The following is a 58,304-nucleotide window of genomic DNA, read 5'->3' as shown; positions in this document are numbered from 1 at the left end:
TCACAGTCGTCAATCTTTCCCATTCCATCACCACTTCTACTTTCGAAGGGTCTATGGCTATTCATCCTTTGCTCACCATGTGGCCGAAGAACTTTACTTCTTCCTTCCAGAACTCACACTTCGACAACTTAGCGTACAACTTTCGCTCCTTTAGGATTTGCAGCACAATCCTCAAGTGCTCCTCATGCTCTTTCACCGTCTTAGAATAAATTAAAATGTCATCTATAAAAACCACCACGAATTTGTCCAAAAAGGGACGAAACACTTTGTTCATGTAATCCATGAAAACAGAAGGTGCATTCGTTAACCCAAAGGACATTACCGCAAACTCGTAGTGTCCATAGCGTGTCTTAAAAGCAGTCTTAGGGATATCATCCTCTTTCACCCTTATCTGATGGTAACCGGATCTCAAATCTATCTTGGAAAACACTCCAGCTCCTTGCAATTGATCCATCAAGTCATCTATCCTTGGTAGCGGGTACTTGTTCTTCACAGTCACTTTGTTCAACTGTCGGTAATCCACACACAGTCTTATTCCTCCATCCTTCTTATTTACCAATAAAACTGGCGCTCCCTACGGTGATACACTCGGTCGAATGAACCTCTTGTTCAGAAGCTCTTCCAACTGAGTCTTTAACTCTGCCAGCTCTATCGGAGCCATTCTATACGGCGCAATCGATACTGGTCTGGCTCCCGGTACCAATTCAATTGCAAATTCAATTTCCCTTTGAGGTGTGAACTCAGGGATATCTTCCGGGAATACTTATGGAAAATCTCTAACCACCGGTATCTGCTCTAAGTTCTGGGCATCACCCATCGCATTAGTAGCCAACAGAATGTAACCCTGACACTCCTCCCCACTATATTGCACCATTACAGAGTTCAGGTAATATCCCGTAGCTACTACTGCTCCATTCTCTCCTTCCGGCATAAACCGAGTTGTCCGTTCAAAATAATCCAACAAAGCCCGATTCTTTGACAACCAATCAAACCCCAAAATCATTTCTAGCCCCACCATTGGTAAATAGATCAAATCATGCACAAAGTCTCTACCCTCAAGCTTGAAACCTACTTGTCTACAACCTGACCTAGTCATAACTGTCTGATGCGGAGTATGTACATACAGATCAAAACGTAACTCTGACACTTTCAATCCTAATTCCTCAACTTTATCAAACGAAATAAACGAATGCGAAGCTCCAGTATCATATAATGCACCTAAGGACTTATCACCAATTAGACATATACCTCTCATCAACGGATCCACCTTAGAAGCATCATTGGCATTCACAGTAAAGACTCGACCTTGATGCTGACTTTGGCCCGCATTTTGGTTCCTCCCACGAGTGCAATCCCTCGCAATGTGGCCGGGCAACTGATGAGCGGATAATTTGTACGCTTTTTGGCATTATTTTTAGTATGTTTTTGATAGTTTTAGTTGAGTTTTTATTATATTTTTATTAGTTTTTAGTTAAAATTCACTTTTCTGGACTTTACTATGAGTTTGTGTGTTTTTCTGTGATTTCAGGTATTTTCTGGCTGAAATTGAGGGACCTGAGCAAAAATCTGATTCAGAGACCGAAAAGGACTGCAGATGCTGTTGGATTCTGACCTCCCTGCACTCGAAGTGGATTTTCTGGAGCTACAGAAGCCCAATTGGCGCGCTCTCAACGGCGTTGGAAAGTAGACATCCTGGGCTTTCCAGCAATATATGATAGTCCATACTTTGCCCAAGATTTGATGGCCCAAACCGGCGTTCAAAGTCACCTACAGAAATTCCAGCGTTAAACGCCGGAACTGGCACCTAAATGGGAGTTAAACGCCCAAACTGGCATAAAAGCTGGCGTTTAACTCCAAGACAAGTCTCTACACGAAAATGCTTCATTGCTCAGCCCAAGCACACACCAAGTGGGCCCGAAAGTGGATTTTTATGTCATTTACTCATCTCTGTACACCTTAGGCTACTAGTTTTCTATATATAGGACCTTTTACTATTGTATTTTTATCTTTTGATCATGTTTTGATGATTGAACCCTCTTTGGGAGGCTGGCCATTCGGCCATGCCTAGACCTTGTTCTTATGTATTTTCAACGGTGGAGTTCTACACACCATAGATTAAGGTGTGGAGCTCTGCTGTACCTCGAGTATTAATGCAATTACTATTGTTCTTCCATTCAATTCCGCTTGTTCTTTGTCCAAGATATCACTTGTTCTTCAACTTGATGAAGGTGATGATTGACGCCCATCACCATTCTCACCCATGAACAAAGTGACTGACAACCACTCTTGTTCTACAAGCATCTGAGGCTTAGTGAATATCTCTTGGATTCTTTAATCGGAATCTTCGTGGTATAGGCAAGACCTGATGGCGGCATTCAAGAGAATCCGGAAGGTCTAAACCTTGTCTGTGGTATTCTGAGTAGGATTCAATGACTGAATGACTGTGACGTGCTTCAAACCTGTAACCTACTGGGCGTTAGTGACAGACGCAAAAGAGGGATTCTATTCCGGTAGGGGAGGGAACCAAACCGGTGATTGGCAGTACTGTGACAGAGTGCGTGCATTAGCTTTCACTGCGAGGATGGGAGGTAGCCATTGACAACGGTGAAACCCTACACGAGCTTGCCATGGAAAGGAGTAAGAAGGATTGGATGAAGGCAGTATGAAAGCAGAGAGACGGAAGGGAAGGCATCTTCATTCGCTTATCTGAAGCTCTCACCAATGATATACATAAGTATCTCTATCTTTATCTTTATGTTATTTTCGTTCATCACCATTATACATTTGAGTTTGCCTGACTGAGATTTACAAGGTGACCATAGCTTGCTTCATACCAACAATCTCCGTGGGATCGACCCTTACTCACGTAAGGTATTACTTGGACGACCCAGTGCACTTGCTGGTTAGTTGTGTGAAGTTGTAGTGATCACAATTTCGCGCACCAAGTTTTTGGCGCCGTTGCCGGGGATTGTTCTTGTGTATGGACAACTGACGGTTCATCTTGTTGCTTAGATTAGGTATTTTTTTTTTCAGAGTTCTTTAAGGATGAATTCTAGTGTTTCAAGGTGATGTTCTTATCATCACCAAAGACTGATTGATTTTCATCAATTTAGTTCTTGAATGCAATGTCCTGCTGAAGCTTAGCCGGCCATGTCTAATTTCTTTAGACTAAAGCTTTAGACTAACATTGCATGATTCCTGGAATTCTCATTAAGAATTTTGATACCTTTATTTTCCTTTTCACTTAATTTTCGAAAAAGCACAAAAAAATTTATAAAATCATAAAATCCAAAAATATTTCTTGTTTAAGTCTAGTGTCTCATTTTAAGTTTGGTGTCAATTGCATGCATTCATTCATGTGTCTTAAGGATCTTCAAGTAATTCTTGATGATCTCTTACTCTGATCTTTGAATTCTTTTGGCTTGAGTATTTATGTGTTTCATATAGTGTCAGTAGTACACAAACTGCTAAGTTTGGTGTCTTGCATGCATTATTATTTGGTTCTTGTTGCATTTTGATTATTAAAAATCCAAAAATATTTTTAATTTGTGTCTTTTCAAGTCAATAATACAGAGAATTGAAGATTCAGAACATACTGCAGAGGAATCACACAGAAAAAGCTGGGCATTCAAAAATGCCCAGTGAAGAAGACAGACTGGCGTTTAAACGCCAGCCAGGGTGCCTGGCTGGGCGTTTAACGCCCAAAAGGGTAGTAGTTTGGGCGTTAAACGCCAGAATGTGCACCATTCTGGGCGTTTAACGCCAGGATGGCACAAGGGGGAAGATTTTGTTTTCAAATCAATTTTTTTTTCAAGTTTTCAAAGTTTTTCAAAATCAAATCTTTTTCAAATCAAATCTTTTCAATCAAATCTTTTTCAAAATCAATTTCTTTCCTTTTTCAAAGATACTTACTAACAATTAATGATTTGATTGAACATTTTTTGCCTTTTCTGTTAAGGAAGGTTTTATGTTTGAATCATATCTTTTCTTGTTAGGCAAGTCATTAATTTTTAAAATCATATCTTTTCAAATTGTTTTCAAGTCATATCTTTTAAAATTGATTTCAAATCATATTTTCTCAATCACATTTTTTTAAACCAATCATATCTTCTTAACCACATCTTTTTCAAAATAGTTTTCAATCAAATCTTTTTGATTTCTAATTTCAAAATCTTTTTCAAAAATCATTTTACTTCTCTCCCACTTTCATTTTCGAAAATTAAGTAATGTTTTTTAAAAATGTTTTCAAAATCTTCTACTTAATTTTCGAAAATTACTTCCCTTCTTCTCACATCCTTCTATTTTTGGACTAACACTATTCCTTAATGCAAAATTCGAACTCCATCTTCTATGATAAGTTCGAATTTTCTACTTCTGCCTTCTATTTTTTCTCCTCTGACACCTCAAGGAATCTCTATACTGTGACATAGAGGATTCCATATTTTCTTGTTCTCTTCTCCTTTATATGAGCAGGAACAAAGAGAAAGGCATTCTTGTTGAAGCTGACCCTGAACCTGAAAGGACCTTGAAGCGAAAGTTGAGAGAAGCTAAGGCACAATTCTCTGTAGAGGACCTAACCGAATTCTTCAAAGAAGAAGAACACATGGCAGCCGAAAACAACAACAATGCCAACAATGCAAGGAAGGTGCTGGGTGACTTTACTGCACCTACTCCCGACTTCTATGGGAGAAGCATCTCTATCCCTGCCATTGGAGCAAACAACTTTGAGCTTAAGCCTCAATTAGTTTCTCTAATGCAACAGAATTGCAAGTTCCATGGACTTCCATTGGAAGATCCTCATCAGTTTTTAGCTGAGTTCTTGCAAATCTGTGACACAGTTAAGACTAATGGGGTTGACCTTGAGGTCTACAGACTGATGCTATTCCCTTTTGCTGTAAGAGACAGAGCTAGAATATGGTTGGACTCTCAACCAAAAGAAAGCCTGGACTCATGGGAAAAGCTAGTCAATGCCTTCTTGGCAAAGTTCTTTCCACCTCAAAAATTGAGTAAGCTTAGAGTGGAAGTCCAAACCTTCAGACAGAAGGATGGAGAATCCCTCTATGAAGCTTGGGAAAGATACAAACAATTGATCAGAAAATGTCCATCAGACATGCTTTCTGAATGGAGCATCATAGGTATTTTCTATGATGGTATCTCTGAACTATCCAAGATGTCCTTGGATAGCTCTACTGGAGGATCTCTTCATCTGAAGAAGACGCCTACAGAAGCTCAAGAGCTAATTGAAATGGTTGCAAATAACCAATTCATGTACACTTCTGAAAGGAATCCTGTGAACAATGGGACTAATCAGAAGAAAGGAGTTCTTGAGATTGATGCTCTGAATGCCATTTTGGCTCAGAACAAAATATTGACTCAACAAGTCAATTTGATTTCTCAAAGTCTGTCTGGAATGCAAAGTGCACCAAGCAGTACTAAGGATGCTTCATCTGAGGAAGAAGCTTATGATCCTGAGAACCCCTCAATGGAAGAGGTGAATTACCTAGGAGAACCCTATGGAAACACCTATAATTCTTCATGGAGAAATCACCCAAATTTCTCATGGAAGAATCAAGAGAGACCTCAACAAGGTTTCAACAACAATAATGGTGGAAGAAACAGGTTTAGCAATGGCAAGCCTTTTCCATCATCTTCTCAGCAACAGACAGAGAGTTCTAAGCAGAACCCCTCTGACTTAGCAACAATGGTCTCTGATCTAATCAAAACCACTCAAAGTTTCATGAATGAAACAAGGTCCTCCATCAGAAATTTGGAAGGACAAGTGGGCCAGCTGAGCAAGAAAATCACTGAACTCCCTCCTAGTACTCTCCCAAGCAATACTGAAGAAAATCCAAAAGGAGAGTGCAAGGCCATCAATATGGCCGAATTTGGAGAGGAGGAAGAGGAAGTGGACGCCACTGAGGAAGACCTCAATGGGCGTGCACTAGCCTCCAATAAGTTCCCCAATGAGGAACCATGGGAATCTGAGGCTCAAAATAAGACCATAGAGATTCCATTGGACTTACTTCTGCCATTCATGAGCTCTGATGAGTATTCTTCCTCTGAAGAGGATGAGTATGTCACTGAAGAGCAAGTTGCTAAATACCTTGGAGCAATCATGAAGCTAAATGACAAGTTATTTGGAAATGAGACTTGGGAAGATGAACCTCCCTTGCTCACCAAAGAACTGGATGACTTGTCTAGGCAGAAATTACCTCAAAAGAGACAAGATCCTGAGAAGTGCATGGATGAATCCATCATCCTTGGCAGACCCTTCCTAGCCACAGCAAAGGCTGTGATTGATGTTGATGGAGGTGAACTGATCATTCAAGTGAATGAAAAATCCTTGGTGTTTAAGGCCCAAGGACATCCCTCTATCATCATGGAGAGGAAGCATGAAGAGCTTCTCTCAAAACAGAGCCAAGCAGAGCCCCCACAGTCAAACTCTAAGTTTGGTGTTGGGAGGCCACAACCAAACTCTAAGTTTGGTGTTGAACCCCCACATTCAAACTCTAAGTTTGGTGTTGGGAGGTTCCAACATGGCTCTGAGTATTTCTGAGGCCCCATGAGAGTCCTCTGTCAAGCTAATGACATTAAAGAAGCGCTTGTTGGGAGGCAACCCCATGTTTTATAGTTAACTATTTTCTTTTGTTATTTTATTCTTTTTGTAGGTTGATGATCATAAGAAGTCACAAAAACAATGAAAAAAAGCAAAAACAGAATGAAAAACAGGAAGAAAAATAGCACACCCTGGAGGAAGAACTCACTGGCGTTTAAACGCCAGTGATGCTAGCAGTTGGGCGTTTAACGCCCAGTCTGGCACCATTCTGGGCGTTTAACGCCAGAAAGGGGCACCAGACTGGCGTTAAACGCCAGGAAAGGGCACAAACTTGGCGTTAAACGCCAGAAATGGGCACCAGCCCGGCGTTTAACGCCAGAAATAGCTCAAAACGTGATTTTGAGCAACATTTGGTGCAGGGATGACTTTTCCTTGACACCTAAGGATCTGTGGACCCCATAGGATCCCCATAAACCCCACCACTCTTTCTCTTCTTCTTCACCCATTCACCAATCACCTCAACATCTCTTTCTCTTCACCAATCACATCCATCCTTCATAAACCACTACTTCTTCCCCTTCTGGCCGAACCACAAAGCCATCTCCCTCTCCTCCATTTCTTCTTCTTCTACTCTCTTCTTCTTTCTTTTGCTCGAGGACGAGCAAACCTTTTAAGTTTGGTGTGGTAAAAGCATTGCTTTTTGTTTTTCCATAACCATTTATGGCATCCAAAGCCGGTTCAACTGAGAAGGCATAACCTCAAGCCCATCACTAAGAAGAAGATGGAGCAAACAAGAGACCCCTCTCATCATGAGATTCCTGAGATATCTCAAGGGATGCACTTTTCTCCACAAGACTATTGGGAGCAACTGAACACCTCCCTAGGAGAATTGAGTTCCAACATGGGACAACTAAGGGTGGAGCACCAAGAACACTCCATCATCCTCCATGAAATTAGAGAAGATCAAAGAATCATGAGAGAGGAGCAACAAAGACAAGGAAGAGACATTGAGGAGCTCAAGCACTCCATAGGATCTTCAAGAGAAAGAAAGAGCCGCCATCACTAAGGTGGACCCGTTCTTTAATCTCCTTGTTCTTTATTCTTCTGTTTTTCGAATTTTAGTGCTTTATGTTTATCCATGTTTGTGTCTTATGATCATTAGTGTCTTAGTGTCTATGCCTTAAAGCTATGAATATGAATCCATCACCTTTCTTAAATGAAAACTGTTTTTATCACAAAAGAACAAGAAGTACAGGATTTCAAATTCATCTTTAAAACTAGCTTAATTAGTTTGATGTGGTGACAATACTTGTTGTTTTCTGAATGTATGCTTAAACAGTGCATATGTCTTTTGAATTTGTGGTTCATGAATGTTAAAATTGTTGGCTCTTGAAAGAATGATGAAAAAGGAGACATGTTACTGAGGATCTGAAAAATAATAAAAATGATTCTTGAAGCAAGAAAAAGCAGTGAATACAAAAAAAAAAAGAGAAAAAAGAAGGAGAAAAACGAAAAAAAAAGGGGAGAAAGAGAAAAAGAAAGAAAAAGAAAGAAATAAAGTTGTGATCCAAGGCAATAAGAGTGTGCTTAAGAACCCTGGACACCTCTAATTGGGGACTTTAGCAAAGCTGAGTCACAATCTGAAAAGGTTCACCCAATTATGTGTCTGTGGCATGTATGTATCCGGTGGTAATACTGGAAGACAGAGTGCTTTGGGCCACAGCCAAGACTCAATAAGTAGCTGTGTTCAAGAATCATCATACTTAACTAGGAGAATCAATAACACTATCTGGATTCTGAGTTCCTAAAGAAGCCAATCATTCTGAATTTCAAAGGATAGAGTAAGATGCCAAAACTGTTCGGAGGCAAAAAGCTACTAGTCCCGCTCATCTAATTTGGAGCTTAGTTTCATTGATAATTTGGAGTCTATAGTATATTCTCTTCTTTTTATCTTATTTGATTTTCAGTTGCTTGAGGACAAGCAACAATTTAAGTTTGGTGTTGTGATGAGCGGATAATTTGTACGCTTTTTGGCATTGTTTTTAGTATGTTTTTGATAGTTTTAGTTGAGTTTTTATTATATTTTTATTAGTTTTTAGTTAAAATTCACTTTTCTGGACTTTACTATGAGTTTGTGTGTTTTTCTGTGATTTCAGGTATTTTCTGGCTGAAATTGAGGGACCTGAGCAAAAATCTGATTCAGAGACCGAAAAGGACTGCAGATGCTGTTGGATTCTGACCTCCCTGCACTCGAAGTGGATTTTCTGGAGCTACAGAAGCCCAATTGGCGTGCTCTCAACGGCGTTGGAAAGTAGACATCCTGGGCTTTCCAGCAATATATGATAGTCCATACTTTGCCCAAGATTTGATGGCCCAAACCGGCATTCAAAGTCACCTACAGAAATTCCAGCGTTAAACGCCGGAACTGGCACCTAAATGGGAGTTAAACGCCCAAACTGGCATAAAAGCTGGCGTTTAACTCCAAGACAAGTCTCTACACGAAAATGCTTCATTGCTCAGCCCAAGCACACACCAAGTGGGCCCGGAAGTGGATTTTTATGTCATTTACTCATCTCTGTACACCTTAGGCTACTAGTTTTCTATATATAGGACCTTTTACTATTGTATTTTTATCTTTTGATCATGTTTTGATGATTGAACCCTCTTTGGGAGGCTGGCCATTCGGCCATGCCTAGACCTTGTTCTTATGTATTTTCAACGGTGGAGTTCTACACACCATAGATTAAGGTGTGGAGCTCTGCTGTACCTCGAGTATTAATGCAATTACTATTGTTCTTCCATTCAATTCCGCTTGTTCTTTGTCCAAGATATCACTTGTTCTTCAACTTGATGAAGGTGATGATTGACGCCCATCACCATTCTCACCCATGAACAAAGTGACTGACAACCACTCTTGTTCTACAAGCATCTGAGGCTTAGTGAATATCTCTTGGATTCTTTAATCGGAATCTTCGTGGTATAGGCAGGACCTGATGGCGGCATTCAAGAGAATCCGGAAGGTCTAAACCTTGTCTGTGGTATTCTGAGTAGGATTCAATGACTGAATGACTGTGACGTGCTTCAAACCTGTAACCTACTGGGCGTTAGTGACAGACGCAAAAGAGGGATTCTATTCCGGTAGGGGAGGGAACCAAACCGGTGATTGGCAGTACTGTGACAGAGTGCGTGCATTAGCTTTCACTGCGAGGATGGGAGGTAGCCATTGACAACGGTGAAACCCTACACGAGCTTGCCATGGAAAGGAGTAAGAAGGATTGGATGAAGGCAGTATGAAAGCAGAGAGACGGAAGGGAAGGCATCTTCATTCGCTTATCTGAAGCTCTCACCAATGATATACATAAGTATCTCTATCTTTATCTTTATGTTATTTTCGTTCATCACCATTATACATTTGAGTTTGCCTGACTGAGATTTACAAGGTGACCATAGCTTGCTTCATACCAACAATCTCCGTGGGATCGACCCTTACTCACGTAAGGTATTACTTGGACGACCCAGTGCACTTGCTGGTTAGTTGTGTGAAGTTGTAGTGATCACAATTTCGCGCACCAGCAACCCACAATTGAAACAACCACCTAAGCCAATTTTGCATGAATCATAAGGATGGAAACGCCCACAACATACACAATTCAAATTCGGAGAATTCTTACTCTGATTTCCTCTCCCCTTAGCATACTGAAACTAAGTCTGAGTGTTCTTCCTGAAACCTCCTTGACCTTGAGGCGCATATCCTCCTCTTTTGAAGCTTTAACCTCTAGGATGGAAGTACTTGCCACGCCCCTGACTAGAGCTCTCTCTATGAGTGTCCTTGGATGCCGCCACGATCTTGGCATACTCTTCCACTACTCTAGCCTTGTTCACTAAGTCAGGGAAGACACGGATCTCCATAGGCGCCACAGCAGTCATAATGCTATCCTTTAAGCCTCTCTGGTACTTAATGCACTTCCAGCTCTCGTAAGTCTCTGGGGAACCTTGACATACCCTAGAAAACCTACAGAGTTCCTCAAACTTGTTGGTGTAATCTACCACCGACATGGAACCTTGCTTTAGCTGCATTAGTTCCATCTCCTTTGCTTCCCTTGCAGACTCGAGGAAATACTTCTTATAGAAAGCCGTTTGAAACACCTCCCACGGAATGTCGGCATTCTGAAGTTGTAGCAAGTGACACTCTGCTTGCCACCAGGGCTGGGCATCTCCCGCAAGCTGATAAGCGGCAAACTCTACATACTGATTGAGTGGAACATGCTGCGCCTGTAAAGCACGCTCCATGGCTTGGAACCAGTGATCCGCTTCAGTAGGATTAGTAGATCCTCGGAAAGTTGGCGGATGAACCTTGAGGAACGTCGGCAAGGTCATCGAAACTATTCCCGTGTTATCGCCATTTCCCTCAGTATTATCATTGACATTTCCTTCTCCATTCCCATTGCCATTCCCCGCCGGTTGGCCTAACCTCTGCACAGCTTACAGAGTCGCAGCAGCATTAGCTTCCATGGTATTAACGAGATTCGCCATTGCCACCATGAACTCGGCATGATTATCAGCTGCCTGCTCATTCTTACTTTCCCGTGTACGTGTTCGACCTCGTCCACGAGTGGCCATTAGGGTTCTTGTCTACACCAAACAATCGATATCAAGGTGATCAGTCTCAATATCAAAAGCCTAGTGCTTCAATTATCCTAATCAGGCACTCACAAACAAGCATGCTATGCACATATCAAGTAGATAGCCTAATAGCATCAAAGAAAAGACACACAGAGTATGCAATGAAGCACAATCGGTCCATCCCTTAGGCTCACGAGGATGAACCGCTCTGATACCACTAAATGTAACGCCCTAATTAGCCTAACCTCGCATCGTAAAGTAAAGGTTAATTAGAGATTACAACAGTTCTAAGCTCGTACATATTATATATATATATATAGAAAGAATAGTATAATCTAGAAGCGATGAAGGATATAGCTCTAAAACAGGATTTCAAAAGCTCAAAGCGTACCAACGAAGCTACTATCTTAAGGCACAAGAAACAGATAAGATGCAACAAGATATAAGTATATAATATCATAGGAAACTAGCTTCGACTCGCAGAGTTTAAGCCGGCTAGCCATATACAGACCATATAGAAACCTGACAGTTTAAAAACAGCTTATACAAGTTTTTCTCTCATAATACAAGCCTCTAGGCTAAACAAAATACAAAAGAGAGATGTATAAACAAGATAAACCAAAAGACTCCAAAAGAATCCAGGATCCTCTGCTTCTGTCACCATCCAAAGCAACTCACCGAGGTGGGTTGCGACATGCATCTGAAAAATACAACAAAGATATGGTATGAGAATCGGAGGTTCTTAGTATGGTAACAGTGCCCAGTGATGTAGGATATAAGACCCCGGGATGCCAAAGGCAATCCTAAGCTCCATATCCATCACAAGATTCAAACTTAAAGCATTCTAAAATAAGCAAGCATAATTATAACAACATTAAGTTTAGGATTTCTACTCTAACTTAGGGGATTTCTACTCTAACCAAATGCTGCTGTCCCACAGCTTTCACCAACCTATCCTCCATGCAATCCCATCGCCATCGCCTTCCGAACCTCCTCAATCCCAGTAGAAAGCACAATTAATGACAATGCAAGTAATTCACAAGTAAAAGCATACAAGTCAAGTAGATCAAGTAAGCAAATAGGCATGTTATTCAAGTAGGCATACAATTACAAGTCGGCAAAGCAAACAAATAGGTAGAAAATGCATATGATGAATGCCTGCCCTACTGGCTGTGATATCACATTGTTGGTTCAACTGCCAACCCGACACATCTGCATGGAGACGTCGCCCTTCGGATTTCTCATATGGGAACCCCCGAGATATAGTGCCCGGATCACTATCCAGGTACCGGCGCCTACACGCCTATAGATCCGAATGGATGTGAGCGGGATACTCTTACCTCAGACCTCACATCTCAACGTAAGTGGGATTAACCATCGTCTTTACGCCGCCGCCGCTACCACGACAGGAGCGCTTAACCACCGTCCCTGCCGGGCGTATAGCGTCTCATAATCTCAGTAAAAACATTACTTCAGTGATTTTCTGAAAAACATTTTCAGTATACATGGATCCATCATCTCATTCATAGTCCGCGACTAATCTCCACCACTGTCCATTCATAGCTCCGTTTCAACTTATCAAAAGTTCATCATTCTTCATCTCATATATCCATCACCCTTCACCTAACGTCAAACCGTTCTCAGCATGCCAAAAACCTAGGCCTCCGTTTTCTAATTTATCATGAAATCATGTACTAGAACCCTTAAGTTACATCCCATGTTCTAATACTCAAAACTAGGCCCAAAAGTCTTAAAATGGTGTTTTAGAAGCTTACAACCTTGTTGGGAAGGTAGAATAGTTAAAAATTAAGCAAAATTTGACAAACAGGACGTGTGCGGCCGCAGAGGGGGGTGTGCGTGCACACGCCGAGGAAGTTTTAAGATGTGTGCATACGCACAAGTGACAAAATTTTCAAAATCTATTCACTCACACAACCTGTGCAGCGCCCCCAACAGACTGACCTTCCCGACATGTGCGTCCGCACAGACTTGTTCGTCCTTACAGGTTGAAGTTTTTTCTTGGATATGTGCGCGCACAAGCTGTGCTAGCGCTGCAAACAGAGCGCACTTTCCTGCCTGTGCGTGTGCACAGGTGTGTGTGTTCGCACAGGTCAAAATTCTCACAGGGTGTTCATCCACACAAGGGTGTGCGCCCGCACATATCAGTAATCATGAAATTCTGCAACGTTGCAGAATTTTCAGATTTTTAACACCAACTTTGAATGATCATAACTTTCTCTACCAAATTCCAAATTTCACAAACTTTATATCGATTTAAAGGGTTTTCAAAGATCTTTAATTGTAAATAAATTTCAATCAGTTTCAAAAATTGAGACAAAAGTTATGATCGTGCAAAGTTTACCAAAAATCCAATTTTACCAAAAGCCACAATTTACCAAATGTTCACAATTCTCAAACTACCTCCAACCAAAACAACATCAACCTCCCATTTACAGCATAACTACCCTCTTGGGTAAAAAATTCATCACTTACCACATCTTTTCATCATATTTCACCATTCTCCAACCATCAATACCAATCATGCAATACCATAATAATCCCCATTCAACTCTTCAAACCACATAACCATATCATTAACATTAATTTCACATATATCTTAAAATTATCAATCATCATACATTCACCTCAATAATCATCACTCCATCATAAATCATCATACATTAATATTTCAAACAACTCATCAACTATTATAATTCAAACCTATCCTATGGGTCACTAGTCTAAGTGTCCATGAATATTACATAATACATAGAGGAAATCGAAACCATACCTTGGCCAATTTTCTTTATGCACCAAAACCCAAATGAGTACAAGCTATGCTTTCCAACACAATCCAAGCTTTCAATTCCACTCCAATAAGCACAATTAGGTTCCAAAAGCTCCCAAAGCCACAATAATCAAACTATATGCATACAAATCACCTCAAATCAACCTAGGGTTCTAATTAAACATAAGTTCACAAGGGTTTAATAGCTCTTTCCTCTTTCAACAGATTTGGATGTCAAAACCCAAGGCTAAGCAAGGCTTAGAGCAAACCTAAACATCCAAAATCACAAAAACTCATTTAACCCCAAAGCCCTAGGAACCGAAATTTTCAAGAGAGGAACTGAGAAGATTTCGAATTTTTCTTACCAATTTCTTACATGAGTTTTGTAGAGCTCTTCACGAGGAACGCGTAGCCGTAAACGGTGCGGCGACGGAGCTCTCTAGCTCAAGATATAGGCGTTGGAAGGTTGAGACGAATAGTACTCAATCTCTTCTCCTCTCCTTCTTTCAATTCTGATGTGTGTGTGTGTGTTTAATGAAGGTGAAAAGGGTTCACTTAGTGTTTATATATGTTGGGCTTGGGCCTTGTCCAACCCGTTAGCATTTTAGCCCGTTTGGCCAACTTCGGGCCAAACCTTTAAAATTAACGCTCGGTTTTTCATTTCTAACATTTTTCTAAGGTTTTAGCCGGTTTTCACTTTTTCTCATGCGATACCGGGCAGACTTGAACCGGTTTAACTGCGGGTTCGTGATTTTTCGCAGAAAGCACATTTTCTGACTCAGAAAGACCTACTGAGTCTGAAAATCACCTTTAAATCCTCAAATTCTCAATCTAACTTTTCGAAGTCTAATTTGGGCAATTAATCACTTAATTAACCGGTTGATTAGTTATAGTTCTTACACTATGCAGATGCAGGATACTTGTCTGATCCATACAAAGAAAGATCTCAAATAGGATACCTATTCACATATGGTGGTACAGCTATATCATGGAGGTCCACGAAACAAACAATTGCAGCAACATCCTCTAATTTTGTTGAAATACTAACGATACATGAAGCTAGTCATGAGTGTTTTTGGCTCAAGAGTTTGATCCAATATATTCTATCATCATGTGGACTGATTGATCATAAGATAACTCCAACTATTTATGTTCCGAGGGTTACCTGAAACTGTAGGTCGATCTCGGACGAGACCTTCTGTGCTGGTCGGAACCGATGTGTCCGGCTGGTGAATAGCGGCCAGAGCTGGCGCGTCCGACTTGTTGGACTGAATGTGCCGCTGATCCTTTGTCACCGAAGGGTAGGGGGTACCTGCAAGGGACTCCAATGCTTAAGTTAGCAAGGGTATTAAACAGGTATTGAGTAGAATCAGAGTATGAGTTATACCTGGATGCTCCAGCGTATTTATAATTGTGAGATGTGACCTTTTGGATAAGATAAGTTAGTTATCTTATCTTATCTTTATCTTTGAGCTAAGGTCAGCGCATCTTCAATGGAACCGCCTTTATCGCTATAGGCTTGGGTTGCCCTTGGATTTGGGTCGTGTTCTTCTGTTTGGGCCCTTTACTGGGCTCTCCTGTCGATTTGACCGAGCTCTTTGAGAAGAGGTCGGCTAGTCGGACCTGAGGAGGTCGGTCGCTTTATCTCCAATCATCCCGGGTCGGATAGCTCGACCCAGGGTATGAACAATGCCCCTGCTTGAGCTCGGTTCTTCCTTTGGAGGTCGAGTCCTTGACTTCGGTCCTTCTTCAGTGAAGTCGAACTCAAGCATTTTGTCGATTCCTTTCTTTGTAGAGTCTTTTTTTTAATGTAGAACGTTTTCCTCTAAAAGCGCGCGCTTTTGTATTAGTGCTTTTTTGGGAATGCAAGCGGTTTTAACATCCGCATTTAATTGGCATTAATTGCCCCCATTCTCTCTTGGCTTTATTTTGAATTTCTCAATCAAAAAACGGTTTCTCTTCTTTGCTCTTTTTCGTAACTTCTCCCTTTACTCTCTCATTTTTTGTTTCTTGCCCAGAGTTTGTTGTTTCTTCTTTGCGACATCTGTTCTGCTACTGCGTTTTCGGAAGAGGGCTGATTCCACATTTTCTCCTTCTGTCTTTGCATTCTTCCACTTTGAGGGGGTGGCTTTGTTGCTTCTGCTCTTCAGATTTCTTCGAGGTTTTCTTCTATTCTCCAGGTTAGTCCCATTTCGTGTTTCCTCATTTATTTTTGACTTTGCGATGGAATTTTCCTTTTGATCTTCCTTTTGGAGAAAGTTTGGATCTTTTCTGTTTTTATCGTGCTTGACTTGTTGCATGCTCTGGATTTTTCTCTTTTTTGGTGCGAATCTTTTGTTTGCTTGAATCTTTTTCTTTTGCATGTTGCCTCCATTTCTGTCTGTGCTTTTGCTGATGATTTTTTTACTTGATTTCAAAAAAGTTTGCGCCTTTGCTGTTTTTCTTCTCGGTCCTTTTGGTGTTCTGATAAACTGTAGCAGTAGTGTTTTTCACTGATAAATTGTAGGAGCAATGCTTTTTCTGATAAACTGTAGAAGGGTGGTATTTTTGCGTTTTTTACTTCTTTTGTTTCTTTCGGGATTTTATTTTCTTTTTGATGAGTGCTGGGATGTAGGCTGTAGAAATAACTTGAAAACCTTGCCTGTTTACTGCCTCCAAGGGATGCCCCCAGACTTTCTTTATCTTGAGTCTTGTGGTTTTCCCTTTCTGTTTGTTGAGATGTTTTGCTCCTCGTCCGGGATATTTTTAAGTAATCCATTCTTCTCTTCTTTTTGTAGGATTTAGTTGACCTCATGTCTTCCCGAAATAACGTTGTAGAGATGCCTTCCCAGGTTCCTGCAGGTATGGCCGATTGGGTGGACTCCATGGTTCTCTTGTGTGTCTCGCTGGTTGATTCTGAGTTTTGTGCTCAGCTTAGGCAGTTTCATAGTGTCTGTAGTAAGTCTGGTGATGAGAAGAATTATGAACTTGTCCCTCCCTCTTCTGACGAGAGAGTCTGTTTTTCAACTCGGGTTGTTGATAGTCGCCCTTTCTTTTATGCTTATGATTTTTTCTTTGGTCAGCTGGGTATTACCCTTCCTTTTACTCAATTTGAAACCGACCTGTTGTGGTCTTGTAATGTTGCCCCATCTCAACTTCACCCCAATTCCTGGGGTTTCATAAAAATTTTCCAATTGTTGTGCAATGGTTTTGGTATTCCTGCTTCCTAATCTCTCTTTTTCTACTTGTTTGTCTTGACTAAGCCCGGAGTAGTGATAAAGAAGGCAGCTTGGGTCTCCTTTCGTTCCACCCAGGGAAAGAAGGTCTTTTCCATGTTTGACGAGTCATTCCGCGATTTTAAAAACTACTTTTTCAAGGTCTGAGCTGTTGAAGGAACTCGGCCCTTTTTTCTGGATGAAAATGATGAGCCTGCCTTTCCCTTGGAATGGCAAAAAGACATGAGGGTCTCCAGGTATTCTTGGGAAATGTTGGATGAGGCTGAGCGAGCCTTTGTTACTGTTTTGGAAGAACGCTGGGGTCAACCTCCCCATCATGATACAAAGAAATTTCTAACCAATCCTTCTCTTCTTCAAACTGAACTGGGTATCTTGTGTTTCCTTTATTATCTGTTTATGTTGCTTGTAGCTGTCTTTCCGACTTGTAGCTTAACTTTCTGTTTTATTTGCAGAGGCAATGAAGAATAACGAATCTATGAAAGCTTTTAAGAGGGCGCAGAAGGCGACTGCTGCCAGAAATATTGCTGCCAAGGCGGCTGGAGAGAGGTCCTCCCAAGTGCGCGAGAAGCCATCAGTGCCGAGTTCCCCTGGGGTGAGGAAGGTGATCCCAACACCTTGGGTCCGCTTGGTGGATCCTCACCCTACTTTTGCCGCTCCATCTGCTGCTCCTCCAAGTAAGAAGCAAAAGACGGCTGAGCCCTTCGACCTCAATGCCCCTGATTTCAATGCCATTGAGTTTGTAGATCAACAAATCGGGCCCTATGGTACCATCTCTATGGACGATGTGTCCATTCTCCATCATCTGGAGTTTATGGCCCGAAATCATGTAAGGATGGCATATATGTCGGCTACTATATACCGGACTGCTAAAAATCTTCCTCTCCATGCTACCAAGGCATTTATAGAGGAGGCAAAGCAGGAGTTTGACCGGATGAAGGGGCTGAAGGAGGAGCTTGAATTAAAGGTGACCAAGTTGGAGAAGGATCTAGAGAATGAGAAGGCAAGTTCCCTTTCACTGGCGGCTTCTTTGAGGTTGGCTGAGGACACAGCCTTGATGCATAAGGAGAGTTACGTTACGACTTATCGGGAGGTGATGCGCCTGAGGGAGGATTTGAACAATGCCCGGGAAGATTATTCTGAGCTCCAAGGTCATCTCGTTGGCAGCGTGACTGCTGCTTTCGAGAACTTGAAGGAGCAAGTTCGGGTTATTGCTCCCGAGGCCGATCTCACCCCTTTCAGCCTGGACAATGTTGTCAGGGATGGCAAGATTGTCCCTGACGACGATGGTGATGATGATGCTGATCCTCCTCCTGTGTCCACTGCCAAAGTGTCGACTTCTTCTGCTCCTCCGGTTACACCTGATTCGGATTGCCAGGTTCTGAACCGGGAGGATGGAACTATAGATGCCGTGCCTATTCAGACTCGTCCTCCTTCTCCTTGTCCTGATGATGCCAAGAAGGCTCCTGATGCTTGTTGATCTTTTACTGGATGTAGTTGGCCCGGCTTGTGGGCTTTCGAAACTTTTTAATTGTTGACATTTCTTAGTTGCTTTATCTAGAAACTTTTTATTTTGAAAGACAAACAATAGCTTGCTATCTTTTTGATAGTAGGTTTTGGTGGTCCTTTCAAGGCCTTTATAACTCTGTAGAAAAAGAAGTAGTTTTTTGACTTGGCATTTTCTTCTATTTTCTGCTAATGTTGAAATCTTGCAGCTCGACCTCCTTGGATTATTTCGTTTTATTGCTTGTATCTTGGATCCTTTGAGGCTGTGATTGTATAGGTCCAACTTGTTTCTCGATTTTCTGTATTTGTGTCTGATTCCTTTGCGTTGGTCCTCTTCTAAGTTATTTTTGTAATCCTCTTTTTTGAACCTTTGTCAGGTCTTTTTTAGGGATTACTTATAACTTGTTTTGTAGGAGGTTGAATTCGATAGGTCGACCTCTTTCTAGGTTATTTTCGTAATCCTCTTTCTTGGACCTTTGTCAGGTCTCTTTCAGGGATTACTTTGATGACTTTTTAGTGGTAGGAGTCCGACTTGGTTATGTCGGTCTCCTTTAAGTTATTTTTTGTAGTCCTCTTTCTTGGATCTTTGTCAGATCTCTTTCAGGGACTACTTGTATAACTTTTTAGTGGTAGGAGTCCGACTTGGTTATGTCGATCTCTTTTAAGTTATTTTTTGTAGTCCTCTTTCTTGGATCTTTGTCAGATCTCTTTCAGGGACTACTTGTATAACTTTTTAGTGGTAGGAGTCCGACTTGGTTATGTCGGTCTCCTTTAAGTTATTTTTTGTAGTCCTCTTTCTTGGATCTTTGTCAGATCTCTTTCAGGGACTACTTGTATAACTTTTTGTTTTGGGCTGACTTTGTTATGTCAGGCCCTTCTAAGTTAAAGTAATCCTCTTTAATAGGGTTGGCCAGACCTCTTTCCAGGGTTTACTTATAACTTGAGTTGACTTGGTTCGACTTCTTAACGTTCGACCAGTCCTTAAGTTATTATTTTAGCGATCCGTAAGACCTCGTCAGGTTCTTTTTTGGATTGCTTTCGATAACTTCTTACATTATTCTGTGTTCACCTTCGCCGATTTGTAGAAAGTGGTTGGCATCTTTAGATCGTCCTTTGGGTGAATCGCGTTTTCACCTTTGTCGGACGATTTATCTTTATCATGGTCGTGCAGTGAAATTGTTTTTCACTTTCTGCCGACTTGTCGCTTTATAATCGGACGATGAATACTTCAGATTAATGCGTCTTGGATTCTTTGTAGAATATTTAAATAAACTTTATTCAAAGAAAAAATGCAAATATATACATGTGGGAATTTTCTTATCCCTTTAAGTAGGGCATGACCTAGATCTCAACATGGTGCCTCATTAAAAAACCTTTTCAGGAAAAAGAGCACATCCACTAGTGAGATCCGTTGCCTTTTCTAGCTGTAGTACCTTCTTAGGTTGCAGGCGTGCCATGATTTGGGAAGCTCTCGTCCATCGAGTTCGGACAGTCGGTAGTAGCCCTTCCCAAGTACTTCTATGACTCGGTAGGGTCCTCTCCAGTTTGCTGCCAGCTTCCCTTCTCCGGGTCGAGTTGTTCCAATGTTGTTTCGGATTAAGATGAGATCGTTCTTATCAAAACTTCTTGGTACTACCCTTTGATTATATCTGGAAGCCATTCGATGTTTTAGAGCTTCCTCTCTGATCCGAGCTCTTTCCTGGATTTCAGGTAGTAGGTCGAGTTCTTCCCTTTGAAGTTGGGAGTTTGCTCCCTCATTATAATGGACTACTCTTGCGATCCTTCTTCAATTTCTACTGGAATCATTGCCTCCATTCCGTATGCTAATCGGAAAGGGGATTCCTTTGTGGTGGAATGTGGCGTCGTTCGGTATGCCCATAGAACCTGTGGAAGCTCCTCTACCCAGGCTCCCTTTGCATCTTGCAGTCTTCGTTTTAACCCTGCCAATATGACTTTGTTGGCGGCTTCGGCCTGTCCATTGGCTTGTGGATGTTCGACAGAGGTGTACTGGTGCTTCATATTCAAGTCGGCTATTAATTTTCTGAAGCCTGTGTCTGTGAATTGGGTGCCATTGTCTGTGGTTATTGAGTATGGGACTCCGAACCTCGTGACAATGTTTCTATATAAGAATTTTCAGCTTCTTTGGGCGGTGGCATTGGCTAGGGGTTCTGCCTCGATCCATTTTGTAAAGTAATCTACTCCTACTATGAGGAATTTAACTTGCCCTGATCCTTGTAGTGCTTTGCTAATGAAATAGATGGGTTGTTGTCCGTTTTCGTCTTCTCTGACTAGTGCTGACGCTACTGCCCTGCTTCCTACTGCGAGATATAATATGAGTGGTTCTCCTTCTCGTGGTCGGGATAGGATAGGTGGCTGTCCTAAGAACTTCTTAAAGTCTTGGAAGGCTTGTTCGCATTCTGTCGTCCATTCGAACTGTTTTCCCTTTCTTAAAGTAGCATAGAAGGGGAGGGATCTTATCGCGGCTCCTGCTAAGAATCGGGATAGGGCAGCCAATCTCCCGTTGAGTTGCTGTACTTCTTTGACGCAGGTTGGGCTCTTCATGTTAAGTATGGCCTGACATTTATCTGGATTTGTTTTAATTCCTCTTTGTGTGAGCATAAAACCTAAGAATTTGCCTGCTTCTACCGCAAAGGTGCATTTTGCTAGATTGAGTCGCATATCATGCTTCCTGATGGTGTCGAACACTTGGGCTAGGTCGGACAATAATGTCTCTTCACTTTGTGTTTTAATTAGCATGTCGTCCACGTAGACTTCCATGATCTTTCCGATGTGATCTGAGAAGACTTTATTCATTAGCCTTTGGTAAGTAGCTCCTGCGTTCTTGAGACCGAAAGGCATCACGATGTAGCAGTAGTTTGCTTTTGATGTTAGGAACGAGGTCTTTTCTTGATCTGGTGGATACATGGAGATTTGATTGTACCCCGAGTATGCGTCCATAAACGAGAGATATTTGTATTCGGAGGAAGCATCTACTAGAGCGTCAATACTTGGGAGTGGGTATGGATCTTTTGGACAAGCCTTGTTGAGATCGGTGTAATCGGTGCACATTCGCCACTTCCCATTTGATTTTTTCACCAACACAACGTTGGCTAGCCATAACGGGTATTTGACTTCTCTTATGAATCCGGCTTCCAGTAGTGCCTGTACTTGTTCGTCCACAGCTTGGGATCGCTCTGGCCCAAGTTTTCTTCGTCTCTGCTGCACCGGTCGAGATCCTGGATAAACTGCCAACTTATGACTCATTAGCGTAGGGTCTATGCCTGGCATGTCTGTGACTTTCCACGCGAAGAGATCGACGTTATCTCGCAAGAATCGTATTAGTAATTCTTTTAAATCTCCTTTTAGGATTGTGCCAATATTGGTTATTTTTTCCGAGGTGTCCCCGATCTTAATCTTTTCTATCTCGCCTTCTGGCTGGGGGCGAGGTTCTCCTCGTCGGTGAACTCCGCCCAGCTCGATTGTGTGGAACTCTTCTCCTTTGCCTCTGAGGTTTAGGCTTTCGTTATAACAGCGACGTGCCGTTTTCTGGTCTGCTTTTATCGTGGCTATCCCTTTTGGGGTCGGGAACTTCATACATAGGTGTGGGGTCGAGACTATTGCGCCGAGTTGGTTGAGTGTTGTCCGCCCTATGAGAGCGTTGTAAGCTGAACTTACGCCGACTACGATGTAGTCTATTCTGAGGGTCCTGGATTGGTCCCCTTTTCCGAAGGTTGTATGTAGTGGTATGTATCCGAGTGGTCGAACCGGGGTATCTCCTAGCCCATACAGGCTGTTCGGATATGCTTTAAGTTCTTTTTCTTCCAAGCCGAGTTTATCAAAGGCTGTTTTGAATAAGATGTCGGCAGAACTCCCTTGGTCTATTAAAATGCGGTGTAGGTTGGCGTTTGCCAATATGATAGTGATAACCATGGGATTATCGTGTATTGTGATGATGCCGGATGCGTCCTTTTTAGTGAATGTAATTGCCGGCATGTTGAGTGCTTTCTCCTCTCCTTCGACATGATATACTTCTTTGAGATATCTTTTGCGAGAGGATTTGGAAATCCCACCTGCTGTGAATCCGCCGTGTATCATGTGGACATGTCTTTCTGGTGTCCGAGGTGATCGTTCTGTTCGTTCGGTATCTTCATCCCTTTGTCTCTTTCTTTGATCATCCTCTCGGGTGGCCAGGAATCGATCTAATTTTCCTTCTCTCACCAATTTTTCTATGATGTTTTTTAGGTCGAAGCATTCGTTTGTGGAGTGTCCTCGGACTCGATGGTATTCACAATATTCCTTTCGGTTTCCTCCTCCCCTTTTGCCTTTGAGTGGCCGTGCTGGGGGGATTTTTTCTGTATGGCAAACTTCTTTGTATATCTCGACCAGGGATGCCCTGAGAGGGGTGTAGTTATGGTATTTTTTTATTTTTTCCCCTTGTCGATCTTCTTTTCTTTTGGATTCCTTGTCTTTGTCTCGGTAGGAGGCCCCCGATTTTGAGGTTTCTCCTAACCGAGCGTTTTTCTCCATGTTGATATACTTTTCTGCCCGCTCCTGCACTTCGTCTAAGGAGGTCGGGTACTTTTTTGATATAGATTGGCTGAAAGGTCCCTCTTGTAGGCCATTGATGAGTCCCATGATGGCGGCCTCCGTTGGTAAACTTTGTATGTCCATGCATGTTTTGTTGAATCTCTCCATGTAGTTGCGGAGGCTCTCCCGATCTCCTTGTTTGATCCCTAGTAAACTGGGGGCGTGCTTGGCTTTATCTTTCTGAATGGAAAATCTGGCTAGGAATTTTTTAGCTAACTCATCAAAGCTTGAGATGGACTTCGGGGGTAGGTTGTCGAACCATCGGATTGCTGTCTTTGTGAGAGTTGTTGGAAAAGCCTTGCAGCGAACAGCATCTGGGGCGTCAATGAGGTACATTCTACTTCTGAAGTTGCTGAGGTGGTGGTTGGGATCCGTGGTGCCATCATACAGGGTCATGTCCGGGAGTTTGAAGTCTTTTGGAATTTTGATTTTCAAGATTTCCCTGGTGAACGGGTCTTGCTCTTTGCGTGAATTTTCCTCGAGATTAGTCCGGGGGGCTTTTGATTTGAGATCGGCTTCCAATTGCTGTAGTTTTTCTTCCAACTCCTGACGTCGCTGCACCTCTCTTTGGAGATCTCTTCCAATTTCCCGTTGTTGTTGGTTTTCTTTTTCCAGTTGTTTTAGGCGATCCAGGAGCGCTTCTATTGCTCCTGAATTTGGGGAGTCTTTGTTTTTGTTGGTTTCCGGAGTGTTTTGTAGCGTGACATCCGCGTTTTTGTGCGGTGTCCGATCCTCCAGACTTGAATCATGGTCGTTGTCATGGTCGTCCGCCATGGTGATGGGATGACTTCCAGGTTCCCCGACAATGGCGCCAATGTTCCGAGGGTTACCTGAAACTGTAGGTCGATCTCGGACGAGACCTTCTGTGCTGGTCAGAACCGATGTGTCCGGCTGGTGAATAGCGGCCGGAGCTGGCGCGTCCGACTTGTTGGACTGAATGTGCCGCTGATTCTTTGTCACCGAAGGGTGGGGGTACCTGCAAGGGACTCCGATGCTTAAGTTAGCAAGGGTATTAAGCAGGTATTGAGTAGAATCAGAGTATGAGTTATACCTGGGTGCTCCAACGTATTTATAATGATGAGATGTGACCTTTTGGATAAGATAAGTTAGTTATCTTATCTTATCTTTATCTTTGAGCTGAGGTCAGTGTATCTTCAATGGAACCGCCTTTATCTCTATAGGCTTGGGTTGCCCTTGGATTTGGGTCGTGTTCCTCTGTTTGGGCCCTTTACTGGGCTCTCCTGTCGATTCGGCCGAGCTCTTTGAGAAGAGGTCGGCTAGTCGGACCTGAGGAGGTCGGTCGCTTTATCTCCAATCATCCCGGGTCGGATAGCTCGACCCAGGGTATGAACAATTCTTATTAAAGATAATACAACATGCATTACTCAATGTAAGGGTGGATACATCAAAGATGATAGAACAAAACATATTTCTCCTAAATTCTTCTTCATTCATGATCTTTAAAATTAGAAACAATTGATGTCTAACAAATCCGCTCAAACGATAATTTGACAGATTTATTTACAAAGTCATTTCCAAAATACTCCTTTGAAAGATTGGTACATCAGATTAGGATGCGTCGATTTTGAGATATTAAATAATGGTGACAAGATGGGAAGGCTGTACTCTTTTTTCCTTGTTCTGGTTTTTTTCCATTGGATTTTTCTTGATAAGGTTTTTAATGAGGTAGTCCTCATCACAAAGGATACTGTACTCTTTTCCTTCACTAAAGTTTTTTTCATTAGATTTTTCTTTAGTAAGGTTTGAACGAAGCATAATCCTAAATAGTCATAATCCTAAATGGTTATCCAAGAGAGAGTGTTGTGATAAAGATGATGATGTGGATGTCCATTTAATGTGTGCGGCTCACATTCTCAAAATTGAATTATATTAAAAAAGTTTGAAAAAGTAAATATTTTATTTTACCTCTATAAATAATGATATATAGTCTTACATACGTACACACAATTAATAATAACACTTCTCTATATCTCTTATATTTACACTATAATAATATTAAACTTTCTCTCTTTTCTCTATCTCTTTGTGGGTTTAAGTTGCAATATATATATTATTAGTAAATATACGAATCATTTCTATTATAATGAGATAATAGTATTAGTGAATATTAATATTAAAATATTCAATTTACATTTTTTTATTTTATATTTATTTTTTTATTTATTTATTTTACAATATTTTTATATATTATAATAATGTAATACTTTTTAAAAAATAAATAAAAAATACTAATAAAGATAAATATAATTTACGTGACAAATTTTTATTTATCCATTTTTATATCATACTGGTATGTATAAATTAGTAATCGTATTCGTATTGAAGCAATCAACTCTTTTTTATTTAATTCTCAAATTTTCGGATTTATTACTAGTTTTAATTTTTATAACTTCTAACAGTAGACTTGTAAAATAAACGTGTCTCAGGTTATGGACGTTTTCTGTCCCCTCCTAAGGAGTAAATACCTATAGTAGTCCCTGAGATTCACGCAATTACTCATAGTAATCCCTAAGATTTCGATTTCCCTATTGTAGTCCTCCAGATAGAGCTCCGAGCACTCAAACTAGTCCCTGGCCATATTTCAGGTGATGACTCATCACCGGAGCGCTGACGTGGCCTAGAATTGCCACGTGGGACATGTCCAAAACGACGTCGTTTTGGGTTTGGCGCCCTTGAAAGCCAAAAACGACGCCGTATAGTTGTTACTTAATATGAAAAACAGTTTTCTCCACCAACACAAACACTTCATCTCTTCTTCTTCCACCCTCTGAGTTCTTCTTCATCTCCCCAACAATGGCGTAGCCGTAGGGTTGTATGTGCTGGGTTAACAAAAATTTTAGAGAAGAAGTCATCTGATCAGAAGTTGTTGTTGCTCTTCCCTTCCCTTCCTTCACCACAAAGACGAGGTTCTGACGTTGTGATCGGACTGAAGGTAACCTTTTTTTTTAGTTTGCATTTTGAATACAGTGTTGGTTGATGATAGCATTAGTCAGTGTTGTTGAGGTTTTGGAGTTTTGGTGTCATTGTAGTATCTAGGGTTTGAATTTTTGTTGGGGTTTGTGGGGTTGCTGTAATAACCGAATGAAACAAGGAAGAAACAGGGAGAAGTATGGAGGTTTGGAAAAAAATATTTTCTTGTGGTGATTATTTTTCCTTTTTAATGCATGAGTAGGCTTTCAAATTCTCCCTATGTATTGTAAAAATTTTAAATTTCTTGCAGATGGAGGAGAAGTTGGACATCATGTTTCATCTGAGAACTGGCCTACAGCCACAGCCGCACCATTCTGGCGGAGCCGATTTTCTGCTCTTCGTTTGCGTTCTACTCCGGTTCCAACTAGATGGGGAACGAACAGAGCTTCCACCTGCAGTGCTACCTCCACCCATCATCGACATGAGTAGCAGCCCCGGATGAGAGTACATGAACAGGAACAAGTGTATGGAAGAGGAAGAAGAAGAGGTGAACAAGACGAAGAGGGGAGGTGTATGAGAATTTGAGGATTTAGGGTTAATTATACTAGGAGGGACCAATTTGGGTAAAAATTGGAACTTAGCCAGCTCAGCTAGCCGTTGGCAGCAGTCCAGCGTGGCAATCCTAGGCCACGTCAGCGCTCCGGTGATGAGTCATCACCTGAAATATGGCCAGGGACTAGTTTGAGTGCTCGGAGCTCTATCTGAAGGACTACAATAGGGAAATCGGGATCTTAAGGATTACTATGAGTAATTGCGTGAATCTCAGGAACTACTATGGGTATTTACTCCCTCCTAAGTGGTTCTTCAATTTCACAAATTAAAGAGCCTCTCTCTCTCTCTCTCTCTCTCTCTCTCTCTCATTTGAAAATAGCAATGGCGACGATTGCAATTATCGGAGCTGGTATCTTCGTGAGGACTCAGTACCTTCCTAGACTGTCAGAGATCTCCGATCTGTTCCATCTGAAAGCCATTTGGAGCCGCACGCAGGAATCCGCAAGAGCTGCCGTTGAAATAGCCGATAAGAACTTCTCCGGCGTTCAATGTAAGTGGGGAGATGAAGGCCTTGATGATATTATCCGTGATTCATCCATCACCGCTGTTGCTGTTGTTTTGGCTGGACAAAATCAGGTTGATATTTCACTCAAGATGCTCAAGGCTGGTAAACATGTTCTTCAAGGTAATTTCACTCTACTTGTAAGTTGTAATAACCTCTACTTTATTCTTTTGAACTAATCAACTTATTTTATGTGATGCCCAATTTGTTGGATATGAAGAGAAACCAGCAGCAGCTAGTAAGTAGCATTTTGCTCTACTTTTTGTATAACATCCATCACTTAACTTCCATAGCATGTAATTATGGCATTTTGGGAAATGCAGGTGTAAAAGATTTGGAAACTGCATTGCATAACTACAAATCAATTTCTGCTGATGCTCCTCGACAAGTAATTTGGTCTGTGGCTGAAAATTATCGATTTGAGCCTGCCTTAGTGGAGGTATTTGCTTCTTGATTCTTCAATGCTTCTCATCTTAAATTCTGAATCTAGCTTTCCAGTCACGTGAATTTTTTTGCAGTGCAAGAAACTAGTTGCTGAAATTGGGACAATGATGAGTGTTCAAGTTATTATTGAAGGATCAATGAACAGTTCAAACCCCTACTTTTCAAGCTCTTGGAGGCGCGATTTCACTGTATGTGCTTTGTGATTAAGTTGCTTAAATTCGGGATTTTGTTTGTCACATAACTCTGATGCCTTGAATCACTTCAATAAGCTCTGTTACTTGGCAAGAAATAAAGGAACTGAAGATTATATGATATCTTGAAATTAAACCAGTATAGTAGCGATATGGTTGAGATTCTGTTCTCACATATGAAATGCAAATGGATAGTGTAAATTTTGGTGATTTGAAATAACTTCATGCTATCAACACAACAGTTTGCTCCTCTTTTATCCTACTAAACTTCCATATATGCAGTCATCTTTTTATTCTTTCTGACAGGGAGGTTTCATTCTTGATATGGGTGTGCATTTCATTGCTGGGTTAAGAATGGTAATCTTCGAGATTTATATTTCACAGATTTCATGTCCTCTTTTGCATGAGCTCCTTATTAGTTAGTTACTAATCTAGTCAACTAGATCTTTTTTTGCATCTAATTTTCAAATTATGAACCAGTCTTTACCAGTACTCTGTTTTTTAACATTCAATGCTTCTATACAAAAGCACCTGAGTATTGAAAAGAAGTACCTTGTTTATTTGAAATTTTATGTGAAAATTATAGATTGAATTGCTTCTATTTTCACACTTCCACTATTTATTTCAGAAAGATGGCTTTTGATTCTAAAAGTTGATGAAATGTGATTTCTAACTAGAAAAATATAGAAGAACAACTGTTGTATACCTCACACAGATTTACTCCTCTAACAGGAATTCTGAAAAGGTCAAGCTGTTAGACTTGAGTTATATATTATCACTTTCTGGGGAAATAAAACTTACTCGTATTCTGTGTCTTTTATTGGCTATTTTGACAGGTTGCTGGGTGTGAAGTGGTTTCAGTTTCGGCTATGACATCTCATGTGGATTCATCTTTACCTCCCCCAGATAATATATCATCTGTCTTGTAAGCCTCTTTTATGAATTTAACTTTTCAAAACTTGACTGGATATCTAATATTAATTTTGGGTACTAGAATGTATTTAGTATATTAATTAATATAGTATCTATGTATATCCTGAATTGATTTTATGTTTATTTAGTTTGATATTATATTGATTTCAACGTTATGATTAGATTGTATCCTTGGTCTTTAAATAGACACTCTTCATTGTACATTCACACATGAACAACATCTGAATATCAAGTTTACTATTCAGTAATTATCATAAAATTCTAACATTGGGAATGTTTTTTCTTTAGCCATTTGGAGAATGGTTGTTCAGGAGTATTTGTAATGGTTGTCTCCTCGAGAACACCCAAGGCATGTGGTAAATGATAATTCATGTTATATTAATATGCTCAAGTGCAATGAACGCGAGTTAGTAGTATGCATATCTTCATTAGTCATGGTTTTAATCTTGTAAGTCTGACTCGTGGTGTTTAACACATTAAAGATCTTGTGGCGAGTTGTTGGCATGAACGGGACATTGCAAATTGAGCGTGGATTTCAAGGACAACATGGCTACCTGGTACATACTATAACAACCTAGTCACAGGTTTTGATGTATAATGAATTTCTTATTTAGTATTGTAACATAAACTTTAAAACACTGACAATATTAACCATGAATTAACTAAAATAATTTTGTACCCATGAAAAATGGTTTTTATGTGATAAAAGTATCCAAACGTTAATTTTATTCATGTGTAGATTTGTCAATATTCCGAACTTTCATGATAGAAATGACAGTTTTTTGTCTTTCATGTATACAAAATTAGTTTTTCTTTATTTATGGGTAGGTTTATCAACATTCTGAATTTTATTGGATAGAAATGATAGTTACTCCTAATTTTAATCAAAGCACTGTCAGGTATCTTAATTAATTTTGATGCTATTATAGGTTTCATTATATGGTGTTGATGGACAAAGTAAAAGCTCCTTTTTCCCATTCAGTGGAGTAACTGAAGAATTAAAAGCTTTTATTAGTGATGTATCTGAAAGCACTCTTAAGGTAATTGATTGAGCTTCTTAGAGATGTTTCCACCTTCTCAATTACAAATTCCTCCTCTCATTTATCTATATTCATCATATTTCCTTCTATTCGACAATTATGTCCCGATTTATTCGGACAACTTAACATCCATATTTGAACAAGAAATGGGATTCAATCCATGCAGGGAGCTCTGTCCACTGATCTAATTTACTTGTCATTTGCAGAAGGGGAGTGAGTTAGTGGCTGAGCCCCGCCTCTCTTACATTGAAGGTGCAAGAGATGTTGCTGTTTTAGAGGCAATGCTTGAATCTGGAGCAAGGAATGGTGAACTAGTTCATGTTAAAAGGTTTTGAAGTTAAGTAACCCATGGAAATAGCTTCGTTGCCCACATAATTCAATATCAGTGAATTATTTTATATTGGTCATGAACATAGTGCTTGTAAAAGCAGTTGATGTGTATGAATAATTCCTGTGTGTAAAGAACAATTCGTTTAGGCGTTGTATTCATTTATTGAAATAATTGCTGATGAAGAAACTATTATTTCCGGATTCCGATCACAGCAGATATATATGATCATGCATCTTTAACTTTTAGTATCTTCAGTCTAAGTATTTCTTATTCTGGTATTTGATTTCAGTTATTTTATTTTATCTTGTTTTTTAGAGATGTGAAATTCCTAATAAAAAAATATTAATCTAAATCATGAATTAGTTTCATCCAACAACTTGTAAGTTTGTCTCTTGTTAATGGTTAATGGATCAAGAATAGAATTTTATATACTAGAATCTTTTTCATATAGATTTTTTTATTTAAATTAATAAAATATAATATTTACAAAAATGTATAAATTGTAGAAGATTTATCGATATATGTAATGTGTTACATTCCACGTACTGAGACTGAGAGTACAAAAAACAAGTATCCCAAATATATAGTTACCAAATATGATACAAGAAAAATTTATCAGATCTCAGGTGCACTCCTGAAATATGATACAAATACACAAATTGGGTGGACAGTGCCCGGAATATACTGATAATGAAATTGAGATTTAGTACTCGAAATATGTATATCACATGGTATATAAAGGGTGCAACCGAGATCAAGAATTATTTTGACAACTTTTTAAAGTTTTGGAAATTTTGGTTACATTTTTAGTTTAATGCTGAAAGCATATATGTCTCGTCCACGTGGCATATAATTGAGGCATTAGATTTTAACGTTAGTTTATCTTTCTCTTATATTAAGTAATTAATTAGTTGACATATTTTGATTTACTTAATTTTAGTTAATATGTTAGGATATTTTGACTTAATTAATTAAATAGTGTGTTAGAATAATGACACTTTAGATTAACATGATTTAAATAATCATTTGGCATGTTAGCATAATTTAATCTACGTAGTTAGAAAATGTGTCGTTGGATTTAATTAACTAGAAAACCATTAGTTAATATAGAATATTAGAAGATGAATAATTAATTTGTTAAATTTAGATGAAGTTTTTTTGTACCGAATACTTAATTATATTATATTAGGATATTGCTAATTAATATTAATATTGTTATATGATTTTATTCATGAAATAAAATTTTTTAATTAAATTATTAAATTAATTAAAAGACCATTAGTTAGTATAGAATATTAGAAGATAATTAATTAATTTTTTAAATTTACATGAAGTCCTTTTTTTACGGAATACTTAATTATATTAAGATATTACTAATTAATGTTATTATACAATTATATCTTATTTACACATTATACATTTCTGTGAATATTATATTTTATTAATTTAAATAAAAAAAATCTTTTTCATACACTTCAATTTAATCAAACCATATTTTTTATACAAAATTATTTGATAACAAAAAAAATCAACTAAAAATAGTCATAACTTACTTTATTTAGTATTCATTAATTATCTAAATAAAATAAATTTTGACTATTTTTTTTTGTTTTCTTAACATTATCGTTTTGACTATTTTTTTTTGTCTTCTTAACGTTATTGTTTTGTATATAAAGTACAAAATTAACTATTATGTATTATCCATTAGTTAAGAATTATGCCTACACAATTTTCGTAATTTAAAAGTATCTAAATTGTATAAGTATTTTGAAATTATTTCTAAATACAATTCTCGTTATAGGTAGTGGTATAATACATGTCGTTTTCATGAAAAAGGCACTGTTTGTCAATGCACTAAAATGTGTTTACTTAATTTCGAAATACAAATGCGTTTGCAGCGAGATATGTTTTGAGTCAAAGAAAGCGAAAACGAAATCACAACGGCCTGCAATGTGAGGCCTGAGGGAGTATATACCTGCTGTTTAATCATATTTATCTTATTAATAAGCTTTCATCGGTGTTTTCATAACGTTGACATTTTCGTTTGGGTTGACTTTTGGATATAAACCCATTAATTATTTAATTACTTGTTACTCGGCTTATATCACAATTGCTAGTGTATATATGCTCAATAATATTCGAAAAATAAAAAAATCAACCAAAATAATTTTAAATTATTTTATTTATTAATTATTACTAAAAATTGTATAATAGTTTGGACTTCTTTTGTTATTGATGGCAATGCCGGAGATGACACTAAAGATAATTTTCTGTTTATTGTATTTACATGTTCTTTAGCTATGTTTCTTAGCATTCCGCTCCACTATATTGTGTTGAGTTCCTTTATTTAAAAAATATATATATAATAAATATATAATTATAAATATTATGTATATAAAATTATAAATATTATATTATATAAGATAACTAGATATTATTTTTTTAGTATTACGATCATATATATATCTAACAAGAAAATAAAGATAAGAAAATAAAAGATATGTAATTAAAGTTGTTGTTTACATGATAAAGAGTCATGCTATTTATATGGATTTTTTAAACTAACCTCATAAATATTTAGATACCAACTACTTATTATTACTCTAACACAACTACTCTAATACGCCCCCACAAGTTGGAGGATGAAAAATATTAAGAACTCCTAGTTTTGATAGATTAAGATGAAAGAGACGAGGGGACAATATGTCAGCCAATTGTCCTGAAGAAGAGACAGGAAGAAATTTCATCATTTCAATTTGAGCCTTTTGACAGACCACATGACAATTAACTTCCAAGTGTTTAGTTCGCTCATGAAAAATAGGATTTGCTACAATGTGTAGAGCACTCTGATTATCACAAAAAAGAATAGGAGTGCGATCAGTTAGAATTTGAAGAAAATGCAGCATATTGATCAACCATTAAAGCTCACATGTGGTGTTTGCAAGAGCCCTATATTCTGCTTCTGTTGAAGACCTGATAACAGTGGATTGCTTCTTTGTTTTCCAAGAGATCAGAGATTTTTCCAAAAAAAAAAAAAACAATAACCAGTTAAAGAACGGCGAGTATCTAGACAACCCGCCCAATCAGAATCATTGAATCCACATATATGAACAAAAGAGTCACGGAAAAGAAAAGACTTCTGCCTTGATTAGACTTCAAGTATCTCAAAACCCAATTTGCTGCACGAAAATGGGATTCAGTAGGAGAAGCCATGAATTGGCTAAGCTTCTGTGTAGTGTATGTAATGTCAGGCCGGGTAGTAGTAAGGTAGAGGAGGCGGCCAACAAGACGAAGATAAATTAAAGGATCAGAAAGCAAAAGGTTATTGTTCTGATGTAACTTTGTAGAACTGTCCACAGAAACAGATTCTGGTTTAGCACCCAACAAGCCAGAATCTTCCAATAAATCAACACAATACTTTCTTTGAGATAAAGAAATTTCTTGAGCAGAATGAGCAACTTCAATACCCAAAAAGTATTTAAGGGTACCCACATATTTGATTTTGAAATGCTGATTTAAAATAGATTTAATGGTAGCCATTTCAGAAATAGAATTGCTAGTGAGAACAATATCATCAACATACACCAATAAGACGGAAACTTCAGTGTAACACCCTACCATACAAAGTCTTATGCTTAAGTCATAATTCAGAGATGGCAAGGTATTACGACCTCTAAAATAAAAAAAATTAGTAAATATATTAGTATGAATGATTGATTATAACTAGGAGCCTTTGTGGAAAAAGGGGTAAACAAAAACCGCAACTCAAAAGCGCATCACTCCGATCGATAACGTATCGAATAAGGATAGACCAACGCGAGATTATATATATACAAAAGAGTGTCAAAAACAGGAATATCAAGACTCAAGATCCGGCTGCGAAGATAACCGGTCCGAGCATAACAATATATACATATGATAAAATAAGGAAAACCCCAAAGGAAACCCAAAGGGACACAAATACATAAAACCTATTCTCCAATTTTCCCCATAAGAGGAGTCATCACAGTTTGTATTATTTAACGGAGATAAGAGTATCTAAGCAAAACATATAAACCAAAACATAGTCCCCAAGCACAAGGAATCTTCGCAAAACTAGAAGTCTCCAGCATGCCTCAGCGGGAAACCTCGCGTCCTGCATCTGAAAACCACAAAATCCGCATGGGTGAGAACCAGAGGTCCCCAGCATGGTAACAGCTTCCACATATATAATACATAATAATAGAGGAAAGCCGAAGGCAATCCTATAACTTCCTCCAGATAATATTAAAGCTTATAAACAAGCTAAACCATATAAGGGCATCTGACTAAAGATTCTTCAGTCTAACTAATACTTCCCTTTCCAATTCCTTCAAACCTCCCAACCACCAGCAGGAGTATATTATAGCAAACACAGTTATATCAGACAAAGAATATACAATTAGGAGCAGTTAAGACATTTAGACAATTAGCAAGTAATATGCAGTCAAATAGGCAATCTCAAACAATTCACATAGTATGCATATGATGAATGCCTGTCCCTAATGGCCGATGATATCATCTTGTCGGTTATAGAGCCAACCCGACAAGTCCTGGTCGCTAACCATTGGACTGTCCCTCTGTCGTGCATCCCCAAACTCGAGTTATACTCGTTATAAACTTGATCATAAACATGATCCATATTCATCACCCTCACTGGTGAATATTTACGGGGGTTCGAGCTCATCCGGGCCTTTCACAGTGCCCGGCCACACTTACGACATAGGGTTAACAGAGCTTCGAGTCTCGACCTGGAGCACGTGGTGGCTAGCCACTGCTACTACCCAAGGAAACTCGTACCTCAGATAGTGGAAGTGCAAATCACAATTATCAATAATTCAGCATCAACATGCATGAATTCTCATCCATGGATCAACATCCATATCAGCCATTCCGGCTCACGGTTAAATCCATAACCAGCCAATATTCATAGCATACACAGCTATTCCGGCTCACGGTTAAATCCATAACCAGCCATTTCATTAACAATTACAACCTTTCGGCCCATGGCATAACAAACACTTCCACCACCATCCTCCGCATCTCACATAATCATCTTGATCCTCATTGATCATACATTTTTCCCTTGCTTCACTCGCAAGTTATCACATTCACTAGCCCCTTTCTAATAGCTAGGCATATTATGATGATTTAAGACATGAATGGTGAGATCGGAGGCTTAGAAGTATGAGATTTGGCTTTTAAAACTCAAAAATCAACTTTGGGATGAAAACAGGGCCACGCGTACGCGCACTCCACGCGTACGCGTGGATGGCCTCAAAAACTCATCGGCGCGCAAGCGTCAACCACGCGTACGCGCGGGTGTTCTCGTGCCCCAGGCACAACACCGGCACAGTTCTGGCATAACTCTCGGGAAAATGGCTGGGCATTGGGTGCAGCACAATCGGCGCGCCCGCGCACATCACGCGTACGCGTGGATGGCACTTCCCGGAAGATCGGCGCGTACGCGCCAGGTGCGCCCACGCGCAAGGGGTCATTCTGCTAAAAATTTTCTAAGTTAAAAGCTGCAGAATTTCACAGATTTAAACCCCAATCTTCCAACGGACATAACTCCCTCATTTTAAATCGTTTTTCACCCGTTCTTCGAACGGCATGGACATCCCGGATCCAATTTCATTTCTAAACAGATTTGGTACAAAACGGAGATCCGTAGTCCAAGTTATGTCCCGTCAAAGTATGCCCAAAACCATATTTTCATACAAAACCACAATATGCCATTTTCAAAACAAACCATTTTCAACTCCTTTCAAAGTCAATCAAAACATGCCAATTTCATCCCTTTTCTTTGAAATCAATCAAAATGTATCAAACTCAACATCAAGCCTCCTCAACTCACACATTGACACATTACCACAATATATATACAATCACTATCTCATCATTTTAGCCCACTTCACCCAAGTGGCTCAAACTCAAACATATTGACATATCTTATACTATTCCTCATGCCAATTTTCAACAACACCAATTCCAATAAACCATTATTGTACACAATCAATATCACACTCACCATCAACATGGTTCAACCCACAATTCAACCATAACCAATTATCAAGCATATATCACAACATGCATATTTCTCATGCATCATACCACCAAGGCATCAATAATGATCATCACATATATGACCACATCATATATATCAACCATTCAACAACATCAACCATTCAATGCCTATCTTAGGGCCTCTAGCCTAAGTATTTCCTACTACATTACATATTAGATACGGGAAACCGAAACCATACCTTAGCCGATTTTCCCAAACTCCACCGGAGCACTTCCAAACCAAATATCCACAAGCTCTCAAGGCCTCAATACCTCCAAGAACAGATTTTTCACCACCAAACCCTTTCCAAGCTTTTCAAAATCACCAATCAAGCTCCAATATCCACACATACACAACCTAAGCCACAACCATCATACCCATACACAACATCTCAAAACCCAAGCATCATAAAACAACAAAATACACTAGGGTTGAGAATCTTACCACCTCCAAGGTCCAAGGAGACAAGATTAACCTTCTCCTTCAAGAGAGTTGGGTCCTATAACATCAAAGAACCCAAAATCTCAACATTTAACCCATGAAACTCGAAAATAAGGGCTGAGATTTCGAACAGCAACACGTGGCTTACCTCAAGATTGATTGTATGGGTTTTGTAGAGCTCTCCGCGGTGAACGCGTGGCCGCAAACGGGGCGGCAATCGGAGCTCTAGATCAAAAGTTATGGTGGTTTGAAGATCAACCAAGGGAGAGAACTTGAGAGAGTGTTCTTCCTCCCTTTCTTTCTATTTTCAGCTTGTGTGTGTAAAAAAATGAGGAGAGAGAGTGCTGAAAACTAGGGTTTTGGTTAAGTTATGTTGGGCCAAGGGCCCACTTTGGGTCCAATTGGCCCGGTTTGACCCGTTCGGTCCAATCTTGGTCCGAATTCTATAAAATTGGTACCAAAATTCTCGTCTCAGTCTCCTCTATCGCATTTAGCCATAAAAATCACATTTTAGGCTTTCTAGAATAAATTCTCATTTATGGGTTAATTAGCCGTTAATTAACCGGGTTTTACATTCTACCCACCTAATTGAGAATTTTGCCCACAAAATTCAAATGCAAATACCTGAGAATAAATGCGGATAATCCGTTCGCATCTCCGACTCAAGTTCCCAAGTGTGTTCCTCAACACCGCCTCGACTCCATGCCACTTTGACTAAGGAAACATCTTTTCCACGCAACCGTTTAATACTAGTATCATCAATTCTGACTGGAGCCACTGGAAGCGTCAAATCCTCCCTTAACTGAACCGACTCAGGTCCCAACACATGGCTAGCATCAGGGGTGTACTTCCGAAGCTGCGACACGTGAAACACGTCGTGCAGGTTCGAAAGATGAGGTGGTAGAGCCATCCGATACGCCAACGGTCCAATCCTCTCTAGGATCTGAAATGGACCAATGTATCGAGGATTCAACTTTTTTGCCTTAATCACCCTACCTACTCCTGTAGTCGGAGTAACCTTAAGGAAAACATGGTCCCCTTCCTCAAACTCTAAGGGCTTCCGCCTTTGATCGGCGTAACTCTTCTGACGACTCTGCGTAAGCATCCTATCTCGGATTTTCTTGACTTGTTCGGTGGTCTCAGCTATCATTTCCGTCCCCAACAAGCTTTTCTCTCCAGCTTCATACCAACATAGCGGAGATTGACATTTTCTCCCATACAAGGCCTCATACGGAGCCATTCCGATGCTCGCATGATAACTATTATTGTATGCAAACTCCACCAATGGCATATACCGATCCCAACTCGCCGGTTGGTCCAAAACACAAGCTCTCAACATATCCTCTAGTGTTTGGATTGTCCTCTCAGATTGACCATCTGTTTGAGAATGGTAAGCCGTGCTCAAGCTTAATCGGGTTCCAAAAGCTTTCTGAAATGCACCCCAAAACCTTGAAGTGAAACGAGGATCTCTATCAGAGATTATAGTAGCAGGTACACCATGAAGTCTCACAATCTCCTTTATGTATAACCGTGCTAGCTCCTCAAGGGTGTAAGTCATCCGAATGGGTAAAAAGTGAGCTGACTTCGTCAATCGGTCCACAATCACCCAAACAGCATCAAAACCAGTCCTAGTCCTTGGCAATCCTGACACAAAGTCCATTGCAATACTTTCCCACTTCCATTGTGGAATCTCCAAAGGTTGCAACATACCGGCGGGCTTTTGATGTTCAATCTTTACCTTTTGACAAGTTAAGCACTTTGAAACATACTCCGCCACATCATTCTTCATACCCGGCCACCAAAACATCGCCTTTAAATCATGGTACATCTTAGTACATCCCGGGTGAATGGAGAATCCGCTTTTGTGTGCCTCCTTTAAAATATCTTGCCTCAAAGTGCCAACATCCGGCACAATAATCCTACCCTTGAATCTCCATAACCCATCTTTTTCTTCCGACACTCTCCACTGTTTTCCTTGCTCAATGGCCGGTAACACTTTCCATAACGCTTCATCATTTTGATGAGCCTTCAGGAGTTCGGACTTAAAGTCACTTGAGATTTCTAATCGGCTCAAACACAAGGTTCCGGATACTTCTTGAGTACCAATTTTCAGACTCTCGAATCCCTTGAGCAACTTTTCCTCTTGGAGCATCATCCAAGCCGCATATAATGACTTTCGACTTAACGCGTCTGCCACTACGTTTGCCTTTCCCGGATGGTAATGCAACTCAAAGTCGTAGTCCTTCAGCAATTCCATCCACCTTCTCTGCCTCATATTAAGCTCTTTCAGATCAAAGAGGTACTTCAAGCTCTTATGATCAGAGAAAACTTGGAACTTAACCCCATAGAGATAATGCCTCCACACCTTCAAGGCAAACACAACCGCAGCGAGTTCCAAATCGTGCGTAGGGTAACTAACTTCATGAGGTCTCAACTGTCGTGAGGCATACGCCACCACATTACGGTGCTGCATCAGCACGCACCCTAGACCCTTCAATGAGGCATCACAATACACCTCAAAAGGCTCGTTCGGCTCGGGTAACACCAACACAGGTGCAGTAGTCAACTTTTTCTTCAATGTCTGAAAGCTCTCATCGCACTCAGGAGTCCAAACAAACGGAGTGTCTTTGCGGGTTAACTTTGTCATTGGTAACGCTATCTGTGAAAAGCCCTTGATAAACCTTCGGTAATAGCCAGCTAAACCCAGAAAACTCCTTATCTCTGTTATGGTGGTTGGTTGTTTCCAGTCCATCACCGCCTCCACCTTAGTTGGATCTACTGCTATTCCCTTCTTACTCACCACATGGCCCAAAAACTTCACCTCACTCTTCCAAAACTCACACTTAGACAGTTTTGCATAAAGTTTCTTCTCCTTTAGAATCTGCAATACGGTCCTCAAGTGTTCCGCATGCTCTTCTTCAGTCTTGGAATAAATTAGTATGTCATCAATGAAGACAACAACGAATTTATCCAGAAACGGACGGAAGACTCTATTCATGTAATCCATGAATACCGCAGGAGTGTTCGTCAACCCAAAAGACATCACAGTGTACTCGTAATGACCATAACGAGTCCTGAAAGCGGTCTTAGGGATATCCTCACCCCTCACCCTTATCTGGTGATAACCGGATCGCAAATCAATCTTAGAGAAAACTCCAGCTCCTTGTAACTGATCCATGAGATCATCAATTCTCGGCAATGGGTACTTATTCTTTATTGTAACCTTGTTCAACTGCCTGTAATCCACACAGAGCCGCATACTCCCATCTTTCTTCTTCACCAGTAACACTGGAGCACCCCACGGAGAGACACTTGGTTGTATGAAATTCTTTCCCAACAAATCCTCTAACTGAGACTTTAGCTCGTTCATCTCTAACGGTGACATCCTATAAGGAGCACTTGAGATTGGTCCCGCCCCGGGCACCAACTCAATAGCAAACTCAACCTCTCGGTTAGGTGGAAACTCATCAATATCATCGGGAAACACTTCCGGAAACTCACACACAACCGGAATCTGCTCCAACCTTTGATCATCACCCGAAACACCAGCAGTTAACAACAGGATACCCTGACATTCGATTCCAGAACAGTTCACCATCATCGAGTTCAAGTAATAATTATTTACCACGACCGGCCCTTCTGTATCTTCCGGCATAAAGTACACCGACTTTGTAGAACAATCAAGCAGAACATGGTTCTTAGATAACCAGTCCAATCCCAAGATAAGATCAAGACCAATCATCGGCAAGCAGACTAAATTATGAACAAAATCACGCCGCTTGAACCTAAAGGAAATTTCCGGACATCCTAGCCTAGTTACCATGGCTTCATGGGTAGCATTATATACCTTTAGGTCATAACCTAAGGTTACAATCTTCAATCCTAACTCATGAGCTTTCTCAAATGCAATGAATGAATGTGATGCTCCCGAATCAAATAAAGCATTTAAAGTTTGACCAGCTATTTCACAGTTACCTGGAATGAGTGTCTCAGATCCCTCAGCTCCTACAGCTGAAGTGGTGAACACCCGACCAGTCTGTTGTGCCTTCCCAGCACCTTGTTTTTGCCTTTCCAGACAATTGGCGGCTTTATGCCCCGCTTTTCCACAATTGTAGCACAAACCCCATCCGGCCTTGCATGGTGCTCCCGGATGGTGACTCCCACACCTAGTGCAAGCTTGATCATTCTGAGGCTGCTTCCCAAACTTCTTCCCTTGGGAGTTGTTGTTGTTGGGCCTCCTGAAGGAGCCTCCCCTCTTGAAAGGCGGACCTCTAGGTGCAAAGCTCTTCCCTCGGTTCTGTGGGAATGATCCTTTGTGACTCCCCTTCTCAGCGGTTGCCCTTTTTACACACTCTTCAGCAACCCTACACTTGTTCACCAACTCGGAGAAAGTCCTAATCTCCATTGGTCCCACTGAACTGAAGATATCACTCCGGAGTCCTCCTTCATACTTAACACACTTCCATTCCTCATATTCCACCGGGGTCCCTTGGCACATACGAGAGAACCTGAACAGCTCCTCAAACCTGTCAGTATACTCTGATATGGACATAGTACCCTGCTTCAGCTGTAACAATTCAAGTTCCTTAGCCGTCCTAGCAGAAGTCGGAAAGTACTTCTTATAGAACTCTTCTTGAAAGACATTCCAGGTGATATAGTCATCACCCTGCTGCAGAAGATGTCGGATGCCTTGCCACCAATGCGACGCCTCACCGGTGAGCATATAAGTGGCAAACTCGACACGCTGTCCTTCAGGTACCACTTGTGCTTGTAATGCTCGCTCTATAGCCTGAAACCATGTATCAGCCTCAGTCGGGCTAGTAGTTCCCTTGAACTTAGGCGGATTAACCTTCAAAAAGTTTGCCAAGGTCATCGGGCCCTGAACTCCACCTCCATCATTACCATGGTTATTCATCTGTTGACCAAGAGCCTCAGCAGTGGCTTGCATAGCAGCAGCCATGTTCTCCAACGCAGCCATAAAGTTTACCGGGTCATTAGGGTTATTCTCCGGTGCACAAGCATTCGTACGACCTCTCGCACTACCTCTCCCGCGTCCACGAGGCGCCATCTGGTTCCTATACACACCCAACAATCGATATTAAGTTGATCAGTCTCAATATCGGAAGTCTAGTGCTTCAAAGTCCCAAATGCATGCTCATGAACGTTTATGCCAATTATATCAAGCAGATATACTAATAGCACATAACACACACACACAGAGAATGCGCAGAAGCATAGTCAGTCCATCCCTCAGGCTCTATAGGAACAAACTGCTCTGATACCATAATGTAACACCCTACCATACAAAGTCTTATGCTTAAGTCATAATTCAGAGATGGCAAGGTATTACGACCTCTAAAATAAAAAAAATTAGTAAATATATTAGTATGAATGATTGATTATAACTAGGAGCTTTTGTGGAAAAAGGGGTAAACAAAAACCGCAACTCAAAAGCGCATCACTCCGATCGATAACGTATCGAATAAGGATAGACCAACGCGAGATTATATATATACAAAAGAGTGTCAAAAACAGGAATATCAAGACTCAAGATCCGGCTGCGAAGATAACCGGTCCGAGCATAACAATATATACATATGATAAAATAAGGAAAACCCCAAAGGAAACCCAAAGGGACACAAATACATAAAACCTATTCTCCAATTTTCCCCATAAGAGGAGTCATCACAGTTTGTATTATTTAACGGAGATAAGAGTATCTAAGCAAAACATATAAACCAAAACATAGTCCCCAAGCACAAGGAATCTTCGCAAAACTAGAAGTCTCCAGCATGCCTCAGCGGGAAACCTCGCGTCCTGCATCTGAAAACCACAAAATCCGCATGGGTGAGAACCAGAGGTCCCCAGCATGGTAACAGCTTCCACATATATAATAATAATAGAGGAAAGCCGAAGGCAATCCTATAACTTCCTCCAGATAATATTAAAGCTTATAAACAAGCTAAACCATATAAGGGCATCTGACTAAAGATTCTTCAGTCTAACTAATACTTCCCTTTCCAATTCCTTCAAACCTCCCAACCACCAGCAGGAGTATATTATAGCAAACACAGTTATATCAGACAAAGAATATATAATTAGGAGCAGTTAAGACATTTAGACAATTAGCAAGTAATATGCAGTCAAATAGGCAATCTCAAACAATTCACATAGTATGCATATGATGAATGCCTGTCCCTAATGGCCGATGATATCATCTTGTCGGTTATAGAGCCAACCCGACAAGTCCTGGTCGCTAACCATTGGACTGTCCCTCTGTCGTGCATCCCCAAACTCGAGTTATACTCGTTATAAACTTGATCATAAACATGATCCATATTCATCACCCTCACTGGTGAATATTTACGGGGGTTCGAGCTCATCCGGGCCTTTCACAGTGCCCGGCCACACTTACGACATAGGGTTAACAGAGCTTCGAGTCTCGACCTGGAGCACGTGGTGGCTAGCCACTGCTACTACCCAAGGAAACTCGTACCTCAGATAGTGGAAGTGCAAATCACAATTATCAATAATTCAGCATCAACATGCATGAATTCTCATCCATGGATCAACATCCATATCAGCCATTCCGGCTCACGATTAAATCCATAACCAGCCAATATTCATAGCATACACAGCTATTCCGGCTCACGGTTAAATCCATAACCAGCCATTTCATTAACAATTACAACCTTTCGGCCCATGGCATAACAAACACTTCCACCACCATCCTCCGCATCTCACATAATCATCTTGATCCTCATTGATCATACATTTTTCCCTTGCTTCACTCACAAGTTATCACATTCACTAGCCCCTTTCTAATAGCTAGGCATATTATGATGATTTAAGACATGAATGGTGAGATCGGAGGCTTAGAAGTATGAGATTTGGCTTTTAAAACTCAAAAATCAACTTTGGGATGAAAACAGGGCCACGCGTACGCACACTCCACGCGTACGCGTGGATGGCCTCAAAAACTCATCGGCGCGCAAGCGTCGTGCACGCTAACGCGTGGATTCCAAACTTGCCCATCGACGCGCACGCGTCAACCACGCGTACGCGCGGGTGTTCTCGTGCCCCAAGCACAACACCGGCACAGTTCTGGCATAACTCTCGGGAAAATGGCTGGGCATTGGGTGCAGCACAATCGGCGCGCCCGCGCACATCACGCGTACGCGTGGATGGCACTTCCCGGAAGATCGGCGCGTACGCGCCAGGTGCGCCCACGTGCAAGGGGTCATTCTGCTAAAAATTTTCTAAGTTAAAAGCTGCAGAATTTCACAGATTTAAACCCCAATCTTCCAACGGACATAACTCCCTCATTTTAAATCGTTTTTCACCCGTTCTTCGAACGGCATGGACATCCCGGATCCAATTTCATTTCTAAACAGATTTGGTACAAAACGGAGATCCGTAGTCCAAGTTATGTCCCGTCAAAGTATGTCCAAAACCATATTTTCATACAAAACCACAATATGCCATTTTCAAAACAAACCATTTTCAACTCCTTTCAAAGTCAATCAAAACATGCCAATTTCATCCCTTTTCTTTGAAATCAATCAAAATGTATCAAACTCAACATCAAGCCTCCTCAACTCACACATTGACACATTACCACAATATATATACAATCACTATCTCATCATTTTAGCCCACTTCACCCAAGTGGCTCAAACTCAAACATATTGACATATCTTATACTATTCCTCATGCCAATTTTCAACAACACCAATTCCAATAAACCATTATTGTACACAATCAATATCACACTCACCATCAACATGGTTCAACCCACAATTCAACCATAACCAATTATCAAGCATATATCACAACATGCATATTTCTCATGCATCATACCACCAAGGCATCAATAATGATCATCACATATATGACCACATCATATATATCAACCATTCAACAACATCAACCATTCAATGCCTATCTTAGGGCCTCTAGCCTAAGTATTTCCTACCACATTACATATTAGATACGGGAAACCGAAACCATACCTTAGCCGATTTTTCCAAACTCCACCGGAGCACTTCCAAACCAAATATCCACAAGCTCTCAAGGCCTCAATACCTCCAAGAACAGATTTTTCACCACCAAACCCTTTCCAAGCTTTTCAAAATCACCAATCAAGCTCCAATATCCACACATACACAACCTAAGCCACAACCATCATACCCATACACAACATCTCAAAACCCAAGCATCATAAAACAACAAAATACACTAGGGTTGAGAATCTTACCACCTCCAAGGTCCAAGGAGACAAGATTAACCTTCTCCTTCAAGAGAGTTGGGTCCTATAACATCAAAGAACCCAAAATCTCAACATTTAACCCATGAAACTCGAAAATAAGGGCTGAGATTTCGAACAGCAACACGTGGCTTACCTCAAGATTGATTGTATGGGTTTTGTAGAGCTCTCCGCGGTGAACGCGTGGCCGCAAACGGGGCGGCAATCGGAGCTCTAGATCAAAAGTTATGGTGGTTTGAAGATCAACCAAGGGAGAGAACTTGAGAGAGTGTTCTTCCTCCCTTTCTTTCTATTTTCAGCTTGTGTGTGTAAAAAAATGAGGAGAGAGAGTGCTGAAAACTAGGGTTTTGGTTAAGTTATGTTGGGCCAAGGGCCCACTTTGGGTCCAATTGGCCCGGTTTGACCCGTTCGGTCCAATCTTGGTCCGAATTCTATAAAATTGGTACCAAAATTCTCGTCTCAGTCTCCTCTATCGCATTTAGCCATAAAAATCACATTTTAGGCTTTCTAGAATAAATTCTCATTTATGGGTTAATTAGCCGTTAATTAACCGGGTTTTACATTCTACCCACCTAATTGAGAATTTTGCCCACAAAATTCAAATGCAAATACCTGAGAATAAATGCGGATAATCCGTTCGCATCTCCGACTCAAGTTCCCAAGTGTGTTCCTCAACACCGCCTCGACTCCATGCCACTTTGACTAAGGAAACATCTTTTCCACGCAACCGTTTAATACTAGTATCATCAATTCTGACTGGAGCCACTGGAAGCGTCAAATCCTCCCTTAACTGAACCGACTCAGGTCCCAACACATGGCTAGCATCAGAGAAAAAGTCTCCAAGAAATCCACCCCTTCTATTATTTGTGTGAATCCTTTTGCTACAAGACGAGCCTTACAGCATTCCACAGAACCATCAGGGCGACGCTTGATCCGATACACCCATCTACAGCGAATGGGTTTTACACCAGGAGGACAATCCAAAACAGACCAAGTTTGGTTCAAATCCAGAGTAACAAGTTTATCTTTCATAGCATTGCGCTAATGAGAATATTTATTAGCGTCTTGAAAAGACTTTGGCTCAATTTCAAAATGCAAGGATAAAATGATTTTTTTATGAGAAGGGGAAAGAAAGGTTAGAGACAGAACAGAAGAAATAGGATACCTACAGGTTGAAGATGATGGAGTTGGAGTAGTGAGAGAAGAGCCGAAAATGTAGTCAGCGAGACGATTGGAGGGATGTCTTTGACGGAGACTGTGACGGATGGTAGGATGAATGGTTGAGGACGGTGTAGGAGAGATTATGTCTGATTGAAAAGCAGGAGGAGGTTAAGGATTGTGAAGGAGGGAAAGAGATGAACTGAGGTGTATTAGGTTGACGATGAAGTATGGGTGGGTCAATGGGTAATGGTTCAGGCCCAATGGGATGGAAAATGGGTTGTTCGGTTGGTGTTTCATGGAATTATTTTGTTTCGGACATGTGTGGGTTTGGTATGTTTAAAACAGATTTACTACTAGTGGCAAAAGGTATTATCATTTCATAGAAAACAATGTTTCTAGACATTTCAAACTTTTTATTTTCCAAAGTGTAAACAACGTATCCTTTAATTCCATTCTTAAAACCAAGAAAAACAGCTTTCTTTGCCTTTGGATCAAATTTAGAACGATTAGCCATGAGAGTTGATACATAGCATAAGCAACAAAAAACTTTTATATCATTATAATTAGGAGATTTATTAAATAAAATTTTAAAGAGAGTTTTAAAATTATTTACAAAAGAAGGGACTCGGTTAATTAGATAAACTGCATGATTGATAGCATAGGACCAAAATGATAGAGGTAAATTAGATTGAAACATGAGAGCACGAACTACATTTAAAATATGTTGGTGTTTAGGTTCCACTCTCCCATTTTGTTCGGGTGTTTCAACACAACTACGCTGATGAATTATGCCCTTTAAAGAAAAGAAATTATGTAAGAGAAATTCCGATCCATTGTAGGAACGTATATACTTAACTTTGGAGTTAAATTGCGTTTCGACTAATGCAATAAAATTCTTGACATGATTTTGTACTTCGCTTTTTTATTGCAATAAAACTACCCAAGTGAAACGGCTGAAATCATCAACAATAGTTAAAAAATATTTATGATTATGGATTGAATTTTGTCGAAACGGTCCCATATATCAAAATGCAATAATTCAAAAATTACATTAGCTTTATTAAAACTTGGAGAGAATGAAAGTTTCTTTTGCTTGAAAAAATGACAAACATCACAAGGCTCATCATGAGGCATAGAAATAAAGAGAAATTGTCTATGTAAAAATTTTAATCTTTGTCCATAAAGATGTCCTAAACGAAAATGTCATAAATTAAAAGGTGTAATGAGTGTTGAATAAGTGGTGTTTATTGTATGAGTAGGAAATAAATTATTTGTTGTGATGGAGGTTTCAAGGACATACAACCCTTCTCTCATGCTACCCAAACCAATAATCTTCAAATTGTTGTCATGTAAGAAATAAGAAGAGTGTAAAAAAATAAGTTGATAATTAATCATTGAAGTTATTTTTGAAATAGAAATAATATTAAAATTGAAGTGAGGTAGGTAAAGAACGTCATGAAGAGTTAATGAAGTTGAAAATTTAACAACGCCTTTATAAAAAGAAGTAACTTTAGAACCATTAGGCATATGAACAGTAACTGGATCAATTTTAGAAAAAGATATGAACCAAGATAAATTGAAAGTAATATGATCCGTGACACCAGAATCAATGATCCAAATGCCTGTAAATTTATTTTGTGCAGTAAAATTATTTAAAATAGAATAAGTGTGAAATGAATACAAATAATGGGTACCCAAAGTTGGGTCAGAAAATTTCAGAAATGCTAAAAGGATGTTGTGTTGGGTTGGAGTGAGGCTCAAAGCCTGCTCTGTGTATGTTCTCTGAGGAGTTATTTCTTCTTGAACCAGGGCATGAGAGGAAACTGGCGGCATGGGAGAGTCAGGAGGCGGTGTCCGCACAACGCTGGCATTAAGAGGCAGAGGCACGATCAAAGAATCGTGATCTCCTTGGATGATGCGGGTGGTCGGGAGGGTAGCCATGTTTGTTATAACAAACATCCACAGTGTGCCCCCTTTACCACAGTAAGAGCAAACCTTCGAGGAACCGCTGCTGCCGCGTCCTGGGTTTGAAGAGGCATATCCACAACCACGGCCAAGAGGAGGACGACGAGCTTCTACGGCAGCAGCAATGGTTCGTTGATCGTCCAAAATTCCAGATGCGTTTTGAAGTTGACGTTCGTGTTGAACGACAAGAGCGAACACCCTGGTGACAGGCGGAAGAGGATCAAGAAGAAGAACTTGTGATCGAAATACAGAAAAAACGCTCATCAAGACCTTTAAAAAATCGGATGATAAAATTTTATGTGCGATGTGTTTTGGCTGGACAATTACAGATGGAAAGAAGCCGTGAGTTATCAAGCTTTTCCCACAATGTCTTCAAAGAGGTATAAAATTCTGTTACTGACTGATTTTCTTATCTAAGAGCATAAATTTCTTCTTGTAATTTTGCAATACGAAGAAGATCACTTTGGAAAAAACTCTCTTTAAAGCCAGTCCATACAGAAGAGGCAGTAGAAAAATAAACAACACTTTGGGTAATAGAGGGAGAGAGAGAATGAAATAATCAAGACAACATCAAATTATTGTAACGCTTCCATATTGGAAACAAAAGATCATCAGTTAGAGGAGAAGGAATAGAACCAATGAGAAAGCCATATTTGTTTTTGGAGATGATGGCCATAGAAAAGGATCGACACCAAGAGTGATAGTTATTGCCGGGAAGGCCAGGAGTAACAAGGACAAATATTGGATTTTCACTAGGATGAATATAGAAAGGGTTAGTGGGATCTTTGTGCTACGTTAAAAAATGATTCTGCCATTAAAGGAAAAGAAGACAATGGAAACTTATTATTTGGGTTTGAAGTTTTTACCATAGGTATTAACAGAACTCTTTTTTTAGCTCTTGTACCATAATAAAAAAATAAAAAATATATATTAAAGTTTTTGTTTACATGATAAAGAGTCATGCTATTTATAAAAATCTTTTAAACTAACCTCGTAAATATATAGCTACTAACTACTAACTCTCAACTACTTATTATTACTCTAACATAATTACTCTAATAATACCAAACAGTGTACATTTGACCGTGTTTCTCTTTTTGTTTTTGATTCGCCTAAATACATATAATAAATTATACTATTATTATCTCATTTAGAAAATAAATGATGTTCCATTACCAAGTTATAATTTATGACCCGAAAGTATAAATAATTTTTCTCAAACATCACACTAGGAATAGTAAGGGCAATGAAGATGGAAACAGCATCACAAAAAAAATATCAAACAATAATATTAAAAAAAATTACTCTAAAAGATTGTTAAAAATATTTAATTATTAAAAATAATTTTTAATATTAAAATTATTAAAAAATTTAATTTTATAATATTTAAAAAATTAACTTTTTTATAAAAAAATAAATATATTTTTAATTATTTTTTTATTTATTTTTTATAATTTTTATAACAATAATTTTCATTCTTTTTAAAATATTGACTAATTTTTCTCAATATCCTGTGAGAGAAAGAAAGGACGGAAGACCATATAAATAAAAAAATTAAATAATTATAAAAATGACCAAAATTTTAGAAAGAATGAAAATAATTGTTAAAAGAATTATGAAAATTAAATAAAAATTATTAAAAATATATTTATTTTTTATTAAAAAATTTAATTATTCTTCTTAAATATTATAAATATTAATATTTTTTAATAATTTTGATATTAAATATTTTTTTAATAATTAAATCTTTTTAACTCTCTTTTAAAGTAATTTTTTCTAATATTAATATATAATAACAATAACAATGTCTTATCTAATTAACTCTTTAGGTGTGATGGACTAAATCGAATAAATAATTGATATTAGATTCTATCATATATCTTATTTAAAGTAAAATTATTTATATATAAAGTTTTTTTTATCATGTTTGGCCATTTTAAAATTTTTTTTTTCATTTGCTCTTTATCTATTTTTCATCTTATTCACTTTTTTAATCAAATATTCGGTTGATTTTTTTTTCACATTTTCAAATCATTTAAGACGAATTTGTATTATCTTTTCAACAATAATATGGTGCATTTTAGTATACTTATGCCATCATGGCTACAATAGATATGATGTTTTAAAAGGTATTAGAATTGAAATAACATCTTTTTATTATTCAATAACGTTTTCAAAATGTTATTAAAAAAATATTACCAAAATATAAAAATAAAAATACAATTTTAATTTTAACAATATTTTCATAGTCATTGTAGCCAATATAAATATAGATATACTAGAATCTAAATATTAGTATATATAACAAAAAAAAGTTATTTGCTTGTACTTCGAGTATATCATAATATTAAAAAAAATATTAGATAACCAACATTTTACTTATAAAAATTGTTTAAACATTAAAATAGAAAAGACAGCTAGTTAAAGAGTGTTCTTTTATTTCACATCAGATTGACATGAAAAAAGCTAAGAGAATTGTTTTCATTTCGTCCAAAGCAGAAGATTATCAAGGTTTCTTGGCTCAGGATTTGGTGGTCCAGGAACCTTTGGACCACTTAGTGGTCCAAGTAAAAAACATGTTTTTTAAGATTTTTTAACAACTGCTACATAGTCCTTTAACTAATTTTAATTATAAATTGACTCATATATTTTATATAATTATAAAAATAATTTTTTATTTTATAAATAATTAATTTATCATAAATCTATCATGTTCATTAACAATCAAATACAAAAACAATTTTTTGGCCATTACAATCGATTAAAATATTAAATTTGATTCGTGTCGTTCGCGAGGAATCATAAAATTGTGTTTTCTGCGAAAACCAATCGATTGGAATAATGAATCAATCGATTGGATTACAGTTTACCACTAAACAATCGATTGAAAATTGCCAAAAGCATGGTTTTCGCATAACTCAATCGATTGGTCATACGATCCAATCGATTGAACGATGAATAAAAATTGGATTTTTGTAATTCAATCGATTGTTTAGAATTTCCAATCGATTAAATGCTTCAAAACAACCTGAGTCTCACCAAATTCAATCGATTGCTTTTGTGACTCAATCGATTGAATTTACCCAAACAATATGAATTTGCCAATTTCAATCGATTGTAGTATGTGTGAGTTCAAATTCAATCGATTGAAATGATAATTCAATCGATTGGAACGCGATGTATTACGTCAGTCTTGTTTTCGTTTTTAAAAATTATCTTCTTATTCATCTATCTCATCTTTAAAATTCTATCTTCCTTTTTTAAGGTTTTATTTTGATTTAGATACTCTAATCTTATCTTTTCCTTAATATTAATATTATAAATTAGTGAATAATCCATCACCAATTATTCAATCCCACCATTAAAATCGTGTATCATTCTCTTTATAAAAAATTTCATTGTTTTTCTTTCGAACATCCATCCATCTACTGAATATCTAATTTTTTTTATTTTTTATCCGTCTATTTAATATCCACTTTTTGTTCATCGTTAATTGACAATCACCCGTTGCAGCAATCAGCAAAAGTCCAATCAATTTTTTTCATTGTAGTGTTCAGAAAACAATCCATCGTTTTGATTACAAAATCGAGGTAAGTGGATAGAATCTCTAATTTATAGTGAATAAGTTGCAGCTTACCATTTTTTTAACAAAAAAAATTTATAGTGAATAAGTTGCAGCTTACTATTTTTTTAACAAAAAAAATTATTGCTTACCATTTTTTTGTACTAATTTATAGTGAATAAATTGCAGCTTGAGGATCACGATATTCGCATTACTCTGAAATCGGATCAACTATAAGAAGGCACAAATTATAGCGTCGGCCGATGATTTTTGGAAATTGCACACTAACCATAAGATGTAAAGATTATAGTAGTAATCTAGATAAAACTTAATACTTTGGTTATTGTCAATTTATTTGTTATGTTTGGTGGATGTACTTTTTTAGTTATTTTTCAATGACTTCTTAAATAGATATTTATCGTTTTGTGGCTTCTACAATTTTTCTCTATTTCTATGCAATTTATAGATACTTTAGTTTAAAAAACTCATATTATTTTGATGTAGTAATGTTATTTTCGTTTATTATTTCAACAACAATTGCATACAAATATTATGTCTTGTGAATTATATTTTATATTATTTAATTAATTTATAAATAAAAAAATTCCATGTCTTTTTATTTGTTTGCATTCTATTTTGAATTTTTGCATCTTATAAAATTTGACCTCTCTATTTTAATTAATTTTATATATATTGCTAATAGATAAAAAAATCTTGATAAGAGTAACCATAAGAACAATCAATCATGATTATTATATATTGCATTTGGAAAGAGAGACCTTTTTAAAACAACATAACGAAAAATCAAGAAGCATTAAATTAGAATAGCAAATCAGAAATTCAAATTACATAAAGATCAGCTTCTTCTTCTTCCCTTCCCCCTTCTTTTTCTTCCCTTCCCCTTTCAGACGAACAGAGACACTCTTTCTCTTTTTTTTTTCATTTTATAATTTTTTATTATGGGTAATTTGATCCAAAATTTTAACATCTAAGTAAAAAAGACAATTTCGTATAAAAAAAAAAGATTAGAAACGAAAAAAATTTTAGCCTATACCTTAAAAACCAAAATCGTTCTTAACCCTTCATATTTCATAGGGACTTACTAAATACCTTTTAATTTTAATACTGTATGATATGAGATATAGAAATTCTTGGTTCGGCTAGAAAAACCAAGGTGAGACCACATAATGAAAAAATTCCGAGGGGAATGAAAAATTCATTACACATATTTTAATTGTAGAGAACATGTGGTAAATTGGATTTCCATTCTAGAGTTTCTTAGGTAACATAGAAAAATCAACCGTGCATATATTCACTTGGACTACAAACTATGCAATTACATCATTAGGGACAACTGGACAAGGAGCAATCAGATTTGAAAACAAACAAAGGTATGTGTCCTTGTATGTAACACCAAAAAATGTTAAACTATCAAAAAAGCCTAAGTGAGACTCCTAACTAGATTGGTATCTCAACATATAAGATATAAATTTTCTCCACTATTTAGTTGGCCATAAGAAGTGGAGGCAAATGAAAAACACTTGAAATGAAGAATGCAAAGAATCAGTATAAAATTCTGAGACAGCTTCCATCTTCAGAGATATGGTCTCTTGCATGCATAGAACTGTTGTTAAACCACTCTAGCCGCTACCAGCCCACAAGCCAGAGCTGCTCCAAACAAAGCATGTAACCTCACACAGAAGTACTTTGCCATGAAGACATTGCTTTTGTCTTGTAAGTAAATAACATAACCAAGGCTTAATACCAAACTCCAGGAATCATAAAAGGGTAACACAAAGTCTTGGACGTGCCTTATGATTTTCTTGCACAAATCTCACTACCAAGTTTCCAATTGGTAAGGTCAAGGCACAAAGGAACTAGAACCACCATAGTCATAGCAAGAGAGAAGACAAACAAATCATAAGCTCATAATGAGATGAGAAGATATCAGAAATTAAGTGTTTAGAGTTGCATACAATACTGGCTAGGGGAAGCGCCTTGCACAGACCGAAAGCAATCAAAAGAGCATAGAGTGCCATGACTGCCACTTTCACTACCTCTGCGCCTCTTGCAGTGCCTAGTCTAACCTGAAAGAGACAATGGGAAATCAAAATTATCCTAATCCGAATCCTAACCAGCAACAATACCTAACAAAATAAATCAATAACCAGCAACAATGAATCAAATTAACAATGAATTAACAAGTCAGCAAGTCAGCAATAAAGTAAACAATATCAATGAATCAACGATTTAACCAAATCACATACCTGACTCGGTGGCTCGGGCTCCATATCTGACTTGAATCGGTGACTGGTGGGTGCTGTGTTGTGGGTGGCGACTGGCGAGGGTTGTGGCTCTGTTACTGCTGGGTGCGAGGTTGCGAGGTTCGGGCTCTGCTACTGCTGGGTGCGAGGAAGGAGGCTCGTGCTCTGCTATTGCTGGCGCTGGGTGCGAGCCTGCGAGGGACGAGGATCGTGCGCTGTGTGCGAGCGTCGTTCAGGCTGTGGTGCGAGTGTCGTGCGCCACTGCAGAGAGGAGAGCGCGACGGTGAGAGGAGAGTGCGACGGTGAGAGGCTGAGACTGAGAGCTTTGGATTGGGGGTGGGAGGCGTGGGGTTAGGGCTCACTTCTGCTCAGTAATCGCGCTCAAGGGAATTGGGTTTGGCCGTTTGGGGGTGGGGTGGGGGGAGTGGGTTGGTTTTTAAGGGTTTTTTTACTAAACCGGTTCGGTTTGGTTCAGTTAAGATTTTCCTGTTCAGAACCGAAAATCGAACCGAACCGCAAAAAACTGCAAAACACATTTTTTCGGTTTTTTGTTTTCGGTTTTCGATTTTTTCATATCGGTTGGTCACTTTAGTTCGGTCCGGATCGGTTTTGAACACCCCTAGTTTTTCTGATTCTGATTCTGAATGAGGAACGAAGGGGGAAGGTTTTAGGGGAAGGGGGGTTGACGCGTTACGCGTTTGGTGTTGTTTTTAATCAGACCGGCGTCCTATTGTTGAACCGGTCAGAGAGCACAATCCGATCAAACCGGCCGGTTCAACAATTTTCAATGGTTTTCAATCTGACGATTTTAAATACTGAACCAGACCGTTTACATTGCCGGTTTGAGCGATTTTTTTACCCTTTTTCGCAAACCGATAATCAGTTGGCAATTATTTCATCTAAAGAGCATACGCACGACTATTGTAAGAATTATATATAATTTCATTAATATAGTGCAATAAAATAAATAAACACAACTATGGAACTGATTCATTCCGCAAAAATATTAAGTATATGGAGGTGGCTAATTATCACTATCTAACTCAGCCGTCGGTACTGAATATACGTCGCCATCATCTGAACCATTAGCTTCATCTTCAATAACATTGTTGTCAATGTCCTTTTGCCAAGGACATGTTGTCTTCTTATGTCCTTCCATTTGACAAACACTACAACGTTGCCGCTTCTTCCTAGATGGTTGTCCTGAGCCTACACCAATTTGATGAGCATACGGATTGCTACTTTTAGCTACACCTGAATGAGGTTGATTAGTGCCTTCGTTTGCAGCCTTGTAAGATGAGTACAATCCCATAATTAGGTCACGTGTCTCTTCATATCTCCCTGGTACTTTAGCAGCAACAGCAGCCAATTTTTTAGAAAATTCTATCAAGGCACTTTGGCGACTAATAATAACAGCATCCCTCGTGAACCCACTTGGATCAATGAGTGCTGACTTAACCTTTTTGTCCATCTATCCAATACCAATGACCGGGGAATCTCACAAATGTCTTTGTCAACCATAACTTTCACAATATGTTCGTAGGGAATTCCAAATGACTCCATTCTTAAACAGGTACACATGAAGATCATTTCTTCTTGACGAAAATCAACAGTCCACATAAAATCGGGCCTCCCATGCTTACACATAATGTACTTTATGCAATCATCGTTATTCTTTATGTTTAGCACCCGCATTGATCCAGCTCTAGAAAGAAATGGCCGAAAGAAACGAAATATCTCATGAGTGTATAACTCAGCAGCATATCTCTCTAGCAGCTCTATACAAGTCTGCATAACGGGCACCCCACGTGTAGATTCATAATCAGCATTAAATTCTTTAAAGCGCAAGTGTGCAACACACCTTTGAAAATGCTCTACGAAACTTGTCAAATCATGCCGCGACCCCACATACCTTCCAACAACTGAGTGTAAACCTTCACATCTTGAGGTAGTTCTAAAGCCAGCAAAGAATTTTCCTCTTATATATGCAGTAGCCCACATATGCTTCTCTTCGTACATGTTGATCACCCACGGCTTATCCTCAAAGCCAAATTCTTCAATAAGCTGAACCCACTTACGCTTAAACACGGAAATCTCGTAGTCTCCCAACATAATTTTTTGGAATTTAGATGTAAATGATGGACTTCCAACATTGCTAGTTGCATTTCGAATAAGGTGCCAAGCGCATAATCTATGTCTGACTTCGGGAAATACAACTCTGACTGCATTCCTAATCGCCATGGCCCCATCAGTTATTATTGAGGTCGGGGTCTTGTCCTTCATTGCAAACATGAGCTGACGCAGGAGCCAAATATATGTATCAGTAGTTTCGTCCACAACTAACGCAGCAGCAAAAATAATTGTTTGGTTGTGGTGGTTAACCCCGCTGAATATGACTAATGGACAACTATACTTGTTCTTCTTGTACGTAGCATCAAAAGCAATAACATCCCCAAAGAGTCGGTAGTCTAGTTGGCTAATCCCATCAGACCAGAACAAGTTACGTAACAAACCTCTTGAATCATGACATGCCTTGAAATATAATTGTGGATCCTTCAACCGCATAGCCTCCAACTTCTTCAACACTCGTGCTGCATCACCAGGAATTTGACGCCTTTGCCGAGCAATCTCATTGTACATATCTCTGGGACCATAGCCAACAAATTCATACCCGCCTGCTTGACTAGCTAGAAGACCAAATATCTGTGAAGTGCTAATCCCTGACTTTAGCATGTTCATCATTTGCATAATATCTGCCTCTGACATTTTTCTGTGGGCAGGCAACATAGCACTGAATTGTGTATCCAATAGATCATTGTTGTGTTTGTCAGAGAAATAAAAGATATGCCACCTTCCAGTTTCTGGTACAAATTTAACATCCATTCGGGCTTCACATCCAGTTCTTGTTTCCAATCTAGGCTCCTTCTTCCTTTTTTTCCATCGTGTAATATTTCTCCATCCTGAATCCTTGCCTATGACATACAAACTTTTGTTTGTATATCTCGCCAGTACTATTCTTGAAGGTCTTGCTCTTCCTTGCACTAAAGCTCTTCGACTTTGAGTACTTCATATAAAAATCAAATGCAAGCTGCAAAGTAGAAAAGTGGTATTTGCCAATTTTCTCCGCAAAATTCTCACTAAATTTCAAAGTTGTAATGTCTTGCACGGAGTCAACCGCATAAGCAGCTTCAAGGATATCTTCTGACATATCAGATTCAGAAAAAAACGCTCCCTCAATAAATTCATCTCTGAAATCTTGTTCGAATTTATTCTGTTCATCCATCATATATTGGTCACTTACTAGCTCTTCTTGTTGGTTAAAGTCATTGTCCTCCTGGTATTGCTCATTCATCTCAGTGTCCGTAAATATACCTGACATTTTAAAATGTCCAATGAAAAAAAAAATCAGTACACTCCATCTTATAACATTACATAAAATAGATAGATTCGTATATTGCTAGCAGGGACGGATCCAGAGATTTTAATATTGAGGTGCCAATTTTTATATAATTTTTTTTAATCTATAAAAATAATTAACATATAGTTATTGGAGTTAGTTTTTTAATAGATTTATTAAGATACATATAATTATAATTTTTTCCAATAATTTTATTTTTAATATGATAATTACATAAATAAAATATAACTTTAACAATTGTACATTACAAAATTATAAAATACCATATAATTTATAACGGAATTTGCTAAAAATGATCCCATATCTTATTAATTAAAATTCATTCTTTCAAAAGTTTTAAAAAAATTTGAAAATAAATTATAAATTATTAATTAATTGAAAGACACGGTACCATTGTAGAATACAAGATATACGATATCTTTATAAAATTTTTCTTTTACCAATGTGAATTTAGAAGAAGAATTAATATTTTTTACAAGAAAATAATATCTACAGTATATAATGTGATTACCAAAGCATAACTACTTAAGTTATTATTAATATAAAAATATGAATGTTAAATATATTAATATAAAAAAACAAATGATTTTTTAAAAAAATAAATATAAAAATTATTATATAAAAACTAATTTGAAAGGTACAAAGACTTGAGGGTATGATATTAAATTAGTTAGGTAAAAATATTAATGAATTAACAATTAAGACATAAATCTATTACATAGTGAAAAATAATACATATAAAACTATTAAATTACCTAATATTTGTTTTTATTTTTTAAACACAAATCTTATATATAAGTATAATTTCTTAAAATTTTGGGGGGTCCAGGCCACTACTCGCCCCCTCTAGGTCCGTCCCTGATTGCTAGCTAATTAGTAATAAAAA

General features: G+C 38.8%; 3 protein-coding genes and 1 non-coding gene across 5 annotated transcripts; 1 reads left to right on the top strand and 3 right to left on the bottom strand.

The window, feature by feature from the left end:
• Positions 1 to 763: 763 nt before the first annotated feature.
• LOC130965769 (uncharacterized) lies at positions 764 to 1,255 on the bottom strand. The gene has a single exon (XM_057890531.1). It carries the CDS (start codon positions 1,253 to 1,255, stop codon positions 764 to 766), a length of 492 nt encoding a protein of 163 aa, XP_057746514.1.
• A 3,753-nt stretch (positions 1,256 to 5,008) lies between these two features.
• Positions 5,009 to 5,116, bottom strand: LOC130971894 (small nucleolar RNA R71). Its single transcript, XR_009083097.1, has one exon. It is a non-coding gene; the product is annotated as a small nucleolar RNA R71 (small nucleolar RNA).
• Positions 5,117 to 27,093: 21,977 nt separating this feature from the next.
• LOC130969412 (uncharacterized) lies at positions 27,094 to 30,504 on the top strand. 2 transcript variants are annotated; one of them, XM_057895115.1, is made up of 10 exons: positions 27,094 to 27,440; positions 27,538 to 27,555; positions 27,641 to 27,756; positions 27,836 to 27,949; positions 28,259 to 28,309; positions 28,789 to 28,877; positions 29,174 to 29,234; positions 29,368 to 29,442; positions 29,815 to 29,925; positions 30,132 to 30,504. In XM_057895115.1, the coding sequence occupies exons 1-10, from the start codon at positions 27,137 to 27,139 to the stop codon at positions 30,258 to 30,260; spliced, it is 1,068 nt and encodes a 355-aa protein (XP_057751098.1). In that variant the 5' UTR covers positions 27,094 to 27,136; the 3' UTR covers positions 30,261 to 30,504. The 2 variants fall into 2 exon arrangements, with proteins under 2 accessions (XP_057751098.1, XP_057751099.1); XM_057895116.1 differs by having other exon boundaries at positions 30,092 to 30,305.
• A 24,520-nt stretch (positions 30,505 to 55,024) lies between these two features.
• LOC130965768 (protein FAR1-RELATED SEQUENCE 5-like) lies at positions 55,025 to 56,883 on the bottom strand. The gene is made up of 2 exons (XM_057890530.1): positions 55,519 to 56,883; positions 55,025 to 55,471 (listed from the first exon to the last, which is right to left on the bottom strand). The coding sequence occupies exons 1-2, from the start codon at positions 56,881 to 56,883 to the stop codon at positions 55,025 to 55,027; spliced, it is 1,812 nt and encodes a 603-aa protein (XP_057746513.1).
• Positions 56,884 to 58,304: the final 1,421 nt, after the last annotated feature.

This window comes from Arachis stenosperma, chromosome 3 (assembly GCF_014773155.1).
Source record: "Arachis stenosperma cultivar V10309 chromosome 3, arast.V10309.gnm1.PFL2, whole genome shotgun sequence".
Lineage (NCBI taxonomy): Eukaryota > Viridiplantae > Streptophyta > Magnoliopsida > Fabales > Fabaceae > Arachis > Arachis stenosperma.
This window is presented reverse-complemented; position numbering and strand designations above follow the sequence as displayed.

What these genes read in the sequence shown, in the direction of transcription:
- LOC130969412 (XM_057895115.1), top strand. Translation starts at nt 27,137, where the DNA reads ATGGCGACGATTGCAATTATCGGAGCTGGTATCTTCGTGAGGACTCAG. An exon ending in TCATTGCTGGGTTAAGAATG is followed by an intron (nt 28,310 to 28,788) that starts GTAATCTTCGAG and finishes CTATTTTGACAG; the next exon opens with GTTGCTGGGTGTGAAGTGGT. An exon ending in AAGGACAACATGGCTACCTG is followed by an intron (nt 29,443 to 29,814) that starts GTACATACTATA and finishes ATGCTATTATAG; the next exon opens with GTTTCATTATATGGTGTTGA.
- LOC130965769 (XM_057890531.1), bottom strand. Translation starts at nt 1,255, where the DNA reads ATGAGAGGTATATGTCTAATTGGTGATAAGTCCTTAGGTGCATTATAT.
- LOC130965768 (XM_057890530.1), bottom strand. Translation starts at nt 56,883, where the DNA reads ATGGATGTTAAATTTGTACCAGAAACTGGAAGGTGGCATATCTTTTAT. An exon ending in AACATATTGTGAAAGTTATG is followed by an intron (nt 55,472 to 55,518) that starts GTTGACAAAGAC and finishes GGTATTGGATAG; the next exon opens with ATGGACAAAAAGGTTAAGTC.